This window comes from Buteo buteo, chromosome 2 (assembly GCF_964188355.1).
Source record: "Buteo buteo chromosome 2, bButBut1.hap1.1, whole genome shotgun sequence".
NCBI lineage: Eukaryota > Metazoa > Chordata > Aves > Accipitriformes > Accipitridae > Buteo > Buteo buteo.
Window position 1 is genome coordinate 60,631,935 of NC_134172.1, and position 71,936 is coordinate 60,703,870.

At 42.6% G+C, this 71,936-nt stretch overlaps 1 protein-coding gene across 2 annotated transcripts; it reads left to right on the forward strand.

Moving 5' to 3' along the window:
- The first annotated feature begins 16,699 nt into the window (after positions 1-16,699).
- On the forward strand, positions 16,700-57,063 carry TBX20 (T-box transcription factor 20). Of its 2 annotated transcripts, none has more exons than XM_075056953.1 (8): positions 16,700-16,916; positions 19,055-19,289; positions 20,566-20,730; positions 25,998-26,106; positions 31,683-31,841; positions 35,488-35,564; positions 47,277-47,386; positions 51,305-57,063. In XM_075056953.1, the coding sequence occupies exons 1-8, from the start codon at positions 16,790-16,792 to the stop codon at positions 51,643-51,645; spliced, it is 1,323 nt and encodes a 440-aa protein (XP_074913054.1). In that variant the 5' UTR covers positions 16,700-16,789; the 3' UTR covers positions 51,646-57,063. The 2 variants fall into 2 exon arrangements, with proteins under 2 accessions (XP_074913054.1, XP_074913061.1); XM_075056960.1 differs by lacking the exon at positions 51,305-57,063 and adding an exon at positions 50,282-50,446.
- Positions 57,064-71,936: the final 14,873 nt, after the last annotated feature.

Sequence of the window (71,936 nt, forward strand, 5' to 3'; positions counted from 1 at the left end):
TACTAGAGAGAGGGGGCAAAAGAATGATTCCTCTGATATACTGAGTGATGCAGAAACCATGCCACATGCTTGCCAGTGAAGCTGCATCTCTGTAGTATTCAAATGAGCGCGCTCTGCTTCCTTTGTGCAGATTCTCCATATATTAATTAACTGAAATCAGATGCTTGGTGCTTCTAGCAGTTTGTGTTTGAATAGACACTTGGTGGCACACTTTCTCTGAAGAATGCTGTGGGATAATGTAGCTGTTTTGCTAGAGTCCCTTTTTGTTATCTTCCCTTGTCCTTGGCATGGTGTTCTTACAGGCTGTCAGCCTTGTCCTCTGGCTTTTGCAGCTTACCTGGGGAACATGGGCAGCTGCTTTTAAGAAACAAACAAACAAAACGCTCCCCCATGGATCTCTCTTCAGCTCCCGGGAAAGAGAAGAAAATTGACAGCTACAGTATTCTTAAGGTTTCAGTGACCATCTGCATGGTCCAAGCTCAGATGAATTTCACTGTATTCTGGGGGTGCTGGAAACACAAAGTCCTTCTCTCATGGGCTCCTTGGGCATCCTCCCCTACTCCTGCATGGCTGCTTTCTAGAAGGCACAATACTAGTCAGTATTTGCACATACTCAACAAAATGCCATCAGCTTTTGCATTAGCTAGTCCTGGTGATATGTGATTACATTCACACATAAGGAAGAATCTCACTGTATTAAAAAAAAAGTACTTGTACAAGTAGTAAGAAGGTAATGTGCTTTATGATTTTTCCTCAGACGAATATTCATGGCTCATGAATGGTGTTTATCCTCCTGCCCTTGTTATATGAATACTTCCCTAATACTATTGCTCAACCATAAAGCTCACATTTGCTTCCAGCAGAGTTCAATGGTGTGAGCTGGCTGATACTGGCATCATTTCTCTGAATCTGTATTAATGAGTCATTAAAAGGAGAATCGTGTGTACATTGCCCTGAAATTTTACAATTTTACATGGCGCACTGTTGCCTTCCTGTGCTGGTTGAAGACATTGGTGGAAGTGTGAAAAAAGTATGCGGAGTACCCAATATTTGTTCACCTTACAGCTCTGATCATCTTTTTTTCATGCTGCTTCTACTAGCTGGTGCTTCAACAATGCAATGGACTGCACAGGATTGGGCACAGGGCCCACTAATGAACCCGCACTAATGAACACTGCCAAAATCTACTGCCATTAGAGCACAAATGTGGAGAAATGGCCATGGTGGCAAGTCTTGCACATACTTAGTGATGGACAAGAACTGAGGGGGAAAGAGAACAGCAGGACAATAGTATGTTACATGTCAAAGATGCCTGTCATATGATGACGAACTGGTGACTGGTTCCCTGGTGCTTTTTCTGCAGTTCCCCCAGCCCTGCAAGCAGTACTTTAATTAACAGGCTAGTTGTCCAAAGCCATCTTTACTTTTCTGCTCAGTCTCCTTGCTCAGTGTATTACAGCATTTGCTGCTCTGCAAAGATCTGAGGACTCTGTGAGAAGGAAAAGAAACAGCAGATTCTGTTCCCAAATGCTCTAAAGCTTCATTTGAAACCAGAGAGTGAGTCGAGCCTTCCCATCATTCGCATGGGAAGGTTTCAGATGATATAATAGTGTCTTTTTCATCCTTTACAGCTCTGGTTCAGGTCTGTTAGCCATTTCAGCAGTGTCACTCTGAAGGAACACTAGCGATGCTGCTGACTCACAAAAGGCTCCACTTCCTTGACGCATCACAGTGACTGCAGAGAAAGCCTTTCTCCGTGTGAGCCATGCTGCAGCTCAGCCTGGTTCTCATTATGTGCCTCTCTGTACCATTATACTTCTGCATAGATGCAGTACCCACCCAACTGGGGTCATGTCTGCTGCTAACAATCTGCTGACATATTAGATAAGTTATATGGGTTTCTTCACTGCTGTGAAGGGCAAAATATTCCCACTTCTACAGTATTTCATTATCTTTTTTTTTTTTTTTAACCAGATGCTAGTCAAGCTGCAAAAAGCAGGGAAAGTTCCTGAAGTACTGTGATCTTACCTTATTAATGCCGCCTGTTTGCCTCCCCAGAAGTGCAGGATATGAAACAAGGAGGAAGTAGCAGCCAGGATTTCTCCACTTGGCCTGCCCAAGGGGTCTCTTGCTTTTTGCGTCTTCCTACCCTCACCTGACGTGGCCCCTCTGCAATTTGCTTTCAGTATCTCTTTTAATTGAGGGAGATCTAATGGGATGAGTCACCTGCAGGACCTTCATCTTCAACACTGAACACATGGGCAGTTTGCAAGACACCTTAATGTCTCTTCCATAGTTTTTTGGCCCCAAAGCACTGTCTTTGTTTATAAAACACAAAACAGATATGTTTTGTCATTGGCATATTACCATGAGGGAAACAATGCTAGTTGCCTGTTTCTTAAAACCAGCTTCCTTAAGGAAACAAGGCTGAAACAATTCTGTCTGTCTGTCCATCCCACCCCTCCTCCAACAAAACTTCTGAACTACTTGGCCAATTTCAATTTCACTTAAAAATAAGGATAGGATGTCAATGATATTAAATGTATACTTGTTTTGTGCATATAGATGGACTAATTATAGGAGGCGGAGATTCTCTTTATGCCTCCACTGATGGAAGAATCACAGCGTGGCTTGGTTCTATTTCTTATTAGGTAATTGCTGACATAGCATGGGTGACCAGCATTCACAGATTCTGTTACTTTACGCAGAGTATTTCTTTTTTTTATGTCCCCTTCAATACATGCTCTTGAGAAATTGTACTTAAATTTGCACATACTGCCTGCTCCATTGCATCATAGAGGAATGGCCTGGTCCTCAGTAAACCCAATATGGGGTAGATGCATTAGTAGGCTTGTTCCTCAAGTCTAGGAAGCGAGTCCAGTTTCCTAACACAGAGTTTTGTGAGATCTGACATGTTCTTCCTTGCTTTGATTACACAGGTTTATGCAATTGTTTCATTTGTCATAAACTTCTGTTAAAAAAAAATAAAAAAAAATTGGTAAATTCAAATTATACCAGAGGGAGTAAAATTAACTTTAGCTGTGTTGCATGTACTACTATCTCATATATAATAGCTTAAACCTCTTCCAGTCCCTGGCACTTGGATAGCTAAACAAGCTTGTTAGGAGCTTCCCCATAAGCCTTCAAAGAGGACCACACCTAGACCCGTCTAAAGTTATTTGGTATCAGTGTGGCACATTAATATAAAGTCTGCTGAACAGATAGTAAATCTGGTTTCTGTCTCTCTTCTGAAGATGGGAACCCAGCTTTTGTAAAATCTGGGTTCCATATGCAGAGCCAGCTATGAAGTCTTTCCTTTCACAGGAAAAGCCTGCACCAGTGTCCTCAAGTTTCAACAGCTCTCTTATGTCTCTCATGTCCCTTCCTCCCACCCCTCCCCAGGAGATTCAGAGTACCAGTGCTTTGGTCCGGCCTGCCTCTTCTTTACTAGGGACAGATGATGATAAGTAGGTTTTATGTCCCCACTACCTGTTTAATAAACAGAGGCTCGGGGATAAAAGTGATGGGCATGTTGCAAGGAGCTAGGTAAAGAGCCTAGCAAGGAACCGCAGCTTCTGGTGTCAATCGTATGGGTCAACGGAGAAAATGTGACCAGGTTATGGACAGCCTATGAGTATAATTCACTCTTAGTTTGGCTGCAAAAGAGTTTGTTGCAATCCTTCGCCCTTGATTTATGGCTCTGAGGAGAGGTTATTTTAAGATACCAAGAATTCAGTTCAGGAATATGGTTAACTGCTGAAATGACCCCGTCTGCTAGATTGTGTATGGCATGTTTCCTGCATTCAGCTGAGCTAAGTTCACCAGTAACTATGGGTGTTAGCAAAGCTCCAGCTAAACAGCGGCTTAAGAGTATAAAACAGTGACACACTGCAGGAAGAGCATTGCAGAACGATCACTGTTTATTAACTCCTCTGGATCTGGGGGTGAATGTGGCATTGTTTCAGCTTTACCTCAAAGCTTATATGCTCTGAGAGAGAGCTGGCATTTCACAGCAGAAATTGGTTTTCTTTAAAAAACATTTAAAAGTAAAATGAGAACCAAAGTGAATTACAGATGCCAAGGACTGTAGGCTGCCAGTGATGGCCATGAGATAGCATTCAGATGACCTAGGCAGTGCTTGAATAAACTGAAAATTCTTTTGTTTAAGACAAGACAGGAAAGAGAAAAGATGGCTTTCAAAAGGGTGAACACTTCCTTTTTTTCTCTGTGTGTGCAGACTCCCTTCTCTATGCCTGTAGCCCATGCAGTTCTCACTTATGCGCTTCAGATGCACTCAAAAGTTGGTTCTTTTGGTTCTCGATTTCCTGTGAAAGCCCTCATTCCCATGACAGGTGGTTCTCCAGCATGATGCAGCTTTAAGAATACACACTTGTGTCAGCAGAAATAAAACAGGGTAAGCGGCAGGGATACATTAGAAATCCCACTATCTGTGCAGTGTCTGCTTCTCCAGCCCTCATCACTACCATCTACACTGCTGTCGGTGGGACAAGCGCATGCTGCCCTGTCATTCCACCATGACCGCCACTGAAAGCACAACAGACACAAATTTTCAGGCAAAAGAGCACTGTCTAGAGACAGACAAGAAATACCAAGCTTAACATGTTATTCAAAACTGTATATGCTCTGGTTTTAGTGGAGAAGATCAGCAAAATAATGGTGACCATTTTGTTGTGCTTGTGGCTGTAGTCTGTACCCATTCAGTCTTCCAGTGCTCAGGTCACACAGCAGAGAGGGATCGGTCACTGTAGATTAGCACATGTCATCCATTTTAGTGACAGCAGATCTAAGTAATACTCCCTTTCCTGCAGCAGTCGGTGGCTTCTCTAAAGACATTTCCAAATTCAATTGCCATTGGGTTAATTCCTCTTCTCTTGTATCATACTGCAAACTGGACAGCTGCCTCAGCTGGTGTCTGAATCTTCAATAGAGAAGAGGTCAGTGAAACTATTTTTCAACATTTAGCAGAAATCTACTGAAACTGTCAATTTTAGAAAGCTGATGGCAAGTTGTTTGACAGATGCCAAGCGGTGAGAGCCCAAATATACTATTGGGAATGTTTATTTGTGGGCATAATCTCTCCTGTCAAACTGAAGAAAAGGATACCATGCAGGTTGCAAATATTAAGTGACAGATTTCATACAGCCTTTCTTTTGCTGAAAACATGAGTACATGTTAAACATAGAAGTACTCTTCCCAGTCCCTAGGAACACATCAGTGCAAAAGGCTCACAACCCTTGAAACTGAGCTTAGGAAAGAAAGGGTTCAAATATTGGTTGCTTTGATAACAAAAATATTTTAAAATGCTCTCTGAAATCTGACCTAATCGAGTACAGTAGTGTCATCAGCTGCTAGTGAGTGGCAACACCAGCTTTAAGAATAGACTCTATCTTCTCCTTTGTGAAAGCTCAGACAGAGTCTACAAATCAAGCTGTCTTCCAAATGCCCTGTTTTACAAGCAGTACTAATACCAGCTCTCTGTATGGTGCTTTTAATCAGTGAGCTCCAAAGGCTCTTATACGTCAGGCTGGTATCATTGCGCTTGGTTTTGGGCAAAGCAAAGCAGCAACATAGAGCAGTTGCAATTCTGATCTAGAGTCTACAACTAGTAAAGTCCAGTTTCATGTCCTAGTTACCATCTTGTACTGATCAAGAGCAAATACAGCATTGCCAAGGAAGGGTGGAGGCATCACCTGAGGTACAAAGCTGTCATTACGACTGTAAGAGTTTAGCTGCGCTTAAGCCACTCTTTTTTCCCAGCAAGTACTTCCACCCCTGGGACTTAGCACCAAATCTTCTTTCTCTCAACCCTTTGGTCTTAATTTTCTTTCCATTACCAAGTGCCAAATATATATGTTTATTTTGCCAGAATTAACCTTGGGTTTCCCTTTTGATATAAAATACCTGTTCCAAAGTGCTCACTAAATTATGTCCAGGCTTCCCCCCCCCCACCTCTGCTACAGCCTACTATACACCATTATCTTTCTTTACAGTGCCAGCCTCAGTTTTACTATCCACTTAGTAAATCCATATAATTCATTCTCGTAGGCTAAAGGGAATTTTCTTTTCGCTTGTCATTTATTCTAGGCCTTTTAAGGATATCCACACTAATTACAGTGAACAGTTTTAGTATTTTGTGCATTCTATAAAGGTAAATATCACTTTCCACAGGATCACGTACATTCAGGTGTTTCAAACCTGAGACACAAGGTTTGTCTTAGCACCGACACTCATAGCATTCCTGGTGCTAGAAAGAAAAATTTATTAAAACTTTATTTCTTGTACAGTCCTTTGGCAGCTGTCTTTGAAAGATGCACGATGAGGTTCTGTACTCCATACTTGCTCAAGAGTTCCTGTGAAAGAAAGAGGAGTATAGACTTAAGTATATAAAAAAGGGCTATGCCGTGGACTTTTAAGGAGATCCCACTCATTTCAACTTGTGTGAGACCTAAGCTCTTGGTCAAATACTTAACTTGCCGAAAAGTGACAATGTAAAGTATGTTTTTAACTTTAAATATATTATTCTAACTGATTTTAAATAATAATTTCCATTAATGGAAAAATGTTGCAATTAATGAAAGGGATTTATTATTTGACAAATTTTTTTTTTACTTTGACTCCACGTACAGATGGAATTACAGCCTATGGCTTCAGGCTGATTTTCATCAATCCCTTCACCAAAAAAAAGATCTCTTAAAAAGAAGAAGAGAAAGTGTTTAACCCTAAATTTAAGACACTACCGTGGAGGCAAACTAAGTCACTGGTTTAACTGGGATAAGCTTAGCCCCGACCTCAGCAGTGGCTAGGGGTGAAGAGGAGGAAGGTAATCAACTACTAGCATCACTCAGGGCTGCCCTTGCTACTAATCATCAACTACATTGCGGTGGGATTCAGCTGTATTGGGTAACTATGGACATACAGAAAGGCCAATTCCTGCTCCAAAGACCTTGCAGCCTGGGCAGCAGCAGGGGTAGGGGCAGGCCAGCGATGGGTGGAGGGTTGGGTATGCCGTCTTCCTTCCCTGATGGGCGCCTTGCACAAGAGGAATCCCTTCTGCCTGGCAGTCTTTAAAAAGCTCCCGTTTACCTTCCTAATGCTGGGCCAAATGAGCACACTGGACTGCAAATGTCGTTCAATCCTTGTGTACCAAAGAATTGTCAAAATAAAAGCCTAGGACAGGTGATTTCTCTGCCATGGAAAAAATAAGATGGAGGATAGGAAGTAAGTGGTGTCTCTTTTTTGGTGGAAAGGAGCTGGGTTTACACCTTTATACTTCCTGTTGGTTTTACCCCTAAAATACCCAATTTACATTGGCATTTATGAACTCTATCTATGATTATATTTATTGGTTATTTAGTCAACATGTACAGCAAGATATTATTCTATGGGTTGAGTTATGTTTGCTTCATCCATGTTTCACAATAACAGCATCACAATTCTGTTGAATTTTGTAAAACCTTTCCAGTATCTCAAAAAACGCAGCCCAACTTTGTATCCTGTAAGAAGGCTTGAAGCTAACACATTAGTTTCTCTCATTTAGCCATATTTTAAATTAACAGGTTCGGGCACTACAAAATTATAAATGTTCTTCACCAGCAAAACCTATGCATTCATTTATATTAAATATAAACCATTATAATCTCACATCTGTCGTGGGGAAATGTTAATTTCTATGTCACCCAGAAGCCTAATTGATTTATATTTTCATCACCACAATCATTATTCCTGAAAGCTTTAAGATCAACCATGAATACTGTACTACAGTCAACAAGTTAAGCTCTAAAACCAGCCTAAAAATCCCTGAGAGGCTTGGTAGGGTTGAACTGAAGTATTAGTTCAAGTTCTTCTCTGATCCACACTAAATGAACTGTTAACTTTAAAGGGGCCAGATTTTCGCCTCTGATCGCCTGAAAGCTGATGGCAACCTACCTGGCTTTTAGCCACATTTTATGGTGCAAATTCCAGGTTGATTGGTTTCCTCGCTTTGATATAACTAATGGAAGCAAGCTGGCTTCTTCTGCAAACCCGCGCGGGCAGGGCAGGAAGGGCTTAGCTTGTATGGTTGTCTTCACGCCGCTGAAATTAAAACCCTTTCGGTGCCAGCCTTCCAGCAGAGCGTATGCCGAGAATTACATAAACTTGTGAATTGCTTTCCCCCAATGTTATTTACAGCTACGTTATTTCAAATAAGCTTAGTTTCCCTCTACAAGCTTAACCGTTGCCAGATAAATGAGCGGTATGTTATGGGTACTGAAATATGTTTTCCAAGCCCTAATCCTGAATACTTTCAAAATTGCAGGCTTAAAAAAAAAAAAAAAAATCCTTTTCATGCCAGAACACCCCCAATCCTGTTCCCCATACTGTTAAAATAAGCAAAAGTGATGCCTTTCACCACGCCACGGTGTGGGAATGCTTCTCCCTCCATCCTTACAGTGTGGAAATAAGCCAGAAATATCTGGCAGCCCCATCTGCGGTGCCTGATGGGTCTGGCAGCACGGCCCTATCTGCGCGCGCTAGGTTTCTGCAATCATGGCTGTAAGGTTTCAGGCAGCAGAAGGCTGCTAGAGCAGTTTCTTGGTGACAGCAGTGCTGCTCCCAGACCATCTAACACACTTTATTACAAGCTGCTCTGTATGATCTGGGAGAGTTGTAAATCACAACGCTTCTTCTCACTTGCCGAGCTCACTAGGCCAGAAATGAAATCTTCTTTGTTCTACATTCACCTTATAGCTCCTTGTTTTCTTTTTTCTGTTTTTTTTTTTTAAACGACCATTTTCCTTTACGTCTACCAGAAGAGATGTGAGACACAAAATGTAGATGCATCACTGAGCAAAAATGGAAAAGCATCTGCTACGGAAGTTTTTGGAAAATGGCTGATAGTCTTTTTTTAATTCTTTCTACCACCGGCCCTCAAAGCAAAACTCGTTGTCTTTGGGCGTATTCCTACTGCTGTATGTTCACAGAGGGAAAATATGCAGAGGTCAGCAGTTTCAAAGGCAGTCTCTAATTTTAGGTTCTTAGCTTTGGATATTTTGGGACAAAACTTTGGACACAACAAAAGAAGTGTCAAGGAACTATAAATCTAGATGAAGTAAGTAACACCCAAGACATCTCAAACCGGAGACCCAAAACCAGAGACTTTTCTATTTAAAAAAAAAAAAAAAAGTTTTAGCATTTGCCAGAAAATGTTTTTTCTTAGGTCTTGAGGTTTCTGTCCTTCCCCACGCTTCCCGCTATTCCTATTTTCATATCACCATTACAGGCAACTCTGAAATTCTCCTACCAATCCAAGGCCTGCAAAAGTTGAGGGAAAAAATTGCCCTTTCTCATAATGTGCATGTGATCATCTTCAGATTGAGTGCCGTGTAAAGTCTGATTATTTTTTTTTTAAACCAAAAAATGCTCCTTGAGACTTTTATTTAGCTGAATTTGTTCTAAATACTTTTAATTGGCAATGTATTGTTTATTAATATCTCTTAAATATGCAATTTTCAAACAATTTTAAACAGTAAACAAAAGACATTTAAATTCCAGTTGCGTAATAAAGCTCAAAAGTGCTGATTTATTAAATAATTTTTTGAAGATTAAATATGAAATATGGAAAAAGGCAAGAAGGCCTGGAAGAAAATTAAATTAAAACAGGTTCACTTAGAAAAAAAATATTGTTTCAGGAGCTCGAGTATATTTTCCAAGCAGTCCCACTGCACAATCATGTCACTCGGTAGGCAGAGATTTGCTTCAACGAACAAACAATTGCAGGGACAGCTCACCTGGAAACTGCAAGCCCCAAATTTCAGAAGGACTGCTGTACCTGATCAAAGGAGAGGGAGCCATCGCAATCTTGCAGTCTGTCGGGGACTGCATCTTGACTTCCACCTTGAAGTTGGAAGTCAAGAAGGAGCTTGGTCCTAACTCTAGGACAAACAAATAAACAGATGTACATATGCCTGTCAGGACATGACAACTTCAGTGAGATTTCAAAAGCCAGGAACTAGGAGAGATTTTTCAGATGCTTCAGCAAACACCTTCCACATCATTGACACCATTTTTACATCTTTCAAACGAACACTGAAATACAGAAGTCTTCTTTTCCACTAAAATTTTGGTCCAAAGCAGTGGGTTCAGCTTACAGTAAATGTTGCGCTATGGCAGATTGTGGGTTGCTTGTATTGATTCATGGGAGGCAACTAAGAATAGCACCACTGGGCAAGTTTAAATGTATGGTGCTGCAGATGTATATGTATAGATATGTATACCTACATGCGCATATTTTTCATGTTGAATAATATTCCTGTTCGCTAAGTAAGCAAGTCACATTTTATGATTTATAAGATTTTGAAGAGCGTTCTGAAATGCTTTGTGGGTAAAGAAATTAAAAATGCTTTTTGTGTAGAGAAACAGATCCTTTCACAAGCCATTGAAACACAGTCCCCTTTGACAAAGTATCTCGACTGTAAACAGAAAATTTTGTATTCTCTGATTTACTTTTAAGACCTGTGAAGGAGCTTTTCTGAACCTATCCATTCCTCCAACATGCCAGCTTTGCTGCTTAGTTCTGCCAGTTAATTCAACGCATATTTCCTCTAACTCTGCAAAACAGGTGGAAGGCCTCTTAAGGACCTTGGTTTGAAATTGGCCGTGAAATGAATGTATAAAAACAAAGTGTTAAAGATCACGTGGGTTTTCGTAACATTGCTGACTACTGTTTTAAACCCCAAAATCCAAAGCGGGTGCTTGGTCACCACAGGCAGGTGCTGCGTTGCACAGGTCTTGCCTGTTCTGGGTGCTGGTGGGGATGAGTTGTTTCAGTTTGTTTTTCAATTAAATGATGTTGCAAAAGCTGAGCAAGACAAACTTGCGTGTTAATGAATTTTTAATTATTTTTTTTAACTTAAAAAAAAAAAAAGGCTTATGACTTCTGGTACATGTGATGTGAAAGGGGGCAGAGGTCCCTCACTGCACAAAGGCAGGAAGGCCCTACTGCCTCTCCCTACCCTATCTCGCCATGGGGAGCCCAACCTTGTCCTGGACCCCCCCTCCAGTCCAGGACAGCCTCCCCCCCACCCCGCAGTGGAGCATCCATCCCCTTCCCAGGGATGCAAGCGCCTGTCCCCGCCCTCCCCGGGGCAGGGGAACACACACACACACCCCCCTGCGGGGACAGGCACAGCATCGACGGTCGCAAACCCCTCATCCCCTGCCCGTTTTCTGCCTGCACTCGGGAAAACCAAGCCGGCTGGCTAAAATGTGCTGCCCGCCCCCGGGAGATGTAATTTGCCTTCCTCGGATAAGGACCTTCGTGGATAGTCGGGGTGCTCATGGGGGGGGACGGGGAGAGAAAAAGAACATTTCGTGCGTTCGTTGCAGTTTTCTCCATCTGAAAACCCTGAAGTGACTTTTTTTTCCAATATTTGAATTAAATTATTAGATCCGGAGTCTTGCATTGCTTGGTGCAGAGCGTTAGGAGTACAAACCCTCAGCTTCTAGTGACGATTTTAAACCGGGGTGGGGTCGGGTGGTGGTTTAAAATAAAATCGGTGAAGTGCTCAAGCTCGGATTTTTTAAAAAATAAAAATGTCATCGCTCTCATTAAGCGTAAACTTTAGGTTTATATGGAAAATACAGTGTATTTTCTGCACATGAAAGGGGAGTTAAAGTTTAATCGTATCCAGCTGAGGTGCCGATGTATATACAGTATGGCACGTTAGAATAGGTGTTTATACGCCTACGGATGCATCTATACGCGCACGTTTGTAGCGCCTGTGCGTGCACTCGGAAGCTTGCACCAAAAGCAGATTTGCTTTATGGTTTTGGATCAGGATGGATGTGTTTAATGATCCTCCTGCGTGTGTGTGTCTGTCCGTGTCTGTGGGTTGAGCTATGCCCGGCCGTTCGCTCTCTCCATGGACAAAGCCGTCTCCCGTTCAGGAGTGCAGCAGCCTGCAAAGTGTGAATAATTTTCAGTGAGGAGTTACACTAAGTGGGAAAGCTTTTAGCACATTATCCACTGGCAATTGGACTATAATCTAATTGTCAGCCCTCGGGTCTTAATAGACCCTTTCCCTTTCCACCATTGGATTTGCATCTGGGAGATGCCTAATGGGTTTAAAATGCCTCGCATTTTGCTCCAATAAGCTACCTTCTCGGTGTAGGTGACATTGAGATGTTTTTGTTGTGAAATTGGATCTCGGGTACCTGGGCTTCTGCCTAGAAGAAACAGCGCTGGGAACGGGGCTTGCTTCGAAACCGGGGAGCGCAAAAAGAGGGTGAATCCGGCAATATAATTATGTGCAGCAGAGGAGGAAAAAAGCCTGAAAGCAGAGCTGATAACCGCGTAATCTTGCAGAGGAGCAGAGCCGGGGAGCCCTGCAGCCATCGCTTTGTAAAGTAGCGATGCGCTCGCAAGACGTGAACGGCCGCTCTTGCCACCCTGCCCGAGCGAATTATCACGATTCTTTACATAGGACAAGCTGTTTTCATCTACGAGAAGAAAAAAAAAAAATCATAATAATAAGAAAAAGATTTTAACTCCTCCCCTCCCCAGGCGGGTGTGCGTTCAAGCCAAAAGCCGACCCGCAGGGTTATCCGTTGCAGCGGGCGGTGAGGGCTGAATGGTCGGGCACCGGCTCCGGGCAGCACCGGGCGAGAAGCGGGTTGGGGTGGGAAGGCAGCACGGAGGGTCTCGGCAGCGGCACCCCGCACCCGTAGGCTCCTCTCTAATTAAATAGCAGCCGAGGCCGGTTTTGGGGCACAGCCAACCCCCCCCCCCCGGCCTTGGATCCCACGGCTGCGCTGCGTACAGATTTGTCTCGGCGGCGTAGGGGGCTTTTGCGAGAAAGAAAGAAAGAAAAAAAAAAGTGGTCGCCCCTCCATCGCTGCGCGAAACAGTTGCTCAAAAACTGAGCGTGGTCTCCCGCCCGGTCTGAGCCCCTTTCCGCACACCCCGCTCGCCGGGGGGGGGGGGGGGGGGGCTGCGCGGACGCGCAAAAGAGCGCAGGGTCGGAGCTCGTGTCACCCCAGCAAAGCGTCACATGAAATCATCCCCCCCTGCTCGGGAGGTTTCCTGGCGGGTTTCTGCAGCTTTCTGTCCCTCCTGTCTCCTTCCCGTCGTGATTTTGGCTAGGTGAGGAAAGGGCCGGGAAGAAGCAGTGTTCGTCGTTTTCACGGGATCAGCTTTTCACTTTTTGCTTTTCAGGGATGAAAAAGAGGGGGGGGGGGGGGGGCTGCAAGCTCCCTGTTTGAAACCTGATGGTGAAATTGAGATCTATTCCTGATTAAAGCTGGTAACGGAACGAGCACACCGAGGGACGCAGCGATTTCCCGCAGCGATTGCCCGCACGCTGGTTTTTGCCAGAGCAAAAGAGAGCAAGGAGCTTTTTAGGCAGAAGAAGGTGGGGGGAAAAAGGTAATTTCAAAGCATAATGAAGCCTAATGAAATAGCTCTGCCGTGCCAGGCTGGCACTAGCGACAAACACATGGATTTGCTAGATAGATAACAAACTCTGCGCTGTAGACGGCGTGTCCCTTCTATACAGATAAAGAAATAACGGAGGATTTAATTTAAACGGGTTCATACAAGGCAACCGCCTTGCTGGGGTGCAGCAGGGTTTATCACCCTACCCTCGGCGGCGGGGACAGCCCCCCTGTGCCCGGCTGCGGCGGGGACCGGCTGCTCCGGCTGGCATCCCCCGGGAAGGGCGCGCTGGGTGGGGGCTTATTAATTACATCCTCTCAGTTGGGAAAGCGAAGGGGGGACCGAGAGCACTGGGGTAGTAGTGCGACACACAGACACCCGCCTCTGAAAGCCCCCCCCCCATCCCCGGAGAGGGGCATGGGCAGGGGCGGCAGGGCAGCCCGGGGGAGCTGGGCTCTCCCCCCCTTCCGCACTCGGGTCAGCGGATCAGCGTGTCTCCCCGGCTTGGTCCTGGCGGGGGAGGGAGAGGCAGCGAAGATTAGGCGGCCGGAGCCGAGCCCCGTTCATTGCCCACGAGAGACGAGGTGGCGGGGGGGAGGGGGGGCTCTGGACGTCTAGACAAAGCTCATTTCCTTATCGGAGGCGGAGCGAGGGGAAAACTAAGGAAATAAAGATTCTCGTGGGACAGAGCGAAAAATTGCATGACTCAACTGAGCAAAGAAGAGCCGTCCCGTGTGGACGGCCCCCGTTTAAAATAAAACAAAACGAAGCCCCCCGGTTTCTTTCCTCCCTGGTATTTCATCTCCAAGGTACGAGCAGGGACCCACACGTCCCCAAGGGCGGTCCCTCTCCCAGGGGAGCAACCCCTTGCCCGGAGGCGATTGCCTACGCCGTCCCCGCTCCACGGCAACCCACCCCCCCAAGTCGGTGTTTTTCAGCCAGGCACGGTCAACACCGAAATATTCCCCACCGCCCCCCCCCCCCCCCCCCCCCGAACTCCGACGGGCCGGGCACGCCGGGGGCAGCCCCTGCTAGGGACAGGTATGTTACGACCTGGCTGCGAGGGGAGGGGGGGCGACGGGGAGAGATAAGCAGGGGGAAAGGGAAAGGGGTTTTGGAGGGTTTCTCTGTGTGGGTTTTTTTTCAGGATCTGCTCCGTTACTTTGACGGGAGCTTGGCTTTTCTATTATCGGTATTTACACTGCGCATAGAGGAGGTAGGAAAGCAAAGGGGACTTAGGCATTCCCCCCCAACACAGGAAGGGTGAAGAGAATAATTCCCAGGTTTTGTACCCTCCCTTGTCTTTCTTTTCAGGCAGGCCGGACTCTGCTTTTCAGGTAGGGCCGAGGGAGTTCAGGGCCGGGACCCCCAGGACCCCCGTCCCGCCGCCCCTCATACGCCGGGAGCGGCCCCAGGAGCGGGGCTGTCCCGCAGGGAAACCGGGCTGTTAAAAAGAGGGACGTCCCTCGGAGTAAAGGGGTAAAGCTGTTTGAGGACTTATGTTTGGTTTTGTTTTGGTTTTTTTGTTGTTGCTGGTTTTTTTAATTGGTTTTGTTTGTTTGGTGTTTTTTGGCTTTTGGTTTTTTTTTTTCTTTTTTTTTTTTTCTGTCGGGATTGATGTCGGGAGAATCGTTTGTCTTGTTTTCTCTGTGGCAAGAGGCGATGTTTCCTGAGCTGACCTTGCGGCCGCAGGGTTTCCTGGCTCCCCAGCCGGGGAGGGGGGCTGGAGGGGCTCTTCCTCTGTGCCCCCCTCCCCCGGCTTACACCTTGGGCAAGACCGGGCCCCCAGACCACCGCGGGCCGCACTGAAATCCTCAGCCCTCTGCCAAGCACTTCGGGCGCTTCTAAGTATGCACGCCCTGTTCGTGGTAGAATATATATATATATATATATTCTATTCTGTTCTGTTCCATTCTATCTATATATTCCACCTATTAGTAAATTCAGGTAATAGAAGGGCAAACCGCGGTTGGTTCTCGCTCATTTCAAAGCGGTATCTCATGTTGCCCACTTCACTGGTGGTCAAGGGTAACCCAAATAATTGTTTCTCCGTTTTAATTAATAAAGTTCAGCAGGGACAGGAGTGGCACAGATCTGGACCTGACCGCGGGCAGTCCAGCAGCACGTCTCTTGGCACAAGCCTGCGTATTAAAAGCCCCTCGGATTCTGTTCTAGGTTTAGGAGTTGGAACTTTAGTGACAAATTTGCGTGTCCTCTTGAGTCGTTTTAGGGAGCGAATATTTTCAGTTCTCTTTTTATTTAAAGGACTTTACTTAAATTCCCAGCTTTTTTATTCATGGGAGGATGCCTACACGGTGCGTTGAAAAGAGTACGAGTGAGCAACTTCCTTAAATCCCTGCCTGGGAATAATCTGCTCGTTGGCACCATCAGCCCGTCCTGGTTTTCTCTCCGTCTTATGTGCTTGATCAATACGGCTTAGTTTGGTGGAGCCGATGGAGACGGAGTTGAAGAAATCGGTGCGGTCAGTGGCCCACGCTGGCTTGGCTGGGACGGGAACCCGGCGAGGGTCTCACCGGGAGGCGGCGGGGTCGAGGGCGCCTGGTTGGGACGACAATATTTGGGAGCCGGAGCGGGAAAACTAAGCGCACCGTCAGCCTTCAAGAGTCTTCTGTCCCAGCAGAAGGCACACAACGACGGAAACGGCTGCTTTAAAAAGTTGCCGTCTTTTAAAATTTGAATTTAAAGCAGAAAATGGACACACGGACAAGAAAAAAACCAACAACTTCTTTTCCTCCTTTCAACCATCTCTCCACTGATTCTTGCCTCCACAAAGCGAATAGCCTAGGGACCTTCTCGGGAGCATCCCTGGCCCTGTGCCTCCCCCTTCTCTCCCCAAAAGGGCTTAGAGGAGCGGGGGGGGGGGCACCCCAAACCGCCGCCGGGGCCTCGGCAGGGCACGGGGCTGGGTTGCCCGAAGGCGAGAGCGGCGTCGGAGAGCCGTCCGAGGGCCGGCCGCCCCCCTGCCCACCCCGCGGGCGGGCAGAGCCCCCTCCTCCTCCTCCTTCTTCTTCTTCTTCTTCCTCCTCCTCTTCTTCTTCTTCTTCTTCCTCCTCTTCTTCTTCTTCCTCTTCTTCTTCTTCTTCTTCCTCCTCCTCCTCCTCCTCCTCCTCGCCTCCGCCCCCTCCTCCGCGGCCGGACCGGGGCCCTTCACGTGTCCCGCCGCCGATTGGCCGCCGGCCGATAGGATCTCCGCGGCCCCGCGTTAAGGCGGGGGAGCGCGCGGCGCCGGGCGCAGAGCGCCTCCCTTCCTGCCCGGTAACCCCGCTCCGCTACCGCCCAGCCGAGCCGAGCCGAGCCGAGCCGAGCCGAGCCGCGCCGCTTCTCCGCCGGGTGGCCATGGAGTACACGCCGCCCCCCAAGCCGCAGCTCTCCTCCCGGGCCAACGCCTTCTCCATCGCCGCCCTGATGTCGAGCGGCAGCTCCAAGGACAAGGAGTCCCCCGAGAGCACCATCAAGCCGCTGGGTGAGTTGGGGATGGGGGTGACCGCCGGTGTCGGTGGAGGGCGGAGGGCTCACCCTCCTCCGAGCTCCGGCAGCCGGGTCAGGCAGCGGCGGGTTCCTCCCCTTGCCCACAGGTTTCCCCTGCAGAAGGAAAAAAAAAAAAAAAACCCAAACCAAAAATACCCCAAAACCGCACGGCGAAAACCAGTTAACTCTCCTCGTTACCCACCGTCGTTTTCAGGCGAGGCTGTTTATGACTTAAACCATTTTCTAAATTCCTCCGGCTTAAATGACGCCGTTTATTTATCCAGCTTCGCCATTCGTAGCATAACCTCACACCCTAAGCTAGTTACGTTTCTCTTCGCTGGTGTGAAATGAACCTCTCCGGTGTTTCTTGCAAATCACCTACATTTTTGAAGTCAAATAAGAGAATCTTATTCTGGCTTACCAGGAGTAGTAAAACTTGTACGTAGACCTAAAAATCCCTTGGCTCCACAGCTACTCGATGTAGGCTCATATAGACTGTTTCACTCGACACCGACCGAGGGGATTTTTGTAGTAATTCCTCGCGATTTTCGGGTAAGCGATTTCGCTTCTATTCAGTCGCCTCGATTCAGGTTCGCGAAGACTTTTTAAAAAAACCTCTTCCCCCGCCCAATTTCTGCGGCTTGTGGTCCTTGCATGTACCCAAGAGTTCTCGGAGAACTAAAATAATTAATAATAATAATAATAATAATAATAATAATGTATTCAGCTTTCAGGGCGCCGATGAACAACGTTATATTCAAGCGTATAAGAATCTAGAAAAGGCAGCGCTCTCAGCGTCTGCTCCATCAAATCAACTGACTCGATAGATTTCACATAGTCCAGGGATTGATTGTAAACTTTATTTTTCAGTCTAGACGATAACGTAGGCCGGGAATGTTGCACTATTCCGGTTTGACACATTTACACGGTCTTATGTTAAACGCAGCTAGTTTTCTTCTTCTTTTCTTTTTCTGAAAACGCTCGTTCGATTAATTTAACTTTTTCTTTTTTCTTTTTTCCCCAACTCATTCCCCCCACGCCGTTCAATTAGAAATCGAAGGGAAACGACTGCCTGTAACTCGGCTTTTATTAACCAGAGATGTGGGCGCAATCTTTCTCCGCAGGGGCAGGGCGCGCTCGCCCACCCCCCGTTCGCTGGCGCCGGGCGGCGGATCCATCGCCGCATCCCGGTATCGTAGCGCGGGGCCGGGGCAGAGCCCCCCCCCCCGCCCTCCCCGCAGCCCTGCTCCCTCCCGTCTTCCGGCTGAAACTCCCAGACAAGCCGCTGAAGCCCCCAAAGCCTCCCGAGGTTTGCGGGGAGCGGGGGTTGGCGGGTAACGGGGAAGCGCCGGCGGCAGCTACTGCACCCGCGCAAGTTTGGGTGGCCGCCGGCAGCTTCCCCCGGAGCCTGCTTCTCCAACGGAGTGTGTTCGGCCTCAGCAAACCAGCTGGGAGAGAGGGCAGAGCCGGCTTTGCGGGCGGGTGAACCCGCACCCGCCGCGGAATTACTTATTAGGAACTCCCGTCCCCGCGGAGGAAGCACGGAGCCTGCGCGGCCGCGCTCGGGCTCCTTCTGCGTTACGCTCTCTGCCAGCGGCGAGATTTAGGAGCAGCCGCCCGTTGTCCCCCCAGCGTGAGCCCGGCCCTCCTCAGCTCCCCCCGCCCCGGAGCCGAGCGCTCCCGTTGCAATGAGAAATAGTGACCTTTCCATGGAAGACCCTCGGTTAACGGGGGGGTGGGGGGCAGCGCGTGGGGTCCGCCTTGCCCCTCCGCGCCCCGCGGAGCGGAGGAACAGCCGGGCGACGATGCGGCCAGGGCCGCGCTGCTCCCCGCCAGCCCCCCTCCGGGCATCTCTCCCCGGGGAGAGGGGCCGCTCCGGGCTCATCTGCCAGAATCACCACCCTCGCCCTCAAATGATGAGCTGACGCCTAAGAAAGAGCGCGGGTCTGCGGGTGTGCTGGGTCGGGGGGGGGGGGGGGGGCAGCTGAACGACAAATACACATCCTCCCCCCCTTTTTTTTTGTTTGGAAAATATTTTTTCTCGTCCTGGCTGAATCCCCTCTCTCTTTTTTTTCCCTAAAAAAAAACCCCAAAAACCAACCAAATCCCAAACCAACCAACCAAATCCTGCAGAGCAATTCGTTGAGAAATCCTCTTGCGCCCAGCCTTTGAGTGACTTATCCAGCCTGGACCCTCACGGGGATTTTAGCACCAGCCCTTCGTCCCTGTGCACCGAGCCCCTCATCCCCACCACCCCCATCATCCCCAGCGAGGAGATGGCCAAAATTTCCTGCAGCCTGGAGACCAAAGAGCTCTGGGACAAGTTTCACGAACTGGGTACCGAGATGATCATCACCAAATCCGGGAGGTAAGGCTTGCTTTCTAGAAGTGGGTTTGGAGGGGGAAGGGGGGGTGGGGGGGTGGGAAAAAAAGGCAAAACACACAAAACCCCCACAGTTTTTATTTTGGGAGAGCAGCGCGGATGGCCTAAGGGGAAGAGGAGGAGGATGAAGCCCCTTAATTGCCGCCGCGGTGGTCAGCAGCCCCTCTGCGGGTGCTGCGCGGTGCGCGGAGGCGAGCGGGGGGCAGAGGGAGAAGCGGCCGGCTCAAATCAACCCGGAGGCGGGGAGGGGGGGTGTCCCAGCAGCTGGGTAGAAATAGAGTTTCCCTAATAATTTGGTCCGTAGCTAAAAGCTGCTTTGCGCGGTGCGGTGATTTTTGCGGGACTGGGTGGGTACAGACAGAGGGAAATAGGGCGGTCGTGGGGAAATCATTCAGTCAGGGCTCGGTTCGGTTTGGTTTTCTTTTCTCTCAGTTGCAAAAATGTGCAAAAGAATCCCAGGCTTTCTCGTCGCCTCACACCATGTCGTTTCTTCAGTAAGGCTTTTGGGGTTTGGGCAGTCCGGAGGAGCCCAGTGTCTTGTCGGGTTTTGTAATCCCCAAAGTTACTTGTTATTAATGTAGTTCCCTGCCTATTTTTTTTTTTTAATTAACGAGCTCTACCAGCAAGTGCTATAAAAAAATTATTTTGAAAAGTACGTATAAAATCTACAATCCGGAGTTCAAAATTTTAAACTGTTTAAAGTTAGTTATTTCTGGTCTACGGCAAAACCTTACATTTTAAAGTTGTGTTTTGTCAAAATTTAAGTGAAGAAAGGAAAGTTTACGTTTGAAAATCCCCTCAGAAATATCCTGAGCAGGCTTAAAAGAACATGCATCTAAAATATGTGAGAATATTAACAGAAATAACTTCTGCAATATTTCCCTAACACTTCTACGGATCCCATTAAAAAAATCCACATTTCTAAGGATTTATGTACCTTAGGTATGACTATTTTCTGAAATCGTAGCGTCCTTTTAACTAACAGCCAAAAAGCACATTTCTCCTTTACTCTTTCACTTTTACCATTTTTGCTTTTTTTGCTTCCAAAAAATCGTTCTGAATTCAAGCTGCAATTTCTGTCTGTATGAGAGAGATACACAGGATTTAACTTCTGTCATGCTAAAGCAGAACCAATAGATGCTTTGATTTATTTTTTTTTCAGGTAGTTTAAATTAAATTCTTACTTTTAGCAGCTTTTCAGAAGCTCTCTTATTTCTGTTCTCCATCCATGTATTTGTTTTCTGATTTGCCTTTATTTCAGGAGAATGTTTCCTACGATCAGGGTTTCCTTCTCCGGAGTGGATCCTGAAGCCAAGTACATTGTGTTAATGGATATAGTTCCTGTGGACAATAAAAGATATAGATACGCCTACCACAGGTCTTCCTGGTTAGTGGCTGGAAAAGCTGACCCTCCACTCCCTGCAAGGTATGTAGATTTTACTGCTGGTCTTTCTTTTACTTACTTTACTTTTTTTTCTTTTTCTTTTTTTCCTTCAAGAAATACCTGCTATTAATCTTTCCATACTGTTTGCAAACAGTGTTCTGAGACTTTGCGTCCATGCTCAACAAAGTTGTTTGCAAAACTCTGATTAATTTCTGTGATGCAGAATCGGCCCTCAAACCTCTGCTTGAGGCTTGATTTATACTGAATGTTCCAAGCATGCAGGATTTGGCTAAATGCCCTTTTATATATATTTTTATATATATATATATATATGTATGTATTTTAAATGTAGTTTGCCTCAATTCAGGTAAGAAAGCTTAAAAAAAAAATAAATTGATTTTTCTTTTGGGTTTGCCCCCCACCCCCAGCATTTGACCTCATAATTTAAAGCAATCCAAGCACCACCAGCCAAGTCCAAGTAGAAATACTACATTACAGTTCAGTGCTGTTTATGCTTGAACTGATAATATTTCTTGATAACATATCCAGCATTTGCTAACGGATAATTTTATCCTTGCTTTTAGTCACCTCTTAGACAGCAGGCAAAGTATGGATCAGTTCTACAGCACAGAGATTTATTTTTTTCTGTTAAGAAATCATGACATTTTCCGAGACATTAGGAAAAAATCAAGTGAATCTAAATCTGTCCGCCCCCCCCCCCCCCGCCTTTCAATACAGAAACAAAATGCTGTAGAAAACTAATTTCTAAAATCATTCTGTTAATGTCATTAATGACAGACTCCTTGCTGCATTGGGAAACTGAGGCTGCAGCACTAGGCTGTATGGTAGGAGGGCACTTCAGCAGAGACCCACACTTCACTGTATTCAGCCCGGCACTTCAGTACATACTTAAGTCCCCAAGTCCAGTTAAGACTGAAGCACATGTCGAACGACTTTGCTGAGTCAGAGCCAGAGATATGGAAATAACATGAATGCCTCTCTGGCTTCAAAGAAACTTTTCGTGGAGGGCTCCGCACAGGCACACAGATCCGCTCCAGGTGGCTCAGCCTGGGGTTAAGAACTTGCTTATTACAGGGACAGAAATTAGAAGTGAAATGCAAGAAATGGAAGCACATTTTTGTGTGTGTGTGAGTATAGGGACCGAATCCTGCACGCTTTCCTCATATAAACAGTTCCACTGAAAGCTTGCTGACTGCTGATCTCTGGAAGGCGGCTCAGGGAAGTAAACAAACAAAAAGTGCATGCAGAGAAGCTGTGATTAAAGACAGCAACCTAGGAGTTATGTTGGCTTTGTTTTCATGGCCAAAAACTCCTTCTTGCAATGTGGTGGTTAACGTCTGAGGGCTTCATTTGACGTATTGTAATGGGCACTGATCAAAACCCAAAGAAAAACATGGATCCTGCTCCAAAGGAGTCAGCATCAAAAGAAGAAATAAGGGAAGGACAGAAATAGTTTTAAGGCAGGGTTCTCCCCTTCTTATTTTTCTGTTCGAGTGCCTTTTGGAATACCTTTAAACAGATTGCTAATTCACACTGGCATAGACTAGTTCAGTGAAGAAATACATGAATATAAGGCAAGAGATTGATCCTTGGAATAATTAGCAACTGCCCTACCGAGTGTTTTAGAGCTGGGGCCAAACCTTCATGGAGTTTATTATCATCATACTGTGGTAGCTCTTTAAGGTCCCCATCAGATCAGTGCCCTTCTGCACAAATGTATATCTGTGCTGTTTCATTTTCGGGATGTTTTCAGGATGTTTTGCCCCTGTGTGTAAATGTATACCTTTCATGTTTTGTTTTCAGGATGCTTAACCAAAAGACCATTGATCATAGCACAGGCACAGATTACTTTTTCTTTGTATGAAGGGGACTTACAAATACATTTATGCACTTTCTCCTTTTTATGCTCCTGTTTGGTGAGAAAAAGGATGTCAAGAGGTTCAGCGTGCCGACATTTGCATTACTATTGCTTTTTCTGAAGCATTAATGCATCTTTTGAGGTGGGATACCTCAGTCTTGCTCAAACAGATTAAAAGTAGTACTCCTCCCGTCTTGAAACGGGTTTGATCCTGCTCCGGTAACAGGAGCCCTTAATGAAGTTACAATTTCTTGTCCTCCAAACACACTGTTTTAGCTCTCCTTACTTGAGGAGTGTCAGTGAGGGGCATATGTGCACTTAGCATCTGGACGCTGGTACCAAGGTGCTGACCCCCCACGCACATCACTGCCTGCATCTGCATAGGCACGACGGCATCAGGGGAATTACTCAGGAGTCATCTTGTGCATGGGTGTAAGACTTTGCAGGATCGAACCCGTTAAATGTTTTGCTCTTTCCATTATAAAAATAACTTTCAACTATAAGACAGCTTTTTTTTTTTTTTTTTTTTCAAAATTAGTAAGTATTCTGTGATTCTGTTTGAAAGATTAGCCCTTCAGGGAACTTTCTATAAAAACCAGTTTTATCCCTGTCTTCCTACTGTCAATGTTTAAGACAAGTTTATGTTGCAACAAACACTTAAATAAAAATACTTTTCAGAGAGTCTTTTGTAAATCTTCTAAAGTGCTATCTGGGGAGAGAATTCCTATGGGAAATTTTATGTTTGTTCTTCCAAATATCTAAGACTGTGTGAACCATCAGTTTAATAAGTTTCAGCATGTACCTTTATTTGCTCTTCTACCTTTTTCACCTGCTTTCTTTCGTTCAAAAGTCTGTCTTTTTTAAAAAAATTTTTTTTTTTTTTTACTGTATTTGGCTACAATCATTTGTTTAGTGAAGTTAGTTTTTACGTGCTTACAGAGAACTCTAGGTAGGAAACATTTAAAAGGTATAGTTTGCAAATTATTCAAGACATTAAGGTAATTAAAAGCAGCATGCACAGGGCTTGTAGGACCAGACCAACTGTTAAACTAAATAGAAGGAGAGCGGTGTCGCATTCCAAAATATACCAGAAGGAAGCAGTACCCAAACCTCACATATATCATGAAACACTATATACTGTGGAGGAAATTCACATCCAAATATGGCTCCTAAAGCCTTTGTGAATTGAAGCGAGCAGCTCCTGGTGTCTGGCCGGCCATGGGCAGCAGAACCCCTGGCAAACTGCTGGGGGAGCCTTGTGTGCTGTGCTGGAATGTGCACATTTATTTCTCTAACCCGTTTGCTCGCAATCTTCTTGATGACTTCTGCTTCAGAGGTCTATATGTCTAGTTTTCAACCTTCTTCTCCGAGGTGTACAAGCTCAGGCCATAGGAGAAGTGTGCGGATAAGTGTAGTTCACCAGGTGGGACCACGTGTTTCAGTGGGATCGACAGCGCGTAGCAAATCAGTAAAGAAAAGCAGGGTCTATTAATACATTTATGTAACTGATATTCAGGTGCCCATCCTTCAGTGACTTTCCCGTTAGCACTCCGCTGACATCCAGGCACTTCGCAGTTTGAGAACCGTGCCAAGCATTAACCACCTACGGTGTAAAACGATTGTGCTCAGCTTTTAGACACATGAAGATCTTTACTCATTCCCCAGCACACATTTGAAATAGTTCAGCTTTTTGGTCCCAATTAGCCAAACCTTGCTCAGCCTGACACTCTGTGATCACAGTAAACGTTATTAGCTATCCAGACATTCAAAATTAGGAGTGGGGCTCAAAAAAAAATAATATCACAAGACTAGCTGAAAGCTTGCAGGACGTGTTTAGGACTCTTTGTTTTGCCTTCTCTAATTCAGGGCTCTAAAGATTGAGATTTTCACAGCTTTTTATAGGAAGGCAAAGTTAATTTTCATGAGAAGTAAAATTCTTTTGACATAACAGGATTCCAGGTCTTGGGTTTTCAGATACATCATAATTTTTCATGAGCCTTGCAGTGCAATCAGCAGAGTCGATAGCAGTGAGGATGCATGTATGCTAGGAATATTTTATTGTGACAGGAGCCCTGGCTCAGCATCCCTCCCATGGACATAGCTATACCAGCCAAGCTGTGCTTTGGATCAATGTAAGGAAAACATCCTCCACATCTGAAGCAAGCTGTGCTGGTAAAACTTTAGTTTCACTGTGTCTTGGGGATTATGCTGGCAAAACTGAAGAGTGCAGGATCAAATCTCCTTCCTCTTTGAGCAACAGAGCTGTGCTCCCCAGAGTCTCTAGTACAGGCATTCCTTGATTAGGGATCAGCATAGTCTATCAAAGTGTTACGCCCCATCATTCAGTGTTTTTTCCATTCTCCTCTTGCCTAACCAAAACCGGAGCTCAACAACAACAACAAATGTTTATCTTTCTAACCCAGCATCTCAGCACTGCCCCACCCACCTAATGGAAGAAATCCATCTGTGTGGCCAAAGACATCGCCCAAAATGAGAGCCAGGCCCTCAGCAAGTGATAACCAACACTGGCAAAAGCAGAACAGGTCTGGTTTTCACTAGCTGAAGGTCTAGTTCAGCTCTTAATTCACTATCACAAAAGAACGTTTGAGTTAGTTAAATCATTTTCAGCAATACATTATTCCTATAAAATCACTGTTTTTAAATAGCCTGGCACTTGTAATTAGTCTGGTCATAATGTATATATCATTGTATCTACATGTCTTCTGTGCTTCCTTTTCTTCTGCTTAATTTCCCAAGTGGTGGGTTGTTAATTACAGAGCTGCAATTAATTTTTCACGTCAGACCACTGTGCTGGACTGCAGCCTTCAACCTCTTATAAACAGATGTCACCGCAGCTAACGTGTGATTGAGTGCAGGTTAAAATCATTATCACAGCTTAATGTTACATATAAAGAAAAATGCATTTTTATCTACATTCCCCCATTATCTCTCTAATGACACCATGTTTTTTCTCTCGGAGCTGTAGTCATTGTTATTTTAAGTGCTTGTTAGTACAGCTGGGGGCAAAGACATGATCAATTTTTCATTTGGGAAAAGACACAACAGTGAATGTTAGTTAGGTCTCCATTTTAGATAACTAGATAAAATAATAGGTATGGTTAGAGAGCAATCTAGCACTCTGACATAGGATTCTTCATTACGTCCCTGTGAATTAAACAACTCATCTGCTTTACTGTCTTTCATTAATGGTCATATTTCAGGTGTTCATTACTTTGGGGGAGCTTGTGTCTTGTTTGAGTAGCAGATCTGTATTACCCTAAGCTCTCAGGAAATCCATGCCTGTGAAACCACCGCATACCCCAAAAGCAAGATATTACGGGCTTTTTAATTGTATACGGATGTGGTGCCCATGCGCAAGCCGAGAGGTGAGATTTTTTTTATGAGTAGGCCTTTTCCCTGTTTTTTTTAGGTTGTATGTGCACCCTGACTCCCCATTCACGGGAGAGCAACTGCTGAAGCAGATGGTGTCCTTCGAAAAAGTCAAACTCACCAACAACGAGCTGGATCAGCATGGCCACGTGAGTAGCTCTCCTGGTGGGAAAGGGTAAAGGAATCGCTCACTTGTGCCATAGGGCTAAGCTTGCGGGCGAGAGGCTGCGATAGGGAAAGTCTGCCATGGACCCCACGTTACACCTTTCTTGGCTGGCCCTTCGTACCGGAGTGGAGGAAGATGCTATGTGAAGCTTTAACGTGTTGGGTTCTAATCTCTGCTGACAAGAAATGAGTGACTTCAGAAATGAGGTTTTTTCACTTTTCATAACATAGAGCCCAGGTCAACACAAGCGTTCAAATTATGCTCCTATGGCCATCAGAGGCAGCACATCCATTGGGGAGAGAAGTTCAGGGCGGAGTGGAGCATCAAAGTATGGGAGGGAAGGGAAGGAGGGGAGCTTTTTGTCATGCTTCTGCCCACATTTTGCTGTGACATGGCAGTGTACACTCTGCCACGTGCACTGTTTAGCAAGCTCACATGCTTTTCCATGTGTGCTTGGAAGCTCCCTCTCATTACAGGCAACCTCTTGGGGTTGGGTCCTTCAATAGGGGCTCTTTTACTCCCAGACTCAATGCAGCATGGGCACAGAGTCAGCAGAAAATACTGGTGCGACACCAAAACAAAGGCTGTTGAATTATAAAAATAAGTGTGCTTCAGCTGCCCTTGAAATAATTGTAGGCTATCTGCAAGTTAAGGTGCCACAGGGTGGGCTTGGGCCTCTAAAGGAAACAGGTCCCCGCCCTAATCAGTACCAGTTTGTTGTCACAAGCCCTGCGGCTGGAAGCTGGTAAATAGGACGCAGAGCTGCTGGCCATGGGCTCCCACTGTGCTCCATCAGTGGGGGCAACCCCTTTAGCTACATGACTGTCTAATGGTAGGTGGTAAGAAAAAGTGTTGTCTGTCCTGTGCCCTCCCCCAAAAGTGGCCGTAAAGTGCAGGAATGGCTTGGTAGTGCCTCCAGATTGGAAAGGAAGAGCTAAAAGCATTGTCTCTGGGCTTGGTGATTCTCCAAGGGAAGGATGAAGGAGCAAGGGGATGGATCTGAAAGGGCTGTTGGCTGAGAACGGGGCAGTTAAGAAGAGTGAGTGTAAAGGCAGTGTTAGTAAACGAGGTGTCAGGAAGAGAAGAGTGATTTTGAACGCTGAAGCACATGTAGGCGTAACTAACCTGTAAAGCTGAACAATTGTGGCATACACGGTGTCAGAAATCCCTCCCCTAGTGTGGCATTTATTGCCTGTTCGGACTGTGTGAGACAGTGGCCGTTTGTCTGACCTGTGTTCTCTGCAAATGCTTCTCATCCGCAAGAGAATTTTTACTCATTTCAAGACCTAAGAATTGAACCACAGCCATGATCATTCAAAATACATCCCAGAAACAACAACAAAAGTAGTTTAAAAAAACAGAAAACGAAAGAAAGCCCAGATAGATGCCTCTGTGTTGTTCTTTGTAAAGATCTGTCTGTGGGTATATTTTTCTTGAATCTGGTTCCCACCGTTGTTCCTCTCCTGACTAGCGGAGAATGTCTTCTTTTTTTTCCTTCTCTCTTTTATTTCATAATGTGTAGAAGGGCAAAGCTGAAGATTTGTGGGCTCTATCACTGAGTGATGATAGAGCAGTATATGTGAGCATTTAAAAAGAAGCATTTTTCATCATAACAGGGGCCATGTGTGCCTCTAATAAAGGGCTCGCAGCAGTATATTGCAAACTAGTTAGGAGCAGTGCAGTTCCCAGAAGCCCAGACAAGTATAAAAATGAAGTAGGTCTGAGAAGCTGTCGGGAACAGAGACATGTGACAGAGCAAGAAGACGTAATTGTCTCAAATACAGGCAGTGGGAGAAAATGATCTGTAGCGTTTGAGATACAGCCTCCCAATTAACTTTCCATGAAGCAGCAGAGGTGGATCCCATTCTGTACGTGAAGGCTTTGGACAGCCGAAGTCGATGGAAAGTTTTGCATGTTCAGTTAAGAATAAACCCCGAAGGCTTGATCCCGTGTTGAGATTTGCATGGCAGGTGTTTACGCCTTCGCGGAGCACTCACTTTTTTAATATTTTGTGGGGTTTTATGTTCCAAATTAGGGTGTCAGGTTTTATGTGCTGCCTTATTGAAGCTATGTAAGTACCATCATTGGGTGCTCAGTAGAATTAAGAAAGAAACTCATTCTCTGGAGCCTTTAAGGAGGACTCACTGTGCCATGGTCAACAGCATTTCTGAGCTCTTGTGTACTAAGAGAAGGGGAGAATCGAAATGCTTCCTGCAACCTCTCCCTTCAGTTTGAAAGAGCCCTTCCTCACTGAAAAAAAAAAGTTTTTAATTGACCTGCTAAAATCTCAATTGTGTTTGATAAGGCATGCTGGTTCCCAAGGAAGTTTTAATGATCTAAAAGATGCCTTTAAGTACTAGTTATAGGTAGAGAAGCTGGATCCAACCTGATTCCAGTTTGTTCTAGTTGCTTGCTTTCTCCATCCTCCAGAAGACACTTTTGGTTGTTAAGGTAATTGTGGTATTTTATTTGTAGGGTGGTTCATTTCCTGAAAAGGAATCTGAAGAGAAGAGAGGCATTTGTTTGTGCTAGCATTTGTTTGTTTTCTCTTATTCTGAGACTTTTGGAGTTGGCAAGCATCTCTGCTTGTGTATCTTCAACAGCGTGCATAACCCCATAGCTATGTACATATTCTCCCCCAGCATCAGGCAGAAGTCTTATCTCTGTGTGCATGACATACGGCTTGCTGCATGGAAACACTTTCAGATCTCCTTACCAGAGGAAGGAAATGGCTCCCGTCTCTGGATTTTTACAGCTGAGCAAGTAATTCCCATTTTTCTGGTCATGGAACATTTATGAACATGATTTTTTTTCCAGATTTCACACAGACTGCTTCTTTTAGGAATTTCGGTTGCATTTAGTTGGGGTGGCGTAATTTCTGGTTTATGGTGAGGTGAACCATGACTGTATACATTATCGTAATTGCTTTTCTGGCATTTATGACAGCAAAACTCAAACACATGAAAGTTTGCAAAAGCAAACACAAAGGTGTGAATGTGGCCAACAAGTAACTGTGAAAGCAGGGGTTTCAGAACAGCCACAAGGAGTTATGCCCAGGGGGTTTATTTAAAGTCAACCTGGCAGAAGTTAGGAACCTCCCTGCTTTTAGAAAGCAAACTTTGCCTGGTAACACTCTTCTTCGGTGAATATGGAAGCCGCATTCACAGCATAGTTCCTGAATTCAAAGCCACCTCAAGGGTTTTGCAGCTGGCATCCAGATTGCCTCTGGTGACCAGTCTGTAGCCAGTGGGAGCCAGATGCCTACAAACCTGCCTGACCTTACAGCAAACAGGATCCCATAAGGACGGATCCTGGTCATCTCCCCTGCTGCAGGCTGTCAGCACGAAGGATGGCTGGGGGCCTGTGACCACGCTGCACTGCTGGTAAGCATGTGCCAGGGGGCTACTGTAAGTATATGCGCAGCTGATGTTTCTCTTGGGGCACACCGGCACGAGTATCGCAGAGCTGGCATCAGGGATTTTCTGATAGCTGCACCACGCAGGTGGGGGACTGCTTGGACTCTGAGACCACTCTCAAGGGCTACTTCGGGAGATGCACCCTGTGTATGTAACTCCTTTAGGCTGTTTCAATGGTCCTAATTTAAGAAGTTGCATGGATATTAAGGGGTACCTTTGTGCAGTATCCTGCAGACTTTAGTATCAGCCAGTACTGCAACGTTGGCAGCCTGTGTGGGGATGCAGATAGAGCACTACATACACACACCCACACGAAAAGGAAATAGTGGCCTTAACCTTGGCCTTGGGTCTTTTGTGGCCTCCTGACTACATTCAGTACTTGTTTTGCAGCTGAATGACCCGACTTGCCTCTGGTGGGAATGTGTAGGGTAGAGCATCGTGGCAGGGGAAGTCATCCATGTGCACTTCTGGTTTCAGGAAACTTTCATAAAGGACTATGCGGTCTTGTTTGAGAAATTGAGTTTCTTTATTACAAATTGCATTCATAGAGGAGTGAAAGGAAAGGGCATGTGTGGGAGCTGCTCTGTCACGGCTTTTTCCTCCTCCCGCTTGGCTGCTGCTCAGATGTAATGCCTTGGTGTGGATATTGCGGCCATGAAAGGTAACGGGAAGCGCTGAGCTCTGTGGGCCAACCCTTCAGTAAGCTCATCACCATCTGCACACTGTCCTTTAAAATGTCTTTTCCAGCTGCTCAGAGCAGCCCAAGTGACTAGGATGGTAGGACAAAATTTTACAAAGAGAGGGAAAAGTGCTAAGGATGTTAAAGGCAAGGTCAATGGCCGTTGTGTGTGTGCGCACATAAAATGGTGAAGTGATTTGAGAAAGGACATGAGCTAGTAAAAGCAGACATGCAACATTTTCAGGACGATGGTTCCCCATCACTGTAATGACTTTCTTGTTGCTGTGTGCCCCCCACAAAGTCACAGTGCGAGTCTTAGCAATGTTTGGACCTGAAGGAGCAGCGAAGAAAATGCTGATGGAAATTTTAGCCATGACAAAGCTGTCTCTAAGCTCTCCACTCCAATGCGATGTGCAACCTTTCTCATTGACTGAGTTAGCATGAAACGCTGCACCACTTCTGCTGTGTTTCAGCTGAAGTTAACGCTTCCTGAGGAATGCACATTAGCTATTCCAGATGTACAGAGCTGACTGTAACGTCGTTATGGCCCCTGCAAAATAGAACCACCCACACCATTGCCAATTTCGTCTTGTGACTGTGATTATATCCAAAACAAGGACTGGTGCAAGCCGAGCTCTGTATTTAATTCTTATATTGTAATACTGTGGTTAGAGACAGCCAAACAAGCCTCCAGCCAGTGGTAACCGAAGCAAATGGGACTCTTGGTTTGACTCCAGTGAACGTTGAAATTGGTTACTTGGTACATTAGGTTTAGACTTGTTTGGGGAGCTTGCAAACAATTATTAAGGAGGATAAAATAGCAAACCCTGGTTAACTGGGGGTTCTGTACTGGTTTCCCTCCTTGCCCTAATTTTCGGTAGTCTGTGGTGAAGAGCATCTACAAAGTAGTTTGCTTTAAAGGTTTGCCACAGTAGAAGGATCTGGGGAGTTTTGTTTTTGGTCAGCTGGTTTGTGATGCCAGTGGTGGTGGTTTTTTGGTTGGGTTTTATTTTTTTCTGTTTTTTTTGAGGGGTTCCTGGCTGTTTTCATTCTGCACCTGTACATTTTTGCAAGTGTGGATTCTTGGTCATGAGCTTTCAAGTGTTACATATTTACATTTGCAGCTGACACCTGCAAACTGGGGCACATGCTAGCAATAACAAATTCTTATGTAAAACACCTTACCTGCAGGAACAGGTATTTATGCTTCAAAAAGCATGTGCTCAACAGTTGTGTAGGAGGGAGAGGAAACTAGCTCCTGGGATGCCTGCTTTTCCACCTTCATTGTCTGGAACTGCCTGAAGGAGCTGGAGAGTTTGCTCTGAAAATCAGCCCCTGGCTAGTTAGCTTTCAGATGTCTCCTCTGCAGTGTTAATTAGATCTTTCCCCCCCTACCGTTTTATAGCCTTCGAGGGTCCTGTTAACCTCCCTCTCAGGACAGTGCCTTGTCACTCTTTCTTGCAGATCATTTTGAACTCCATGCACAAGTACCAGCCAAGGGTCCACATTATTAAGAAGAAGGATCACACAGCTTCTTTGCTAAATCTGAAATCGGAAGAGTTCAGGACGTTTATCTTTCCAGAGACAGTTTTTACCGCTGTTACCGCCTACCAGAATCAACTGGTGAGTACAGTTGCTAATTTCCATCGATTGAACTAAATTCCACCCTGCTGAAAACTTTCTTTTCCTCAATCTAAACCAGGAAACTTTTTGATATAACCTACCTTTCCATGCCAATGTCTGTAGTGACCATGCCCAATCTAATCCATATTCAGGAGTAATTCTTGTGTATATGGATAGTACTACTAACTTCAAAGAGCCATAAGGATTATGCATGGGAGTAAAGATGGCATGAAAGAGGCTTTCATTTGTCTTCCCTTCTGTCTATACAAAGCTGTTTGCATATTGCCATTCAGTGCTTTTCTAATTATAGCTCATTAAGGAGCTGTTCGTTCTTGCCGTGATCTTTCACTCCACAAGCTGTTAGCTGAGAGATACTCTGGTTTGCACATGATGATTTCATAGGCTTAAAAAGTTGACTAATTAAGCTGTAAGGCTCAAACGTAAGGGAAATCACTCAGAGATAAGCTTTTCAGAGGCTGCCCAGATTACATCCAGATGTTCGAATTTCAATTTGCATGCCAGTGAATAATATATACAAAATGGAGGAAATCATAACAATGGATTGCTAATGAGTAATTTTAGGAAGTATATAAACAATCGGAGAGCAGAGGCTCTGCTTGACCGCGGATAGGGCTTTAATATTTAAGTCAGTGGAAATACGTTGTTGGCTTCAGTGCGATTCAGAGTGTGCTTTAAGGGCTTAATGACTATGGTGCTTAAAAAAAATACCTCTTTCCCTCTCTAATTCCCCCAAGTTAAGAAAAATACAAGTACTGTCCAAACAGGTGGGCAGGCAGCATCACAGAGTTAATGTACCTGCTGGATTATTTAAAGAAGTCTGCATTTGTTAATATGAAGCAAAGGTAACTAATTTCTAAATGCTGTGAATAAAATGAAACTACTGCATAGGTGGCCAAGGAAGCTGTGAAGATAATACTGGTAGTATTATGCCAGTCCTTATGACAGACCCCACATCCCACTTTAGGGCTTTAATATCAGAATGTATGGATTTGAAACTCGGGTTTGTATCTCTGAATGCTGTAGAAAATACATTCAGTACCTGGCACTCTCAAGAATATAATGTTCGGACAGGTGGTTAGATTTTTCCATGTAACTTTCTGTAGAAACCAGCAAAATAGTAACAGGCACAAAACCAGCTAAACCTGGAATTTATTTCTGTAAGATGGATTTGTGTTTACCGATGATACTTACACCAGAGATGTTTCTAAACTAACCTTCCCAAAGCACATACATTGAGTCCTGGAAAATTTCTCAATGGAACATCTCCGGAACCCCTAGAGGTTGATGCTGTCATTTTATTTATGACTAATGAAAATGGAGCCTTTTTTCATTTTTGCCATTTCTTTCGGAACTGTTTTAAGGAGGGATTGATTACATTTCTGGAGGTTATTAGATAAAAGCTAAATACATTACACTTTCAACAAACTATCTCATAATTTAAGATTTAAAGGGCATGCATTTATTCAAACAGTCAAACCACTGCCACAGAGTTGAATTGTAGGTCAGGTTTCATTTTAAGATGCTTTCTAGCAGATGTTCTCTGATTGTTTGTAAGACAGTCTCTCAGGAAAAATATGGCCATAAATGATTGTGAGTCTCATCTGGCTTCGGTGGATAAAAAAAGTTTCTCTTGTGATGTCATACCAGATCTTTAATATTAGGAAAATGGAAGTTTGATTGGTGAAAATATGCTCAAGAGATTAATAGACATCCTTATTATTCTGCAGTGCAGTTGGCTCGGTGTGTTGGTGATCTAAGTCAGTGGAACTAGTTAGAGCTTGTCTTTTTTCAAGGTAGTTTTCAGCATGCTGCCATAAAAATGCTCACTGTACATAAGGCACTAACCTGCCACTCTTTCTAACACCACTGTGAGTCAAGGGCTTACAGATACCTTGGGAGTAGAATGAGACTGTAACTACCTTGCGGAGCTGTTGCAAGGTCCTGTGACAAGGCTAGCGTTCAGGCTAGTTTCCACCAGTTCTACCTGTGTGAGGAGACAGCCTCAAACCCTCAGCCAGCACTGCGGTCCCACGCTGTTTGACTAGCCCACAGGAAGAACCAGTGAGTTGCAGCACCTCCTGCGTAGTGCCTCAGAGCAAGGACCTTCCCCAGAGAGGTCTTCCCCTTCCCTGTATGGACCCAAAATGCCGGGCAGGGAAGGCAGCAGCCCCAGGGTGCAGCGAGTTTCTCAAGAGTGGCAAAGCAGGTGGGTGGCAGTGACAGGAGCAGCCGCTCAGCACATTGTTCATATACTGCAGACCAGTATTAAACACTCGGGTTTTGTCTTTGTAAGCCTGTCCCTCCCTCTCTGTGTTTCCCTCCCAGAAGACCTCTTCCTCAGAATGAAAAGTTGTGTTCAGTTGTCCTCTTTTAATTTTGGAGGAGAAGCCACCCCATTTTGAAATATCTTTGTTTGATGAGAGCATTTGATTGTTTGAGGATTTGGAAAAGATCCCTTTTCTTTCTGAGTCTCGAGGGCCAGCTATTACAAATGAGATTGAGGCCTCTTCAATACAGGCTTTTTTTGAGGAAAGCCAGGCTGACGTAGCCGCTCAGTATGAAACACTGAGAGCTGTTGATTTTCGTGGGCTTCAGCTAGAGTTGGTGGCATTCACTGTCTTGCAGGACAGGTCCTGTGTTGTCCCTTGTCAAGCTCTAACTCCCACTTACAGTTTTATTTTTAATCCTTGGAAGAAGTATGGCTGGAAAATCTGAATGTTACAATGATGTCTCAGGTTTTATTCACCAAATCTCATTTGGTTGGACAGCTAGAAAATTTCACAAGGGCAATGGTATATTTTCTTCCTGCTCCCAAAAAAACACAGTGGAAGCCACCACCTATGCCTGAAAAGTTTCACTGCAAAGTTAAGGGGAGCCCTGATCAGCAGGTTACTCTGGCAGAATGGAAATGCTGACAGGATGCACTGGGCAGGTTTGTAGCTGCATTTGAAGAAGGGAGGAGAGTTTTGGTTCCAAGATCTCTGGTTTTCCAGGACTGTGATGGTTTTAATGGGGTTGCTCCTTTTACTCAGGCTCTGTCACTTTAAATCTGAGTTCTCCCCATATTTTTCCTCCCTCCTTCCCTTCCTCAGCCTCTTTCCATGGAAAAACAGTTAAACTGCCCCTATGTGATGGCTGGTAGGTCTGGCTGAGAACATTTGCATCCCAGTAAAAAAAAAAAAAAAAAAAAAAAGTGGGGCTGAACTGAAGCACTCTTCAGGTCTGCAGGCAGTGGCTCCTAGTTTGTGCTCATATTAGGTGATGTGCAGCTCCACTTAGGAGGCTCAGATGTTAGCAGGGTGCTGTGCGTTGCTCGTGGAAAAGACAACCTGATTCATGCTGTTAAAGTATTTGGAAGCAGTAATGCTGTACATGGGTGGGTTCCTCCTGCTTTGGGTGACATGAAGGCTGAGCCCACGGTGCCCTTCAGTCTTTGCATTGCCATATGTGTATTACACCCTGGTTTGTCTCACCAGCTTTGCAGCATCTCAAGAGTAGCACACACGCACACAAGGAGCATGGATAAAATTAGCAGTGAAGTCAGGACGATGGATTGGTTAACACTTTGTATGCTGCAATACCTTAACACTATATTCATGTTGCATTGCTCCTTCTGTGTTTCCAGATAACCAAGTTGAAAATTGACAGCAACCCTTTTGCTAAAGGATTCCGGGACTCTTCCAGACTCACTGATATCGAGAGGTAATGGGGACTTTCTGTTTACTTTCCATGCAGATAAGATAAAGAGAAGAGAGTTTGTAGGAAAAGCATCCTTTCAACTCTTGAGAAGCTGTGCATTTTAACGTTATCTTGTTGCATATAGTAAGCCTCCTCCACCTCCTTTAAAAATACTTATAAACTTTATGAAGAAAGAGCTGTTTTGAGTTTTGACATCTGTTCCAGTTGGGGCTGATATATTCATCTTCCTGAGGGGGCTTCTTAAAGTGGGGAGAGGGTTGGTTTTACAACTTCAGAATGAAAAGCTTTTTTCTTATCATGCCATTTAATCCTATTGAGGGCTGTGAATTGGGTCAATGGGAAACAAGGGCAGTGGTCCTGTGAAAAACATTATAGCTCCCCACTGCTCCACACAGTGGAAAAGAGAGGAGGGGAGCTTCCCAAAATATACTTCAGCAGTCCCAGACACTGAAGTCAGCAATTATTGCCATCAGGATGAATCCCATAACTCCCTCTGACGACAAAGATGCCATTTTTGTTTCACCAAAATTGTACTGCAGGCTGCATCAGGGGAAAACTTTATCTGGAAACTGTTGAGTTTTGTGTGTGTACAGCTCATTATAAGCAACTGCTGCCATAGGGACAGAAGCATTAACCCGCAGTTGAGTAGGAAATAAACTTCAATCTCTTGGTAGCTCTCCAGCGCGTCACATTTTTATGATATCGTGTCAAATAGTTTGGCAAATGAAGCAAATTAAGCTGCCTGGATCCTTTAGGCTGGAAGAGAACTCGATGGAGATGGATATAGCACATCCAAATTTTCCTATGAGCACACAATCATGAAAGAAAGTTTGGAGAGGCCAAAACCCTCCAAGCTCCTGTGTGGGGATATCCAGATGTATCTGTGAATCATCTTTCACGGGTGCATATAGGGGACAAACCGCTCAATGAAGTCATGTCCATACAGCTAGAGAAAGCCTTTACAGCATTTCAAAAGTACATCAATCTAAGCAGGTCCATGGATGGGAAACAGTGGTATATTTTATACCTTACTAGTGACTGGATCATTAGTGATCCTTTGAGTGACTGGGTAAAAGAACAGTAATTTGGGGACAGCAAGCTTGTGGACTGCAGTGCACACTTGCAAAGTTGTTAAAAATTGCTTCCTAAGTGAAAGCCTTCATTGAAAATGGAAAAAAAAACCACAAAGCAGATTTAATTAAAGTAGCATAACCTGCTGTATTGACAGACTGACAGAATGACAGAAGTCATTCAGGCTGCAAACTGATAATTCATACACTTTATATCCTGTTCTCTATTTTTTTTGGTGTTGAACTGAATGGCCAAATTGACAGACAGGTAAACAACATCCAAAGCTCAGGTTTGTATGCAATAAATAGTCCAGAAAGGACCTGTAGGAAGAGAAGAGACTTTGATTTTCACCTTTCAGTTTCCATGTTTTACAGACAGGCAACATCTAATGACACAGCTTTGCAAGGGCTGAGAGAGTCTGAATAGATAAGCTGGGAGAAAAACTTAGTTACCTCGGTGCAGATGAACTGACTATTGTGGTGCTGGATATGAAGGGAATTTTTCCAGAGGACATCTTATTATAACAGCACATGGCATGGAGTCAGAAATGCTGACCATAAACCGCAGTGCCCTTTTGTTTATTGATAAGTGTAAGAACAGAGCCTGAGACAGGCAGCCTAGCCTAGGCATGAACATTGCCATGAAAGATAAGGTAGCCAAATGTGAAACTTAAAATAAATACAAGAAACAGAAGGTGAAAAGTATTGAAAAGACATTAAAACTCTGGATTTGAGAGTCCAGGTTTGGTTAAGGACTTATTTTGACTTAGATTGGAAAGCTTAGCCCTGATTAGGGAACAATGGTATTTAAAAAAACCAAAATCTGCTGCACAACACATCAAGTACTGAGATAGTAAGAGTGTGACACACAAGAGGGCTGGTAAGAGGCTGTTTGAGAATTTCCTAAGTTATCTGATATGGTCCAGAAATACCAAGGGTTTTATTCAGTTCCAGCATAACATATTCAATGAGAATGTCATTCTCTAAGTGCCCACTGGTTCTATAGATTTCATTTTAGCACCAGCAAAATTGCTTAAAGAAATCTGATATAAAGCAAAAGAAATAGCAAAGTGAGATACGACAACAGGAAGAATTTCTTGCTTGGTGTCCATCACGACAAGCATTACAACAGGTAGGTGATACATTAAATTGTACAGCATGACTCTTGCTCAGTCTAGTTGGAAACTTAGTTAAGATCCCTGTCTGAGAAAAATATTTATTTGCCAGGGAAAAGACTACGCAGGCCAAATGCATGTTTGCACAGCTCTTGAAAATTGAATAGGTATCTAGAAGCTGTGAAAAATACCTTCCATGCACTGCTTCCTAAGCAGGCCTGCATGCAGCACATGCATGAATGATCTGCAGTGCTGTGCGGTGATCCTAATGGTCTCCTGTAAAAAATCCTGTGATGTTAGGGCCAAGAGAGCACTCATTTATCGCGAGTTCCAGCTTTTCTGAATGACCTAAGTAGTGTGAAAGTGTACAGAGCTTTGTATTTCATTTCCAGGTATTTAAGCTTGCTTTTTCCTAAACAGCCTTCGGGGAGGGAAACAAATCAGATCAATTGATCTTTAGAGACCTAAAGAAATTAAATTAGTCTGGAGTCAGTTACTGCACTAAACCATCCAGTAATTGGATTGCTCCTTGTAACTGATTGAAAACAGCCTCTATCTGTAACAATATAGGGAGCTTTTCTTTATAGTAGATCTGAGAGAAAAACACATCTTTTTATGACATGATGACAGAAATTGCACTTTTTTAATCTAATTGAATATGATTTTATAAATATGTGACTTTAATGATTTCAGGCTTCCCATTCTAGATTTACGATCCTTATGTAGGAAATTCAAGCTGCAAATGCCTTTAGGATTAAATCTGTTTGTGTTATATGTGATGGAGTTAAAATAATATATGTAAAGGTAGCGAAATGTGCAAAATGGTGGGAGGTAGGCAACAGCAAAGCTATTGAAGTGCCTGTATTTTGTTTTATTCCTGTCTAAATACCTTACAACGGTTTTCTTGTACTCATAGCTGTATACACAAAGCTTTTAACTACTAAAAAAATCTTTGGTAAGTTTGGTATACATCGAATTTTCAGTAGGATGTGAGATGCCTTCCACAATCAACTCTTTCCATACATTACTTGTGGTAATCTATTTATGGCAATGGGGCAGACTTTTTCTGGGGCTACTGTGATTTAGGTAAGTTGCTGATTCAGCTTTTGATCTTTTTACGTGGTATTTACATTTCCTCTATTATAAAAAGGCTCCCACAGTGGTTGAGATTGAAAAACTGAACATTTAGCAGCAATTGTCAGAATGTGGAGCTTAACGTACTGTGGAGTTGACTGTGGGATGCATAATGCAGTAATGTGGATGAGCATGACCTTTTTTAATGGTAACCTTCATGAAAAAGACTAATGCAGGTTTTATAATGAGCAATTCACTCTGTGGAGGTAGGCTTTAAGGGAATATCTTTATGCTTCCCCTTAAGAAAAAACTGCCAGAGCCATAAAGGATGCAAAATCAGAACCCAACAGATTACTTTTTTTATCCTGAGCCTGAATTTATCTTTTGAGTTGTTGTAAAGTATTAGTCTTCTAAAAATACGTAAATAAATAAAACCATCACAATTAAATATCATGCAAACAATCCAGTGAAAAAAGGTGATTGTTTCAAAAGTGTGAGTCCACAGAACTACTGAATTGTAAAATAATCATCAAACAAGAATCGACAGATCATAATCATGATCTGAACATTGCTTGTCTGTTCGATCCAGTATGTGATAGGCAAGTTCAGGGTGTGGACTTGTAACTATTAAAGAGAACTAAGCAAGTATACCCATCTGCAAAGTCCAATAATGCTTCTGAGAGGTAGATACATACTTCAAGAGGTAATATGGAAAAGTACAGCTGCACACCCAAGTAATTTTTAGGCAGAGAAAGGAAGGATTGGGGGATGGGAGAAGTAAGAGAACTGCATCCCAGCATCCCAGCTGGATTTGCATGGTAATCAGATTCTGAATTTTCCCCTGAGGAACTTCATGTCTGAGATGTGGAAATACATTGTACTGGCTGACAAGGTTGTAAGTGAAATGGATGCTAATGCCCGGATATGGGCACTGCCCTGTTGAAGTAGCAGTCAAAGCCATGGGCTTAATGACGTGCTGTCCGCAGCAGTCCTCTCTTCCATCCCTTCCCCGGTCACCCCACAGAGCTGCCTTCCTCCCTATCCCCACTGCTTACTGCTGGTCTAGAAGAACTTCCCTGACTCTCGAAAGCCCCCTACCAACAGGCAGAAATATATACTCTCTACGACCTACTCCTGTGTCCATGGTTAAGTAGAGCTTTGTCATAGTGCTCCAACAAGTCAAACTCCCCAGCTGATCCTTTATCCTCAGCTAGTTCTCAGTCCGCGTATGTCAGCAACCAGCCATGGGAGATCATCTCCGATGTTTAGGTTGGGAGAAGTGAAGTCCTGAATTTAGGGAGAAACACCGGGGACACTGGTGCCTAAATGCCTGGTATCTGGTGCCATCCCAGATGTGCTGAGGTTACTCCAGCCTCCAGCTGCTACTCCAGAGGGGTAGATGGATTGTCTGTATTTTCTGCATCATCCCTTCCAGACCACTGCAGATGGCTTGGATGTCTTAGGACATGTAGAAAGCACTACCTGCCTACATTTAGACACCTGAAGCAATCCCTTCAAATCTGGTTCGTCTGCCTCTGCTTACTGTTAGCCAGGCAACTGTTCCTTTTCGCCAGCAGAAAGCCCTCCATGCTGGCTGAAACCTTTTCAGTTCCCAAGCTTTTAAGTACTCACACCCTGGCTCATTTTCCACTTAGGTATTATGTTATCTATCTTTTTACTTGTGCAAAAGGGTATAAAAATGTTTTATTTTGCTAGTGTTTTCCACTCACCTCGTGCAGGTGTAGTGCGTGCATAAGGGGAATGGATGATGTCAGATCAGACCCACAGTTTCCACCCGCAAGGAAGTTTTCCAGTGACTTTCCAGTACAGTTTCACGGTACTGCTCTGTCCTCACCTCTCATCCTCTGCCTGGCAGTCAGAAAGAAATGGTTGCAGTCACTGGGTGAAGTGGAGCTCTGTGGGGTTGGCTACATTAAGAGTTAAGTGTGTCACTATAGTTGGTGAAAAAAGATACAGAGAAAGAGCTTTGATATAACATTTGCAAGTGTGTGCTTTTTTCCAAGTCAGAGAAGAGAAATGTAATTTTATCTTTTTTTTTTTTTCATTCCCTGTATAAAGATAGCTGTTTTTCTTATTTTTATTTGCAGTTGAGAGGAGTGGAGTGGGTATATTTAATAACTTCATGCTCCTTCTTCGTAAGTGTCATTACTCTTCCCATGTCATGGCTTCAGCCAGGCTATGTCACCTCCATGCATATTAAAGGTCTTGCAGAATGGCCATCAGGGTGCCAGTAAACACCACTTTGGAGACACACTTGTTCTTTCTTCTGCAATCATCAAAACTTAGTTTTTCAGAATTTAATTCTTGTTTCCCTTCTTTCTTAAAATCATATGTATTCTCGGAGTATTGCATCCATCCAACACTTGCCCAGTAGTTTTGACTTTGTGTGAAAGTGTTTGGTGGCTCTGTATTAGCTTTTGGGCCAAGTTAAACTTCAGCTCACATGAGCCAATGTAGTCTGATGGGCCCTGGTTCTTCCCTGGTTGGAAGTGGTTCAGTTTTAATCTAAGTGATGGAATGGAGCTACTTTGTTCTGGTCAAGGATTTGGTTCGTACTGTGTCAGAGCTGAATTAAGTTCCTATGGTCAGCCTGTAATATTCATCTATCAGTATAAGAGCAACTGTATGTAGCAAATTAATATGTCTGTATGTTTATGCATGTGTAAAATAGCAACTAAAAGCCACAGGAACATGAAGGCTAAGTCATATCTGAACGGTGGTTCTGACAGTGTTTATTGTTCACTCTTAGCTGCTGTTATGGAAATATATTTGTTCCTCCTGCTGTGTTGGGTTTGTTGTTGTTGTTGTTTGGATTTGGTTTTTTTTGTTGTTTTGGGTTTTTTTACAGACTTGTTTTTAGCACTTGCGTCTTGGACAAATTAGTCATCTTTTCCCTTAAAAAAAAAAAGTTCTACTACACTGCAACTTCCGACAAGTTTATTTTTGTGCCTTCTCAGCCCATTTATTCCATCTGTCTTCACCTCACCTCACTTCTGATGTCTTCTGTTATCTGGGCTTTCTTCCAAACATACTAACTGGCAGCTACAAAAAAAGGAAACCTTTGAAATGCAGAACTAAAGAAGTCATTCAGGCTGCAAACTGATAATTCATACACTTTATATCCTGTTCTGTTTTTTTTTTTTTTGTGTTGAACTGAAAGGCCAACCAAACATAGTTGTCAGTTTTATTATTTTATTATTTTCCTTATGCTAATTTTTTTGTATTAACATTGCATTTGTCTTTTAAAGAAAAAGACAAAAAACGTAAGAAAAAACCAAACCTCATGCCACCAGGAATAGGGTGCTGATTCTGAGGATAACCTTACCTTTTTTCTCAACTAGCACTTGGATAGTAAGGGGAAAAAGAGAAAGCACTTAACAGGTTGCTCAACTCCACTCTGAAGTTTGTGCCTCTTGCAGCCATTCCTGAGACAGTAACTTCTGCAGAAGATAATGAGTTCAGAGCGCCCGGCTCTGCCAGCTGTTCTTTCTCACTGCAGTCTGGCTTTTGCACGTTGCCTTCAAAGGAGGTTGAATCTGGCTCCCAGTGGAATGGGTGCCTGCCTATTACATCAAGTTCATCCTCTTTGGAGCCATACTATAGATCTAAGATGGATACTAACCCAGGCCTGGCTCCAGCAAGCTAGTTCTGAATTAGCTTTTCTAACACTTTCTGCCAAAACCAAATATATTGCCCCTTCTTCCCAAAGGGAGAAGGTAGGCTTCCCGTCTCCATCCCCTGGGTGCACTCTCTGCCAAATTCGGGGAAATCCATAGCTTCAGGTGCATGCTGGCATGTATCAGCATCAGCATTGACAGTGCATTGTGGCCAGGTGAGCCCCCTTCCATATCACCAGGGCTCGTGGTCATGCGCTTCAGAATCAGGGTCACAGTGATCACCAGGCTGCTGTGAATGCACAGTTGAAGCAAAGTAACAGCAAAAGGAGCAGAAAAAATGACAAGAAGCAGCATCAAAGAGATGCCTGCTTCCACCTACAAAGAAGCACTGTTCTTTTCATCTTGATTAAAGATCCTGCTCAGGGTAATCTGGGACTTCACCGTCTCCCGAGAGAATTTCTGTAATCTGGGTTGACAGCAAAAGGAAGTGAGCATCCTCAAGCAGGGCCTCACTCCTCAGCTGTTTCCCAAGTCAGCTCTGTTTTCTGCCATCTCCCAGTTCATATCCATGGCAAGATCTTGGGTTTAGTCCGTAAAGTGTTAGTGAATTGTTTGTCGGTTACATCAGGATTTTCCTATCCACTTTTGATCCTCTGAGACTACTCTGTACATACAGGGCACTGTTAACTAAATAAGGCCAAAGACTCAGCTTGTAGCTGCAAGACATAAAGCATCCCTAGCTGGAAGTTTAGTTTTGGAATCAGTTGCCAGCAGGGACAAGAGTGAAATCTTCAGTCAAGAGGTTAAATCTTGCCAAATAGTAAGATGCTCCCTGTGCACCCTAAACCCTTGCTAATTGAGAAATTCTCCCAACCCTGTGCTTCCTTCAATTCCTGGTTCAAAATTCACTGTTTTATTTCTTGCACAAAGGAGAGAAGTGCTTCGTTCATAAACAGAGGTTTATTGACAGGGCTGGGCTCAAGGTGTGCTTCTGTGAGATTACAGATCATTGGGATCAGCCGGAGCCCCTTTCCCTTTTACCTTTCCTCACATTTGTCCTGCCTCAGCATCTTCTCTGTGGGTGTGCTAGCCAATACGAGCTTAGTTTTTTCCACTCCATTTGGCATGTGGTTCCTTCTTTTTCTCAAACAGCTTCAGCCCCTAACTTGCCCTTCTCCAGCCTGTCATCTGCTACTATTATCCAGTTGTACACATAGCACAGCTTAATCGTAGTAATATATTATGCCTATGTGTGTGTTTTTCCCCTCCTCTGGGTATTTACAAGATATCTGTGAGTTGAAGAGCAGTCTGGAAGGCTAAAAATTGTTAGTAGACCACACAAAAGAGTTTGACAGAAAGAAGACGTCGTTCCTTTTTCCAGCTGGCAGCTTGTCATCTCTCAAAACAAAGTTTATTGCTAATTTATTGCTAATAGAAGAAACTGTGGAGTTCTAAGATATATTAAAAGGTAAAAATTGTTAGGTCCAAGTATTACATAACAAGTGTCTGATCACAAACTAAGTAACAGAAGTGCAGAAGTTGAGCATTGAGTAACTGGGAGTCACTTTGTTCTTCAGCCAGTTTACTGTGGATCAGCTCTGAAAAATACTAAAGGAAAGCTTTAAAAAGCACCATACTCTTCACTTGTTAATTTTTTTTTTTGTGGAGCAGAATCATAAAATGGCAAATACTGGTTTATTGTATGGTAATTTATAGATTTATTTCCATACATCCTTTGAACCACATTGAGATATCTGAAGATGATGCATACAGAACTATAAAGCCAGAAGTTTAAATTAATGTCTTGCCCTCTTAGTAGTAGTAGTAGTAATAGTATAAAATTCTGGGACTTTAAAAATTTTATTGGTCCACTCTACAGAGCACCATATTCTGGATATTCTAAACAGTTCACACTTCCATAAGCAGAATTTTTGGTATGATTTTGAGATTTAAGTCCTTTCGTCCCCAGCTGAAAAAAGGGTATAAGCAGGAACCCGTGTTCCAGATTGCCAGCTTTGTTCCTGCATTTTGAACTGGACAGTGACTTAAATCTTGTTGTTAAAGTTTTGCTTCCTCCTACACATCTACTTTGGAGAAAGTCCTAAAGCACCTCTGTCTTTAAAGGGTGGAGGAGGTTGGCCTCCTCTTTCCAAGCTATGTGGGAAACTCCACATGTTTCCATAGATTAGATGAGTTGCAACCGCTTTGTTCCCCAAGAAGACTTGATCTCCAGGTGGTGTTCTCTGAGCATGAAATAGTTGAGCATGGTGCAGAGGCCACCACTCCTTTCCTTTGAAACACAAAGGGCAGGAAAGATTATCCCTTAACTTAGGTCACTTCTCTAGGATGGGGGAGGCCTGAGTGCAGACTTTGGCTCTTGTTTTTCTAGGTGGAAGAAACAGTGCTTGGTGGGATAACTCAGAGATATACTTCATGAGTGGAGAAAATACACCACTTCTTGTTTTTCTTTGTTTCCTTTTGCACACTTAGGTGGTTTTCTGCTCAGCCTTTTGCATTTCGTAGGTCTGTTTTGGAGGTTTATATGCAGCATGTGTTGTATGTGGAAAGAAGAGTGTCCGCTTGAAGGCTGTGGGGGCCAGATTCCTAAATTCTGGTGTGAATCTCCAAGCTTTGCGCTCATGATGTGAATCACAGCCTCACCCTCTAAAATGAAAAATTAGTAGACATGTTGTGATTATAGCGTAAACCACCAACATGGATGGGCAAGATAAGCATATACAGTTTTGAATATTAATTCCCAGCTGTGCAAAAGGAACTGCTTTTGTGAATTAGTTGCTTTCCCTGATCCAAGTTTCCTTGTTAGACCATTCCCTCTGCCGTAAAAACCTTTGCTTCTTGTGCCAATGAAGGAGATTAATCTTCTAAAACCTTTAGCATACTACCTGCAACATTACAACATTAAAAATAAATAAATAAACCTACCACATAGTTCCCTGGTTTCAGATTTAAGGTTCACTAAGAAGTCACCTCTCTTTTTCCTTTAAAAGAAGAAAACCATATAGAATAATAGAGTTCTCTGTCTAGCTTACAAACCCATCTGGAAGGAATTTTGTCTGCAATAATTGTGGGCATTTGATTTAGCTTTAAATCCCTGTAGGTAATTCAAATGTAAATTTATTGGGGTGAGTTTATCCCCAAACCGCCATTGGATCCAATGTTTTAGAGATGAATTTGGCCCACTGCATGGAAACTAGAGCCTGCATTATTTCTGTTGCATCAGAATATTATTACATGTTGTAATGTCTGTTGTTATAAGCAGACCTTTATTAGAAATAAAGTCAATACAGGCAATCACCTGAATCACATATATTTTTCAGACCTTTAAAGATTAGTAACTCTTTGGTTAGGAATATGTTTACAGACTGGTACCTAAATCACTCAGACAACACTGGTCTAATCCATTATTCAGTTATTCTGTACTTGTTTGAGATAGATAGTCCTTTTGGTTAAGTAGAATTCTTTGCATTTCACATTCTGCTTCAGAAAAAAAAAAGTTTCAAGAGGCATTCAGCACATAATGTAAACAATGCCATCTGTCTTTTTCTTTGTAAAATCTTCTTTGAGATAGCCCCGATATGCCTACTGTTTTCAATCACTTAAAAGGCAGTAATTCAATTATATAATTCTCTATGTAGGAGCTGCCATTGCTTTCAGTCCACTTCCAGTCCTGACACAAGTAAATCACTTTGATAAGATCCCCTTTTTATTTTTTTTTTCTGAGGAGACTAGCATAAGTAATGATGCCAGTGATAGACCAAGGACAAAATGACCATAATGGGCTTTCTGTAGGAAAGAAAAACATGTGCCATTGTGATTTATCGAGTTACTTGGAAAATGTTTTTCCTTGGAATTTCTGCAACAGCCACACTCTCCAGGCGAAGGGCATTAGCAAGTATGAATGGCCAAATGGTAAATTCAGACAAAACCTTCACCCAGCAGCAGATTTAAACAGCTATCACTACCTAGATTTCTTAAACGGGAACAGAATCTCAAAGCCATTTTGGAAATGTGCCTAGGTCATATTCAGCATATTCATGCCACCTACTTACATGGAAACGCGCTCGGAATGTGTAAGGTTGGATCTTCCTTACAGACTGCTGTGGCTTATCGTGCAGATATGCCTTCCTTCTATTTAAAAATTGTTTGGGTGACTTCAGTGCTTTGTGCCACCAGCAAGGCGGGGGCCTGGCAGACACGTCTAACCTCCCAGAATAGACATGGCACAAGATCAGTAGTATCTGTAGACTTCCTGCTATGAACTGGTTTCCATTCTGATGCTGAGAAAGCATGGTTAGAGCTGAGCTGTCTCTAGACACATCTGTCTCTTGCCCCTGATTTCAGAAAAATGGGAGAGCACCAGATGAGGTGGTCAGGTGTGATGTGAAAGCTTGTTTGGCAGGAGCTGGACCACAGGTGTCTCTTTGAACCCAGATTGGTCACTCAGCCTGAATAACCCCAGAGCTTGCATTTCCAAATCTGTGAAGAGTGCTGGTCTTATATTCCCTGTGTGAGACCACATCCAGGAAAGGCAGTGGGAAGTTTGCTCTACTTCATCTGCTGAAGAAGCAGTACCACACAGGTAAGAGGCGATGAGCAATGTTAAAACACCGCAGGCCAAGTTCGGCATTTCCAGTGACATGCTGTGGAGGTAACCCTTTTGTTAAGTAATTTTGGAGATTCTGTGCGAGAAAGCCATGATCTGAACAGGGAAAAGGCAGCATGTTCACTGTATTTAACCTAATGGATTAGTAGGCTGTTCAGGATGTTATTGATATGGTGTGTTGTTTCCTTTCACAGAGAAAGCGTGGAGAGCCTTATCCAAAAGCATTCCTATGCCCGATCCCCCATTCGAACCTACGGAGGAGAAGATGATCTTGGAGATGATAGCCAGGCAACACAAAGCAGAGGTAGGAAAATGTGCTCACGAGGTAAACTGTGGTGACCTAGTTATGCTTGAGAAAAGGAGGACCACAGTCAGTACTGTGTTACTCTGAAGCATTTCTCTGGTGTGTCTTTCTGCCATTAGGTCCTATAATGAAGAATAATACTTGTTACCTTACGGCTCTTCTGGACACCTGATATGCCCATGGCGCTAGTGTGGGTGGCTAGTTCAGGAGGCAGCTCAAGAGATGCCTATACAGCCTTTGCCAGCAGAAGAGAACTATCTCTGCTTCCTCTTCAACATGGCTGAAAAACAGGCGACTTCGTTACCATGGTGCTGAGAACAAGCTAAGGCTTCCCATCCCTTGGCAGGACTTACTAGCTGGGGCTCAGCACCATTTGTAAAGTATCATGTAGATGTGCCATTTGCTGCCCCTCCAGCCTTCTGTGAGCAGAGGACTTGGTTCTGACCATCTTCAACCAGCCTGTGGTTAACCTGCTTTGGTTCTACAGGAAGAAAAGTCCATAGCTCCCTGGAAAAGTGGTGTTTAATTCTTATCTCTTGGTCTCTAAAAGGTGCTTTTCCTGCTGAGGCAATTCACCTCAAATGCTTTATCAAATGGTTTGTCTACTTTAGCAGTCGCAAGAGTAGGAGCAAAGCAGAGCTGTTCTTTGTGGGGCTACTCACTGGACAAATTGCATCTGTCATAATTTGCCACTGGAAATAGTTCTCAAACCCATCCTGTGGGATCTCTGACTAGCATAAACTTGTGGTGCATTATACTTTGCATGTTGACTTTGTGACCTGCCTGACATGCAACAGCCACTTGAGGTAAAGCAGTTCTATCTGCCTTGCGACTGGCAGTGCCCTTGTCTTGTCCTCTAACTTCATACAGTGTTGCTAAGATAAGAGCATTATTTCTGTTCATAAGCTCTTTGGACTTCTGCAGGGAAAACACGCTTATTTTTAACCACAAGTTGCTCTTCAACAAAATGTGATTAGGTGGGCTTGTTCATACACGTCTATTCCGAGAGCAGTTCCTTAGATTGCGGAGTTTCTGGAGCAACTCCTCAGCTGGTACAATGCCATCCTTTCACATACTTCTGGGGGATTACCTCGCTTCACGTCAGCTTAGATCCTAGGCCAGTTATTGCTGAAGACAGTGTTAAATTTTCCCTTGCCAGAAGTGCTCAGAGCAAGGCACCTTTTCTCGAAGAATTACATTTCTCCCTGGTATGATGTCGTGCTTTGGGAGTGACAAAGTGAATAAGGGGAACCTCAGTATGAGAACGGGCCTTTAGAGCCTTTCTTTTCTGAAGAGAATCCTGAGGAAGGTGCCAGAGAATGAAGGAATTGTTTATTAAAATTAATTTTATTTATAATATGTACAGGATACAGTTCTGCATTTACTTGCAATATGGCAAATAAGTGAGGAAGATGATGAGTTGTGGCAACCAACTTTTTTCTGATCTGGGAGCCATATGCTATCGTAGGACGTGGTTGTTCTGGGCAACCAGAGGCATGCACAGAGGGTAAAACATACTGCTCTTGCAGATGACTACCTTGTACTGCCTTCACTCTCTGTTTAGGTCTGGTGTCCTTAAAAAAGAAAAAGTTGTCCAAGACACAAGGAGAGAAATAATGACCTTACTGAAACTCCACAGACATTTTTATTTCTTCTGATGCATTTGAAAACTACCTTGCATGCAGAATTGAGGGGTGTCCTTCTATATGTACGAGAGTTGACAGCCAAATACAAACACTGCTGAGTGGTGTGTGTTATAAGCCCTCTAAGGCCTTGACTGCCTCAGAATTACTACAGCACATTTCCTTGGCGCTGGCAAATGAGACTTTTGGAGTACTAAGTTGTAATTAGAGACCATTGCAGTTGGAGGAGGAAAGGGCACTTATGGAGGTTCCTCATGAGAAGGAATCACATCCTTTCTTCTGTGTAGAACAAGGAAAGTCTATCACTGCTATTTATTTCTAATTACATCCAGAGCATTCTCATCTCAGCTAATTTCAGCCATCTAAAGATGGAAGTGGCTAGCCTTCAGTAGTATATTTATCACAAGAAGTCTGTTTCCAAAGGAATTAACAGATATGAAATATATAAATCCAATTAAAACTCTTTAATGCATAATGTCTGGGTGCCTGTGCTCCAACATTCGCACATGGGATTCATGGTAGCCACCTGGAACAGAGCCAAATGTAAACCTTCTCGTCAAATCCAGATTCACATCCTGCTTTCCCTGAAGTGCCATAAAGCTCAGGGTGTGGTGTTATCCTTATAGTTTGGCTCTGGATCCTAACTCCCCAGCAGTTAGGATTTGGTTCAGTGGTGGGGTCAGGATTTGGTTCAAGTCTGTTTTTACTGCTGAGCTGACACAATTTCTCTTCCCTGCTACTGGGCCGTTTTACTTGTTTCATTAAGCAGAGGAGGAGTTAATCAAGAGTAGCCCTCTTTCTGATTTGAGAATATATCCCTAAAGAGTTTTATGATTTTTTAAAAATAATAATCTGCATTTTTTCTTTCTATTGTTGTTTGCTTATCGTTTTGTTTTGAGTACGTGGCTACCATTGGTTAGTATACATAATTCCAATATGTTTACCTTGACAGATAGATGTCTTCATATTTTTTCTTCTCACAATTTGGATGAACTATCTTCTAGAATCAGATTTCTGAAACCAATACCTGTTGTAAAATTTGTTTTCTCAGAATGTTTTGCAGTACTGCCTTGGCATTATATTTTGCCAAATATTCTTGCCAGTAAATCTATTTCTCAAAGAAATATTTCCTCCATGGACAAAGTTGGACAAGAAAGAAAATACAGAAGGGACATGAGTTGGATTACTGTTTGAATAGGAATAAAAAAATAAGAGATTATTTATAGGATTTTATTGTATTCCCCATTTCTAGAAATCAGATATCTGATGATGACCAGATGCATAGAGGAACTGCAGAGGTGAAGAGCAACATCATCACCAGATTATTTGAAAATGACCATGTATAATTACCAAAACAAATTGTTCATTGGTTTCCCCAAAATTTTACTGTCAAAATAAAATAAATAATTAGTTCTAATTTAAAGATACCATTTTTCCTTTTTTTTCTGATTTTTCAATCTTCAGAGAAAATGTGTTCTGAAAAGGTGGAAGATTTGTGAAAAGAATTTTTGGAACTTTTAAGATTAAAAAAATACCAAAGAAACCACTTCCATTTGATCAAATAGTAGATAATTACCCCAGGAGCAAGTTTTTAATATTTTTGTGCCTTTCACTTAAAACCCCACACCTCTTACTATGATTTAGCATTAGTGTTGTTTCTTAGAGCACTGTACACAGTTGGAAAAATAACAAATGTTTTGACATTTTGGAATTTTTTGTTCTCTGTTTTGGAAAAAGCCAAGTTGAATGAAAAGTTGTGGTGTTGGCAAGTTTTACTGAGGTAAAAAAAAAAAAAGGAAAACTTGTAGTGCAGATTACATTTTTCTGCATTTTTGCCAGACTGAAATTTTAGAAAAAAATAACCAGTTCTGCTGAGGATCTGATGTAAAAAGCTACAATCATGTCTTGAAAACAGGGCTGTAATGCAGTGAGATTCCACGTCAGGGCAAATGCTTCAGTGTTTAGTGGCAGCATTGCAAGGTTCTTCAGTGTTTAATACCAAAAATGTCCAATGTGCAAAGCTGATTTTACCATGCAAGCCACTGCAACCAGCTTCTTAAAATGGAAATTTGTCTAAGATGCAGTGATAAAGGACAGCAACTGGCCAATAATATTATAAAGAAAGATACAAGGATAAGTATTTGGGAAGTATTTCTGTTGACAACTTGTCATTAAAATTAGCCTTGCTGTGAAAGACTTTTTTCCCCTTTTTGCTATTTTACCAGCTTTGTGTGTTGCAGTGCAAATGTCAGGCATTCTTTCTCTTTGCTTGCAGGGTCAGCCTTTACAACATCTGATAACCTGTCTCTCAGTTCCTGGGTATCTTCCTCAACCAGTTTTCCTGGATTTCAGCACCCACAGTCTTTGAGTGCCCTGGGTACCAGCACTGCGTCCATAGCTACACCCATTCCTCATCCAATCCAAGGATCTCTGCCCCCGTACAGCCGCCTGGGAATGCCTCTTACACCCTCTGCTATAGCCAGTTCCATGCAAGGTAGTGGCCCCACTTTCCCTTCCTTCCACATGCCTAGGTACCACCATTATTTTCAGCAGGGTCCTTATGCAGCTATCCAGGGACTGCGTCACTCCTCTGCAGTGATGACACCATTTGTATGAGTGATGTAAGACAAGAGAAACATGAGATTTTAAATGTACAAGTTCGGTATGAAAAATACAAGGGACCTTCCTGAAAGGCCTGTGGCAGGACTGCTGAACTCGTAACAAACCAGCTAAGAAAAGGCGTTATGGATATAGATTCCTCTATTGAGGGATCACAAGAAGAGAGCGTGCAGCTTGGAGCTGCTCACAGATCTATGTGTAACACAGCCAAAATGGATCCCAAAGTTCCCAGGATTTTTGGTCACGTGCAGCTTGTTCCAAAGGTGCATTATACCTAGTGGAAAGAGATTGTGTTTATGCAGCAGTGTACAAGTTAATTGTGTATAGGGTTTTTTTTCATATGCTAGAAGAATTCTGAAAAAGGCAATACTCTTACTCATCTTCATCTCTTCTTGTGACTGATGAGCATCTCAGCAGAAAAACATATTGCTATAACTTTGAGCATGTTTTAGGCTATCTCAGCACGCATTTGCTGGGAATGGGACAAAGTGGAAAAGTCCACTGTCCTTTTTAAAAGACTGGCTTATATTCACCAAAAGCAGTATTTCTTAGTTGCTACTATAATCCCAAAGAGAAAATTATTAACAAGTCTGTCTGTCTTTGTTTCTTTCACAAAACACTTACCAGTTCCAAAAAAGAACTGTGTTACAGGAGTGCAGCAGTAATGATGTATTCTGTCCTTCAGTCTAAAAAGAAGTTTGTCCTATATCCTAGGAGGAACAATTTAACTGTCTGTTGAGGTATGATGAAGGAAAATGCTGATTTGGGAAAATCTGTTACTTAAACTTAGAAACCCTAGATATCGAATCTTTGAATCAGTGCTTGTTTGCTGCTGCACTTGCCACCACAGACCTGTTTCTAGCTGCAAATGTGTACCAAGTTAACTGAATTTCAGGCTAGATCAGTCTATAGACTCTCTGGATCAAACTGTAATCAATGGGCTCATATAAGATGAGTAGCATTGAAGTATCTTTTTGCTTGTTCTGATTTCTTGGGTTTGGTCACAGCTGTTATTATACAAGCTCTTTGTCCAGGAAAATGAGGGTTGTACTTTCTGTTTTTCCTTGTCCCAGTAGAATGGTGGAGTTTCCTTGGGAAAATATCAGTGCAGAACTTCACATGTAATTTTTTTAAAATTCATATCCGCTTTTCTTCAGTTAGTAATTAGGGTTCTCATTCAAAGTACTGTCCACTTTTTCTAGTATGTTATGTCTGATGCAACAGAAGTATAAGAAAAAAATGTCCTCTCTGCAGAGAGCTAGCATGAATCCTTTGCACTGCTGAAAAGAGTACTAGTGCGATGCTGGTTTTCTGTGTGGTGGGAGCTGGGATTTCACCGTAAATAAGAAGTCAACACAGAGTTTCTGTGTAGAGTTGCATCCAAGTTATAGATGATAACGCATCTATTGATAAAAAAGAACTAGCAATCCAATCTCATATATTAAAGATCTGTGTAGAGCTGGAACACAGAATGGAAAACAGACTTTTTTGGTTATTTGACTATTCTCCTCTACTTTTGACCAGTGTGTGTTGGTATTGTATGGTAAGAAGCAGAGTACAGTACACTGAATCACCTACCTCCCACGTCTGTGAAGTGCAAGGCAAGTCATGCACCTTTTTTTGTCCCATTGCCTCGTCTTACATGCCCCATCACACAGAGCAATGACAACCACCCAGGCTTTTCCCAGTTTCTACTGTAGGCCAGTACTTGCATCCCACAGATAAGGGCCATCTTTATGTATTTCCCAGTAGCTGACTTTAAAATCTTGTCAAATTGGCCATTTCAATCACCTCAGCTATCTGCAGTATCATCCTAATTTCCTTATACTCACTGTTGGACCTGCTGATAAAAAATGACCTGAGGCAATTTGCAACTTCTGTGCTCTGTGTGTGAATGAAAATGAACTTTTATTTACAGTTTCTGGGTTCAGAGCTACTACAAGGAGTTCCATAAATGAATATAATAGATCAACCTCTGCAGTATTTAAATAGCTTAGAATGAGATGCTGAATTTGGCTTGATGTATCCAAATACTAGATTTTGCTCCAGGCTATCAGATACACCGGAAAAGGGCATGTTGCAAGGTTGTGTCTACTTATGACCCATTTTGATATAATCCCCCTATTTTACAGGAAATTAGATTATACTGGCCCCACAACAACATAACTCTTCATGTACATATGTGATTCCACAGAAACGAGAATTTCAGAGGAGATTTGGAAGAAAATTTTAATTCCTCTCCTTCAGTTGCTTGACTTCTGTTAGAGTTGTATGAAGGCCCTATGACAACATGCACTAAAGCCTGTGGGGAAATTCTATTTATCTCTTTCCCTCTGCAGCTCCATTAACTTATCTGAAGTTTCAGGGGATGTGGTTAGGTTCAGAATTCAAGCCAGTAGCTTTAATGCTGATACTTCCATCAGGAAATGGTCAAGTAAGTAGGCAACTTTTATACGAATCTAGAAATAAGTCTGGAACATGTAGGCAGATTTAGGCATGCTTTACAAGTCACATAAAGCCTGCTTATCCATTGACCTGTCCTTCCTTCGTGAAGCAAATTCAGAGAAATAAACTGTACAATCTCTTTAGCCCTGTCCCAGTCCCTGTTCTGAAAACACCAATATTTGACATGCAGAAATGCCCCTGATACTGTTTCAGAGAAAATTCTCCAGGCTCTTCCTGGATAATGAAACTGGATTTTGGAAACATCATTTACAAAAACATTAAATGAAAGACAAGTGCTTTTCACTATGAATAAAATATGATTCAGATCTGAAAAAGTATGGCAGTAGACTGTCCCTATCTAAAAACATAAGGCCAATTCCTCATCCAGATTCTCTGTGATGAGTTTCATATTGTAGATGATGCAGAACTATCTGTCAAAATCCACAGCTTGATTTTTCCAGTCAGATCAAGTCTCTCTCAGTGGGCTCGTCCCTCCTCACACTGCTCTCTGGCATATGCTGCTCTCTGACGGTTTAATTCCTTTGCATCAGAAACCCACTGGGTTCCCCACTAATGCAGAATCACAGGCAGATCCCAAGCAAGGGAATGAAGGAAGCTTGTGAGAGCCTTCCCCATGAATAAGGTCAATAGGTATGTCCAGTTCTCACCTCTTCTTCTTTGCCCTCACAATGCTACCTCCAAAACCTGTTGTGTAGAGTTGAGATTGACAGGGACCACAGGACGCCTAACAAAGAGATCTTGCCACTTTGCAAGGCTTCTTCTCCCTCTCCCTCTCACCTCCCTGTGGGCAGGGGGCAGCATGGGAGGGATTCCAGGGATAAAAATCCTGCCCCGCTGCAGTCAGCCACAAATTTCTTGACTGTAACGGAGACAGGATTTTATTCAATGTTCTCACCTAAAAATAAAGTCTGCTGTAAGAACAGTGGCTGCAGCGACAGCAACAATTTAGGAGTTCTACAGAAAGGACTAAAACCCAACAACACGATCGGAAAGAAAATGAATGTAAATTTGTAATTAATTGGTTAAAGAGTGAAATCGCTTTTCCTAAAAAAAAATTTATCTGTACTACTTTGACAATAACTCAGTAATTTATTTAAGGAGTTGCTGTACTGCTGTCAAAATTATATCACTTTCAGGACAGAACATCTGTTGCTGGTAGACAGTCTAGGAATGCCAAATATAATCTAGAGTTTATTTTCTAATATAATTCACATTTTGTATCCCGTGAGAAGTGCTCTTCACCTTTATGAGCTCTCTTGGCTGAGCAAACTGGTGCTGGTTTATGTTGTTGGTTTTTTTTTAAGAAGGGTAGAGAGAACATGCCTGAATATGCTTTCAAAGAGAATAATAACATTATCCTCCAAAGTGTTAAAAGTACTTTTGGGTGTTTTCTGGATTACCCTTTTATCCATAGTTAACAGCCTCAGCTCTTTAATCCAACAAAAGTGTCCCAAAGACTAACAAAGCTGATTTAGATGCATTTGTCTGATTTTTTTTTCTTCTACTTTTGGAGCTCTGAGAGAAGCTAGACTTAAAAAACATTTTAAATCAGGCTGCTTGCTTTGCAGTATTGCTTTATATGGCCTGAGGCAGTGTCAGAGATAGAAATTCAGTGCCACTGGGTTTCAGTGGTACTATTCTAGGTATAAACTGACAAACAAGCATAGACCAAGTGGATAAAGGTACAGAGTTTCTAATGGAAATTCTTCGTGAGTTCAAAGATGGTAAGTTGTCTGATCGCTAACATACTTGGTAGTACAATCTATAAAATGCAATTGCAAATTTTCTCCCAGAAGGCTTTATCCATGGAGGCTGGGGCACTGCATGAGCATGTACATATGATGTTGCCACTTCCAACATCCAGCAAACACTGACCAGCATTTGAAAATGAACTTCTTTAAAACTGAAAACATTTGGGCTGGCAACTTGATGATGCACTACATCCTCTTTATGTGTGTGTACTATAGGGAAACAGAAATGTCAGTGAAAACCATTGCAAAAACTTGGGGAGCTTTCCAAAACTGTAAGTTTATATAAACTGTGGTAATTTACCCCTAGATAAGGTGTAAAGCAACAGTGAGATCAGTGTAACACTTAGGGCTCCTTATCTGGGAGGCAGTTGTGGCCACAGCGCTTACACTCATCATCTGCAGAGGGATGATGTTCACTCACTGCAAGATTAATTTTGGTTTTAGTGAGATCCTATTCTCACTATTCCTCACAGAGCATTTTCTGCTGCAGGAGTTGTGGTTTCTTTACTAACCACTTACTTGCTGGCCAGAGGATTTATGTATTACGCTGTAATAAACTGCCCTTGCGTATCATCTGTAGTTTATCAAATGGCAACTTCTTTTTCTTTATTTTATCTTTTTAAAAGAAAACTAAGCAGTGATTTAAGTAAACTCTGAAATAACTTTTAATGATAGTTTAAAGACAAAAAATACAGTTTGCTGTATTTTACCTTTAGCACATTTAAACAATCTTTTTTAATTATTATTATTGTACCTTCAGAAACATGAGGAAGGATTTGGTTTAAAAATAAGGAAGGCAAAAAACTGGATGTAACCTCTTTAACAGAATGTACCACAGTTCTGCTGTTTGCTGTGTTGACTTTGTTGTTTATAATGCATTGCTGAGCACATTCACCATGTATTGAAGTGTGTGTTTGTGTGTATGGGGTGGGGGTAAGGGGAAATCTTTTTATGGAAAAAGAAGTTATGAACGTAAACTATGAAGCAACATCTAATGAAAAGTTTCTTTTTAAGTGCAATATATTTATTTCTGCTAGAAATATAATATCAATATTATGTAATATTCGAAGCATTAAATGTTATTTGTAAACAGCTTAAAATTATATATATATATCACAAAAATTGTACAGAAGTGCAAATGTGTGGATATTCAGTTTCTTTCATTAAAATATTGGGTGTTTTGATATATCATTCTTATTTAGCCAAATCTTTCTGCTTCTGTTGTTTTTCCTCTAACCAAGTCACTGAGTGCAGTGGAACTGTAGACAGATTTTTCTGAGAGTGCACAAAGTCCAGTAGGGCTGCTCATCTGCAAAAAGTGGTCTAAATCTTGGATCCACATGGAGTGATAGCTGTACTGTAGTTAAATACGATTGTAGTTTGCATATAGTTACACAAATTATTTTTTTCAAAGTGCTTTGCAGTCATGTTCAGAAAAATTGCTGGTTTTGCTACCAGAGCCCAAATAAGTGGCTGAAATACGGGGTTCCCAGGATCCCCAAGATAATAAACAGAGACCTAGGAAACATAGTCTAAGAGGAAAGTGGAAAGGAATTAGGTCTGTTTAGTCTGGAGAAGTGAAGATTGTGGAAAGATATAATAAAGTTTTCAAATGGATGAAGAATGTAAAGAAGCAAGGAATAAATTCCTCTCCATATCTGCTGCAGGCTCTTATTTAATAGGATTTTTGTTCTATTTTAATAGCATATATCAAAGTAAGGGAGAGTTACCCGAGACATCTAAGATATTCAAAGAACAGGGTTAGTGAAGCACAGCACTAGATTGCCTAGAGAAGATAAGGAGTAATGTCTATCACTGGAAGTCTTTAAGAACAGGTTGAACATGCAGTAGTCAAGAATGATGTGATTAGAGCTAATCTTGCCTTGGGACAACCAAATGATCTCTTGAGGTGCTTCCAAGCTTTCTATGAGAGCCATTTTCTGACAAAATCCTCATTTGCTCCAAAAGTCTTTGTTGCACACCTGTAGTTCAGCTTGTCCTCGAATCAAGATCAGCTGCTGGTCTTTTGCAGCTTGTTCACAAAAGTTGCTGGCTTACAAAGAAACTCGATGTGACAGAAGAGCTGCAAGGTCCTAAATGAACACCAGCAGTATAGCCTTAATTTGGTTTTGTCTGTGACTGCAAGCAAGGAGAGAACAGCCTGAGGTAATTCAAATCCACTTTTAACTATGCTGAGTTGCAACCTTGCATTAATATTTTTTTTTTTTTTACATTTGGAATATACAAAAATGGGAACAGCTTACTGAGTTGGTAGCTGTATATGAAGCCTTTTGTCTCTGTATTATATTTTTATGCTGTCTTGGTAGCAAAAAACATGTATTAGCTCATGTATACTCAGTGCTGTGAAAGTCTTTTGCTTAACTTTATGTAGAATCACGACCTTTGGGAACAAGTCGGCTGTGCAACAAACACCTGCATAATTGGAGCCTTTATTTGCTTATTGTCCAAAGAGAAATCAGGGGATTAAACAAAGTGAAGATTCTGAACTGCCTCCCAGTAGGGTTACTCTGAAGAGACTGATTAGTCATGATGACTGTAGGCTGCCTTGTGTTTCATATTTAGAAAACAGATTTATATCCAAATTATCTATCTTGGAGATAAGCAGTGCAGAAAACAAATGATTTGGAGAGTGGTATTTTCTAAACTTCCTGTGCAGAAGCACAATCAATGCACAGATCTAATGGTATGCTAGAAATAAGGAGCAATAAATGGTATTTTGAATCATGAGTAAAAAGACCATTTCAAGTACACATAAAATATTTAGATTATACACCATCTGTTCAATATATATAAACAAACAATAATCAGTCATAATTCTAAGAATAAAGAATTAAACTGTCCATCATCTAATGCCCTAGATCCTTATTTATGTTAGTCATTGATATCAGGCTTGGTCAGTGAGGCTCTAGGGATTTTTGTGGGAACTACAGAAGCTGATCCTTGTTCCCCATAGTAATAACCAGAGGGACTAAGAAAAACCTACGGGGATGCCTTCCAGGAAAGTTTGCCAGAGAGGTTTTTTTGAAGAGTAGGATGATAATTTCTCCCAGTGCAGAGAATATTAGATAATTCACCACTGCAGCATTTCTAGCTCTGTTAATATAAAATACAGTTTTACAAGCAAACCCAGCAAAATCTGGTATTTTTAAGGATTTTTAGGTTGGAAAGCAGGCTTAATACAGGGACTGCATTGACTAAGTAATTTGTTGAATTAAAATCATCAAGCAACCATGCTGAATCATTTTGGTCTATGAGTTGACTTTGAATTATTTTTATTCTCATTGTGAAGCCTGCAAGACATATGTACAGTAATTTTTGAGTGGCTTCAGGTTTCTGTGTCCTAGAGAATCTCCTGGTCTTGTGTCATTTTTTCACTGACCTCATGAGTACCTGCTTCAAAGTTCTGTGCTCTCCTGTGTTTGGAGAAGGGTGGTTAGCAGAAATGGTGATGAGATGAATAATTGTCCTTCAGATATGCAAGGGACACTCAGCTAGCTCTTTGTCTGTTTAATTCAGCCAACCATTGCAGGGGAATAGCTCAAACAGTAAGATGAATTAAAGAAGGGCAAATGCTTGCAGCTGAATCTGTTATTGATGATATTTACAAGAAATAACTCCCCAAAAGGTGGAGGTGTTATAGTTCCTTCACGCTGCAGCTTTTCTCTGCTTAGGTGCTTAACTTCTGGTCAGTTGTTCTGAAAGATTCATGGAAGTGATGAAGAATATAGCAAAAAATCTGTGTGTTTTACCTGCAGCAGAAGTCTGTTATCTACTCTTTCAGAGGCAATGCTTTCATATGTTTTTGTCACCTCAAACCAGAACTATTATTGTGCTTTTTACAGCAGTCTCTGTCTTAAGGCATCTTAAAATGTCCTGAAAGCAGTAATATGGAATTGGAGAAGTCTGTGATGTTCTTATAGTCTGCGCTGTCTTCCAGTCAGCTTCTAGGGACAATGCATACCATAATTTTAACTATAACATACTAAATCATTTGGGTATTTGGTGTCATCAGAATCCATTCTCTTTCTCTTTGAGTTCTCACAGAGCTGGAATTAAGTTGTGATTCTTAAACTGGTAGTCTGTGCTTAACAGGCTGCAGGACTTGGTCTGCCTTCAATCAGGGGTCTTCCTATTGAAAATCAGTCCTCCTGTTCTGCCTGTACTTGCATTTTTATATGCTTTTATGAGACTAAGACTCTGTTGGTCTTCACTGGTGTTCTCTGGTGTGAAAGCTGAGTGTGGGAGTGAGCATTTTTTTCCTGATTATCTTACTCCCCATCTTAAAGTCATGTTGATACACAGCCACTTACAAATCTGGTATTATTTCTTCCTGTGCTCTTTCATGGATTGATCCCAAGGCAGCCAAAAGAAGAATTAATTTTTATCTTGATGCAAATTGTTGGCTGTAAAATTTGCATTGATAATATCTGAACATGTACCCAGGGCTCTGGAATGGCAGGCTTCAATTGCCTTCCTCTGAATGTCATAGCTTTTAGATTTGAGACACCAGTCATACTACTCATCTTTAATGATACTACAGATAAGTTAGTAGTACTCAGGAGATTTATCAGCCTGACTTTATTTAATCACTCCATTTTCAGTTAACATAGTCACCCCAAACAGTGCATTTCCAGAGGATGATTAGATTGTTTCAGATGGTTGAAGTCTTTGGCCTTCTTTGCTCCTTCATTTTACAATGCACTAGGAACCTCGTGCATTTTTGTATGAACATATAAAAGTCTAACTCTTGTGCCCCTTAATTTCCTTTACAAGGCTTTAAACATTTTTTCAGTTGTTCTTAAATGAATTAGTATGTACTGTATAGCCTGCCTAGCACTTAAGACAACTTGGCATGGGTTCCAGTAGTTCTGGATGAACAACTACTTGTGTTTTCAGTCACAGAAAATGTTTTCCTTCCTACACACCTGATGAGGGAAAAGACTAACAAGGAATACTATAGGCTGAGATTTCAAAGCCATTACAGATGTAGATGCACGGCTCCCACTAATTGTAGCAAGAGTCATGCTTCTAAGTCCTGTTTTGAAAGTCTTTGCTATAGTGTTTGCTATTTTGAAAGGTTTATGTTTTTTTCAGACACCAGCCTAAATGTTTCATCATCCCTTCCTGAAACAGTATTTTAAAGCTCCTTTTGCTCCATGCCATAATATCATGCCTTTGTTCTCCTGTTCTTTCAACCTTGGCCAAACTGTTAGAGAACACATGGATACTTCCTTTTTATTTTCTACCTCAATAATAAGAGCACTCACCTAAGTTGCAGAGGTTAATTGCTCTTTTTTTTGTTTGAGGGGTTTGGGATATGTTTGCTTTTGTGGATCCTCTTCCTGGGATCTTAGGTCTCCTTGTGCTTTGCAGAAGAACAGTTTATATACCTGTCTCAAAGACAGAGCTGCCATCTCAACAATATAGGCAAAACTGAATTTTACTGTCTGAAATAGGATGGATGGGCTAGAGCTGTATTGCCACAAAAGAAACTGGGAGAAATCAGAAGGTAAAATTACATGAAGAAGCATAGGATCAGCACGTTCCTACTGCAGCCAGCAAGCAGTGCCTCCAGCCCTGCTCCTGAGCAGCTGCTGCTGCTGCCCTGCATGTTGAGGTTCCCCCCACAGCAAAAGCATACATTTTGCTCTTCAGGGCTTTGGTATAGGCAGCAAAGCAGGCAGCAGGTTTGGGACTGGTCTGTCCCCACCTTGTCCACAAACATATAAACACACAGACTATTTGATGTTGAGGAAGTGCCTTGTCAGCTTGTGCCTAAAGCTGCTCAAGGCTGTGGATTCCCCCAGTGATCTAGAAGCCTAGAAACTAAGATCTGCAATGTTCAAGTGTCTCTCACGCGTACAAAAACTTAGGACTTAAAATATTTTTAAAACTTTTATTATTCTGGAAATGTGAATCTGCGATGCAGCTGTGATGAGATGGACACTTTCACCAGAATGAACACACTGGAAAAACTAGAAAGACACAAATAGCAAGTGTCCGGATGCTACAGTAGAAATAAATTGGACGCTGATCATAAGATCCAAGTGGGTATTTAGAGTTAGTGTAAATAGAAATACCAAATTAAGCAAATAACATGTAATTTTGAGATGAATTGCTCTATGTGCCAAGCATATAACTTTGCACTGAGTATGCACTATATGATAACAGCAGACTAGGGGAGACATTTTAAAACCTAAAATCACATGAGAAATTGCAAACCACAAAAAAGAATACTTTACTAAAAGTCACACGTGCATATGATCATAAACAAAACTGCAGTATGGTTAAAGACAACTCTAGCTTAGGTAGGAGGTTTCCGTTATCGTGTAACCTCAAGAAAAAACAGATCGTACACCCAAGTTTCAGCTATACCAGATCCTGATTGAAGAAAATGTTAAAAATCATCTGTATAAACATGCCTACGCACAGGAGAAATGAATGCTTATCCTAATTTTTGTGTTAGAATACACTGCTAATTCCCTGTTTACTGTTTTGGTTCTGGAGTATGTCCACATAAAATAAGTTGCATGGCTAGGGCTAAACCAATTATTCAAATACAAAGACAACAAATGGGATGACAATAATGGATTTCTGCTTTATCTGTGATTCATGAGAAGGGCTGAGCGTGCATCCAGATGGAGAAATTATTTAGAAAAGACAAAAAAGACCCAAGAAAAGGAAACGGAGAACTCTATATCATCTTCATTTACATAATGACAGCCATAAGAATTAATAAGTACACCAAGCTGTTGGAATAAAATTGAGAAAAGAAACAGAGCTCTGCAGAATTTCCCCCATCATTGAATATGACATAAATAATCTTAAAACGAACAATGACTTCATTTTTGTTTTGCTCCACACTTTGCTGATGTTGAATTAACAAATGCCTTAAAATAGATTTCTCCATGTGAAGTTGCTTTGAAAAGTAGCACTTGCAAGAAGTGTTTTAAGCTAGTGAGGAAATCACAAGTTTTAAAAAAAATAAAATGCAAGCTTTTGCAAAAATGTTATGTGATGATCTGCACTTTTGCTAGTGAGGAAAGCAATGATTCTTAAACATGATGAAGTTCAGGCATAAACCTGGTTCTGTAAGTGCTATGTATCTCTGTGATGGAAAGGACCGTAGCAGGGAGCTTGTTCATGAAACACAAATGTGGCTTCAGCTATTTTTACTGGGTTTCCTTATTTATATCCACAAGACGTTATAAACTAGTGGTTCTACTTTGCTCCACCCAACCTCACATGTATCAGATATCCAGATGTAGAGCTGCAAGGTACAAGACTCATTTTAAATTTGAGTACGGGATGCCTGCAATTCCCATAATCTAATTTTAAGACTAAAACATTTCATTTCAGTATTAGGGTAACCTTTTTCCCCCCAAGAGACCTTCTGATTTTTCTTTTGTAATGTTCTTGTGAATTTTGTGATGTTTCACTGTTTTATTAAAAGCATGCCCGTGAGAAACAAAATTTCATGAGAACCTCAGCTTCTATTTTAAAAAACAGGTGGTGGTGGTGGGATAGGTGAAATAAATCTGCTTCAAAATTTGGGATAATAGTATCTAAAAACACCTTATGATTGTCATTAGGTCATTACTTTTTTTTTTTTTTAACTATTTGGGATCAGAAACAGCAGAATGAATTTTGCTGTTGTTGGTATGCCAGCAAATTTCCTTCTAATACAATTTATTCCAGTTACATAACCAAAATAAACAATGATAGCAAAGTGACTTTTCACTGTCATTCTTTATGCAGCTCTACTTGGGAATCTAAAATAAGGGGCTTGTGGATGCTTCTTGGTTGGCTGATGAGCTGGAAAAATAGGGAAAAATTAATTCAGAATTAAATGAAAATGCAAACAATCACATTTGGAGGAATATAAAGTGCTGATTTAAAAGAAGAATAAGAAGAACCATGCATTTCAGGTAAATGCGCAATGTTGTATTCACTGAAAATATTTGACTGTGTCCTCAGGTCAGTTACCACTCTTCCTTAACTCACTTATTTACATTGGTTTCAAAATGAAATATTAAAACACTTTATCAGCTATCAAAATAATTTTTTTTTATTATTGCAATATAGTTTCCTGTTTTTATTTCCAGCTGAAAATCATTTGGTCTGAGTTAGAAACTCATTTTGGTTTCCAGGAACCAGATCTTTCTTTTGACAAATTTGCTTATCACTGAACTTCTTGGCCATGTGGGGTCCTAAGTCACAGTCCTTCATTTGAATATCTAATCTCTACATTATTATTATACACTGCCACTCCATCATACTTTTTATTGTTAGGTGCCAAAAAATCCCAGAAAAAAACCCCACCCTAACACAGAATTGCAGTCCTGACTACTGTAAAGGCTGAGGCAATATATAATTTCACACTGCCTTCCGTAGCTTGGGATGCTGTGATAGATTTAGACCCTTTTTTGCACATGCAAGGTCAGTGCTTCCAGGACCACTGCTCCTTCGCCACTACCCCGTATGCCACAGCATCTTGCATTCCGCTAGAGAATGGAGGTGCCCTACCTACGGGGCTGGGCTGCTGCAGCCCTGCCTTTTTCCACCAGCCTCCTTTTACGGGTAGAAATGTGGTCCCCTCTTGCATGCTCTGCTTGGGGTCAACAGCTGACACCGCTCCATGCCCCAAGCCTGTTTCTCTGCTGTGCCGCGGTGGTGGGAAGCTTTGCATTGTACTGAGCCTGCCTGATGTCCACGCCGACGTTCGTGTGTGCAGGGATACAATTCCTGACACTGGTGTCCCATCGTAGCACAACCTTGCCATGAAACCTCAAAGCTGGGGGAGCTGCTTCCAGCTCAGGTGCCGCCATCGGGGAATGTTTTCCAGGGAGTAACTCCCCGAGAAGGCCACTGTAGGGGAGGGAGGACGGAGCGTGCTGCACTAAATGGAGGGCAGACGCCTTCAGAATTTCTTGTCAGGCATCAGCGAGTTTCTCTTTTTCCTAATCTGTGCCCTAACGCTCAGCCTAACCTGAAGCTACATAGCCACAGGAACAATTCCCATCTTTGTTTCCAATCAAAACCTAACGGGCTTTGGGATACCATCTGATCCTTCCCCTCCTGCGCTTGGGTACAACTGTAAGAAACCCGCCACCTGGAAGAGAGAAATGTCTCTCCTTTTTCACGCAGGGGACCGCAGTCCTGCATTTCACAGGCCTCCTGTGCCATCTGCCGACGGCACGGCACGGCACGGCACGGCACGGAGCGCTCGGCCGGGCCACCACGCACCCCGCCCCGCCAGCCGCTGCCCGGGCGGGGGGGCGGTGGCTCTGCGGGGGGTCTCCTCGGGAGGCATAGGAAGGTGGGAGAGGAAACAGGGAAAGGGAGAAATCAGGAGGAGGAGGAAAAAAATATTTAGTGTATCCAAAATTTTCCATGTGCCCCCGATGCTGCTACTGGTATTCCCCGAATTCCCTTGTTCCCGCCAGCCTCCATCCTCTGACCTCGAGCCCCTGCAACAACAGTGTTGTTCCAGTTCTTTGCCCAGGAACCTACTTGGCCACTGATGCAAAATTTCCTTGTACTGCTTCAACCCGTTTTCAGGCAGCAAGATCTGTTTTTCTCCTACACAGGAAGTAACCTATGGTCTGCCTTGAGCATATCTTCTCAGATTTTCTACCAGGTCCTCAGGTGCAAAATCCACATGGTGAGTGAAAGGGTGCTGGCCTGCATCAGCTATCTATTTATATTTCTTAAGTTGATTAGGCTTTTCTCTGGTTTGTTTTTATCTCAGTATTTTTGTTTGTTTGTTTTCTACTTACTGGTTGGATGGCATCCAAGCAGTTGTAAACTGTAATGTCTTTTTGGATTATGGATGGTAAAATATGTATTTTTTTTTTACTCTCTTATTTTCAGCAAATATTAGTGTTGTCTGTAATAAATGCTATCTCAACAGGAGAAAATAATAAGCTCGTATCCACATGCACTACTTCTAATTTCTTCCCAGTAGACAAGTATACCAGTCTGTACCTTAACAAAGAAGTTATCTTCAAATACTTTTGGAACATGTACTCAACACCATACCAGCAATACACAGCCTGATTTTCATTTATACAAAAGCCAATTTATAATGCTCAGGAAGCCTTGCAAGGCTTAAAGCAGATGTCTGCACCCACTTAAAGCTTTCTTTCCACACCGGAGTTGTGTACCTGAATAGTTGCTCAGGACTTGCTATTGCTGAACCAGGTTAAGTGTGCTGCACCTAACACCTTACTCAGGGCAAAAACTATGTAAGTTGCATGTTTGCATAACGATGCATGTATTTTCTTTTGTGGCAATAATTTTCATACATTTGTAGACCTTCACTTCAAGTCTCAGAAAGCATGCTGACAGTGAGCTATAAAGAGGCCTTGTGATTTATTCTCTTGCAGTGGTCTCAACATTTTGTCCTCTTTTCCTTCCACTGTTTGCATAGATCTAAAATGTTATTAATACAGAAGCCATCTGAATACAAAAACACACCCTACTATTGTAAAATGTGACTGTTAAATTAAGTCAAAATTGGCTAAATAGTAAAGAATCACTTGGTATAATTAGACAAACTCATATATGCATATACAGAGACTTAGTTTTGTAGGTAACTGAGTGAAAATCATGAGCTTAAGGACTTATTCTCATATTTAATCTTCATGATTTTGGATTCTATATTCAAGTGGACACAATGAGGGAAATGGATTCATCCCCTGAAAGGGATGAATACAGTCTCTGCTGGAGGATCAGAATGCCTCAGCTGGACTCCCTAGCCAAATGGGAATAAATCTCTTTCTGATGGAAATGCTGATGTCCAGAGCATGTGTCTGCCGTAGCCCTGCCATCTCTGAGAAGTAAACACATGCTTGACTAGTCATGGAGTTTGAATTCCTCCTTGTTCTTCCAAGCCATATAAGGGGAGCTTTTCAGAAACAGGAGGGCTAAACCCCAGGAAAGAAGATTCCAATTCCATTAGTGCTAAAATTACAGGGACTGTAAGACAAGGATAAGGCATCTTTGAAGAGTAAAGTAGAAAGAGAGGACAAAAACCTGACAGTATTTCTTGAGGTAAAGCTTACAACAGGAGAAATATAAGAAAAACTTGAAGACGCAGTCACAAGCTTTCTTCTTGTAAGGTGTCCTTTGGTGTGAACTCCTTTGCCTTCTTTAGCTTTACTTTCCTTCAAGCACCAAGGAGTGCAGTTCTTCTCCTTTTTCAGGTAGTAGTGACTATGAGGAAGAAGAATGAGAAGCATGCTCTCCACAAGACCTTTGGGACTTATTTGTGGAAGTCTTGAGGAGGAAGAGACCTCCAGAAACAATTCAAGAGAGGAAAGCAGCAAAAATCCATCACACGAGAGACAGACAGACTCATTCTTGAATGTGGACAACAGAGTGGACATCATTCCATGAGAAAGCAACATTTATTGTATCCTGAGGTAGGGAATGTACATACAAGGATGGCTTCTCAATCTCTTGAATTACATGAAAAATTTAATTATGACTGACTGAACTTTTATGCACTGCTTCAGAAATGGGAGACCTCAGGGCCTCTGACCCACTATAAGCAGCAGGTCAGGGGATCCAGGTTCTAGGACCAAGGTTCTCTCCAGTATTTAGGTACTTCCTTTCTACCCATAGCACTCCTTTAAAAACATATGAAACACTGAAAATAGCAGAATTTTTGCTGGAGTTAGGCCTCTGTTGCACTTGCACATTTAAAGTTATTTTCCAATATGAGTTTTCCTCCCTCTTTCCTTCTTTGTCCTCTGACTTTTCATTTTCTTCCTCATTTATTGCCTGCTCCTCTCCAGTCTTGTTCCACATACACAGTCCCTATTCTCAACACTACTAATCAATTGTTGTCACAACCCCCCTCCTTGTTATCACCTCATTTTAGATCATCCGCTGTATTTACAAAGAAAATCTGTGGCAGACCCATTAGTGAAACTCAGGTGTCAATCTTTAAGACCCAAGCTAGTTTTCAACTGCAAACTTAGTGTTTCTTCTCCTGCTCCCCCACCTCAAAACAAACGCCCAAGCGAACATTACAGGTTTGGTCCTGTTCTTCTGCTTCCAGAGCTCTTTTTCTTCTCTTGGGTTGTTTTTTTGTTTGTTTGTTGTTTTTTTTTTCTGGTGTTGGCAAAATCCGAAGGCGCTGCCATGTATTTCATTGTAGAAGACTGATAATCGCTGAGTTACATAGAACCGTCATGATAAACAACCATTGAATGGCACATCAGGGTAAAAATAGCATTTTCCTTAGTATATTCGGAGCTGGGTGGTCTCCAGCTCACAGCTGGGTCAGGGGATACTTGGGATGAAATTTTTTCATAAAGGCTTATTGAGGGATTAGCTGGTATATAATAATAAAAAGTAGGGCAGGAAAGGATCTTCAGAGATCATCTCCTTGGCTCAAGCCAAGATCCGTTTATAATTAAACCACCTCTGAAAGATGTTTATCTTATTTGTTTTGAAGAGCCTCCAATAATGGAGATTCCATGGGTCCTTTAAAGAGTCTGATGCTTAACTATTCTTTCCTTAGGAATTGGCCCCAACATCTAACCTGATCCAGACTGTAATTTCAGCCCTTCACTCCTTATCCAGTGCTTCTGTCTCTTCTTATAGCAACCTTTTGCCTGTTTGAAAACAGATATTGCATTGCCTGCAATTACTCTTCTCCAGGCTATTTTTCACATCCTCGTTGTGTAGACTTCAAGGGGTTTTTCCACTGTGTGTATGTGTTCAGTGGAGGGGAAATCTACTTTGTGACTACCATGGCTGATGTAAAATGAGAATGACAGTAAGGGATAAAGGAGATTAGGAAAAATCCCTATCCTTCAGTGGGTCCACATCTTTCCTGAGTGCAGTGCTCACTATCAGACACATTCCTTTAACTGAGATCTCACCAGTACTAACTGGACTCAATAGATGACTTCATGAGTGAGATATGAATCGCCTTTTCACATACTCCAGTGTAACATTTTGTCTTTCCACAGCTGTACGACACTGTTGACTGATTTCACTATAATGTAAGAGATTTTTTTATCAGTTTACTGTGAAGTGAGACTGTCATAATTTATTCTGCATTGTTTCCTCTGCAATTTTTCTACTAATGCTGGCAATAAGGCTTATAGCGACAGCTGAAATGTGAAGGTTCCACGCTGCTTGCAAAATGCACTTCTGCATATGCATACAGCATGTAAACATGAAGTTACTTTAAACCTGGTACAGGTAGTTTGTGAGTTGTTAGTGGGCAATGAAGTTCTTTCTATTTGAAAAGTGGGTAGAATTTTTCCAAGTATCACCTCAACAGATGGGAAAAGGGAAACCTTTGTAAAGAGAAAACGTCTTTTAAAACTTTATCACCTTTTTCTGATAGTCATTCTGCATTTCTCTGCTCCCCTGCATAATCCCAACAGTGTGTTCTTGCACCCAAAACCAGCACTAAGTATTCACCCCATCCAGCATAGTCTTCTACCCTTTGACATCCTTTTCTTCTTCCATTAAGTAGTAATTTTAAAAGCATCTTTCCTGTGAATTATTTCTTCAGAGAAACCCAGGATTACCAGTGGGCCACAGCTCCCTTGCAGTGCAGCCCTGGGGCTTGTTCTGGAGCCTCAGCTCTACTCACTACTGGTGAAATTATTTGTGACTTTATGATGTGGCAGTTGCATGGAAAAAAATGGCTAGATAAAGACAAGTATGTCTGCTCCATTTGAAATATTCCTTCCATGCCTAGCAGTGCTGTTTGATTTTTAGTATTTTATAGATACTTTTTACACATGCATGCATGCAAACACACACTTATATATGTATGAGTATGTGTACACTTGGAAGTGCGTCATTTAGTGAACTCTCCTCATTTTGCTATCAGACTAACATGAGAAAATGAATGCTGTACTATATTCAGGCTTCAGTCCATCATCAATATATACATTGATATATATCATCAATGTAAGCTCTCCAGAAGGAAAACCCTCTGAACTCCTACATGTCATTCTATGGGGAATCACTGGGAAACCAGTTGTAGAGCCTTGAGGAGCTGGAGTGGTTGCACCTGCCTCATGAAACAATAAGACAGCTTCTGCTGTCTGAGCATAATGACTTGTTCTGTCAAGCTAAAAATATTTCAGAATATTAAACAAACAGTATATTTTAAAAAGAAGTGTTTCCCCCCCTCACATAACCCCTTCAGTGCTACCTGCTGCATGCTTCCTAAGTGCGCCAGGCTAGGGATTTTTGTTGGCTATAGATGCTGCTGTTGATTTGAATTGCTAAAATCAAAAGCAAGTAGGATTTTATAATGGTCTGGATAGGGTGGGCAGAGCAGCCCATGTCTTGTGTGAAGGTAAATGGGGCTTTGGGGTGAGAGAGGGAGTGTCACAAGGGGTCTGTGGTTACTTGTGAGAGATGCATTGGCAGAAGGGCAGGGATGGTCCCAGGTTCACTTGCAGGATGGTGTGTGTTGGTGCTCCAGGGGACACTCACAGGGGAGTGAAACCACCTACAGTACCCCACATAGCTCACAAAGAGAGACGGTGATGGCAAACACAAACAGGAGAGGAGTCTGTAAAGAACACCTCCATACATAATAGGTCATTTGTACCTGCAGAGTCAGAATGATCACCAGGAGCAATACAAATCTGTGGCAGATGTATTTACAATTTGTACTGGAAACACAGGCCTGGTTGTTCTTACTTTGCATGTATGTCAGAGCGCTTCCTCATGTGGAATTACTCAACATTTACAAGTCAGGTGTGATTCAAGGTCTGCATAGATCAGTGGTTTAATTTAAGTTAACAGCAACTCTGACAAAGCAGCAGCCTTATAGTAAGCAAGAAATGACAATGCCCTGGCCAACCTGTTCTCTGTCCAATCAAACCACCCCGATTTGGCCTGCTAGTCTAGACGAAAGTGTATCTTGAAACAGAAATTAATGTGTTAATTCGGGAGGGGGGGGATAAAATTGCTTTTTTTACTAAGTATATATAAACACTTGGCATACTGTTTTTTAACCAAGATGATGCAGAAGTAAAGAGGATACCTTAGGCAGTAGAGGGCACTGTGACCTCAAAAATACGCTCCAAACTGGGCCGTGGTTGTACCTATTTGTCAGCACAGCTGATGGGACACAGGCAAACGCGTTATTCCAATTGAATAACGCTATTCAGCACTATTTGTTTCACAGTAGTTCAAGAGACTAGAGTGGTGATGTGAAAAAGTAAGGGGGAACAGACTGATAGGTCGTGTAAAGCCATGATGCCTACGAATGAACTGTATTTCCACATGGAAAATTGAAAGAAAGGGATTAATTCCATCTAGTTATTTGACTCTGTGGCACATCTTAATGTTTTGGGAACACAGCCTCTAAAGCCTGATTTGGGTGCTGTTGTTAGCAAGGTCTCAGAATGTATAATGAAAGCACACAAATAGTCAGGATCATGATTTGAGACATTATCAAAAAGTCAAAAAGGTGAGGAAGGAGATGAGAAAGACACAAACTGCTGCTGTTAGTCACCAACAAGGACTCCACATGGGATTTTAAAAATTTTTGTGTGTAAAATTTGTATTACATTTTTAGTTTTGTGTGGGTATAAATTAAAGAGCTTGTAGCCTCAGCATCATTTTTTCTCCTCTTGATAAGGTCTCTGGCAAAAAGACCAGATTTACCAAGAAAGGGTGCCTTGCAGCCCTTGAAGTGACCATGTTAGTCACTTCAGTTTGTCACAAAGAATTCACCTTTTCTCAGTCATATACAGGAAGCAAACAACATTCCCAAGTCATGGCTTTGTTTGTCATTTAAGGGATGTTTGATGTGTAGGACCATCTTGCCTTCAGTCTGGTCTGCCATTTTGCTTAGTTTGCCAAAGTTACTTTCTATCACTGTCTGTGGGTAATTAATCTGTCTCTTCTCTACCTTTGTTAACCAGGGCAGTAAAGGATATACTGAAATGAATATCAGGATAAGCAAAGGGTGAAACAGAAATAAACTTGCTAACATCTGAACAGGCAAACTTAGACCCTGCCACTATTTCTGATATGGCTGTCTCTAAGTATTCC

What these genes read in the sequence shown, in the direction of transcription:
- TBX20 (XM_075056953.1), top strand. Translation starts at nt 16,790, where the DNA reads ATGGAGTACACGCCGCCCCCCAAGCCGCAGCTCTCCTCCCGGGCCAAC. An exon ending in CCGCCTACCAGAATCAACTG is followed by an intron (nt 31,842 to 35,487) that starts GTGAGTACAGTT and finishes CTGTGTTTCCAG; the next exon opens with ATAACCAAGTTGAAAATTGA. An exon ending in AGACTCACTGATATCGAGAG is followed by an intron (nt 35,565 to 47,276) that starts GTAATGGGGACT and finishes TTCCTTTCACAG; the next exon opens with AGAAAGCGTGGAGAGCCTTA.